Consider the following 61,395-nt stretch of genomic DNA (forward strand, 5'->3'; position numbering starts at 1 on the left):
ACATGGACTCATCTAGCTGCGTCTGCGTTGACGCGTGAACCACCACACAATGATCAAGGTCAGGTTTGCATACTTTCCTTCCAACGCGAGTAAACGTGTTGGATAACGCGGATAACACCAACCGACCACACCAACCGCATGGTGCCCCCTTTCACACACAGTGGTAATCTGAAACATCCTGGGTTGTAGAGAATTAAACCAAGTTTCTGATGTTTAAATCATCAGAAAACTCCCCATAGAGTTTTAGATTTGTTGCCTCCAAATCTCACCAACCACTTGTTTGAGACAAAGGTTAAGGGATTTAAAGTGCTTATTTTGTTTTACCTTTTTTTGATTGCACATTACTTAGACCAAGTTCATTAGAAATAGTGAAACATATACAGTAGGAACCTAATGTCTTTATCTCTACTTCCTGTACACCAGGAAGTAAAGGGTACTGTCTTCATCAAGTTAAACTGCTCTCTGCATGACTGTAACAGGGACCTTGTTTGTTTATAAGAGGATGTATTTTTGATTTTGGGTATGACTATGGGTGTGTTTTATTATTAAATATTCAACTTATATTCAAGAGGATGAATGTGTTATGCTTTAATAGTGTTTTGTAGTTCAGTGGGTGTTTGTGTGAGCTGTGCAGCTTTACCTTCTCGTTGTACAGCTCCCCTCTCAGAACTTCAGGGGCCATCCAGTAGGGGGAGCCAACGATGGCCAGAGGCTGCTTCCCCCCACCATCACTGCAGAGAAAGCAAGGTGCTCTTTCAGAGTCACTGCACTAGTCGGAATTGGCTGTGAGCTTGTGCTATATTCTTATCTGTAATATTATGAATATTCCAGCCACTGCTCTGCAACACGTCTTTGTTAAGGTGGTAGTGTTAAGTTTAGTTAACACTGTCATGCTTTGTGGTTGAATTTCTTCATATTATATTGATTCTTTTCCATCCCTGTTCCTACTGGGAACAAAATCTTAGCAACACTTTTGTACCAGGAATCACCAACTAATGAAAGAATGTAGTCATTTCTGGAGTCGGATGAAGACCTGGTTCATCACAAGGAGTCATTCATCAGCATATAATGCACAAGAGACGCACTGAGATGGGTTCAGCATAGATAAACTCTGATAATAACTGATTTAAACTGGCTCCTCAATGGATACAGATGTGTTTGAAATAAATCAGCTGTCAGTTCCAAACACTGTAAACTAAAATAATCATTCTTAGTCATCTTTTGCACAGTCTCTGGCAGCTGTGGTTGCACATAAAGCTAGGCTCACAGACTAGCTGAGAATGACATCAGAAGGACATCAGGCTGTACTGGTGACTACAATTCTTTCATGAAGGGTTTGTTGTTTGACTGCAGCAGACACAAAGACATCAAGATTCTGGATTTCCCTTCACTGACCTGTAATCAGGGATCTTCTCTGCCAGGCCGAAGTCTCCCACCACAGCAGTGAACATGCCGTTATCACAGCGAACCAGACAGTTCTGCACAGGAAAAGACAAATTAGCCTTTAATCAATTCAAATTGAGTACAAAGACACATCTCTAGTCTAGCCATGCAGACACTGTTGGTTTTATTTGTCCAAGTTGTAATGAAATAACTCATGTGCACCAACTCTGTTCTGAACTGTTCAGGCTACAGTTGGAAGCTGTAAACTTCCAGTTTCACATGCAGCATTATCCAAAACATTATCATTACCAGCACAAATAGTCACATTTCATTGAACAGAACTCTGCTCCCTCCTCGCTGCCGTGGCTACAGACACTTTCAGATGGGAAACACTTATCGGTTTGTTTTCTGTCACTCATTTGCTTCGAGCCTTCCTTTTCCTCTTTGTTTCAACAGGCGACAGGATGGAAGACATTCACAAAACAGGATACAGGAAACTGTTCCCTCTTGAACTTCAGAATTCAATGAAGCGCATTGTCTCTTGGAAAAAAGAGTTTTGTAGATAGATTCCCATCCATAATCAATGACCCATACAATGCATCGTAGTCCTGTCTGCTGTACCTTGGAGGTGAGGTCTCTGTGGAATATGCCTTTGTTGTGCAGGTACTGCAGCCCTCGGGCGATATCCAGGGACAGACCAATCCTGACGCACCATGACAGGTACAGGTCACTGTCCAACAGCTGCTCCAGGTTGCCTCCATTTATATACTACAGAGAGAAACGGCAACATGTCAGAGGGATGCCCAGTCAGCACACACGCACACAGTCATGTGTGTTAAAGGAAGACACCAGCACATGACAACACAGTTTTGAATGTTGAATATTAACATATGATGTATGTCACTGTAATGTGAGCATAATTCCTGAAGCGCTACATGGTTCATGATGAGATGCTCCTATTCTAGTCTGAACAGGCTTACTGTTGAAACCATTGAGGCGCATAGTTTTCAGTTTTAACCAGTTAACACCGGCACAGTAAACAGAGACCTTTGGTGGAGGGGGCAGCTATGTTCAGCTATACCTCAGTGGTAACCATAGTAACCACTGCAGACACAAAGAACCGCAGTGTAAACTACCTGGTAAACCATCATTGAAAACAGACTCCCTAGGAGCTGCATTTAGTTATTTCCACATTCAATTATTTTGCCATGTGGTATTTCAGTTATTGTATTTTAATTATAATGGATACGATAAAAAAAAAAATGGAAATGGGAGATGGAGACTCAAAGTGAGAAAAAGAAAAAACATGAGCATTTTCAACACAATTCAAAAAGCTTCAGAAATCTGACTATATTAAAGAAGATGGTTTTACCTCAGTCAGAGCGTGGAGTTGACCTTCATGCACACAAACCCCAAGAAACCTGAGGAGACGGGAAGAAATATGATTTTTTATTTAAATGCTGTTAGCCATATTCTAAAATGTCCACGTTCCATGAAAGTAGGAGTTCCTTGCTTAAATACTGTATATGTCTGAAGGAGGAGGAGCACACTTTTCTCTTATGGAATCATCAGCAACAGTTGACTTGAACACAGGCGTTCACACTGAGGATATCAATACTGTCACGTACAGGATTTATTCTATTGTGCCTCAACTTGTGTTCAATTTGAAATTCACAATTTGCCAAAATCTTTGTTTGAATTTTCCAATGGAGATGTTTACTGTATTCCTCTGTAGAGAAGTAGCATAACTCTTGGACTGAAGCTGCTTGCCAAGGTTCAGAATCTTCAAGTTGATTTCATTCATAGTGAAAAGATAGAAAATGAAAGCTTGTGATTTTTTTTTAAAAATGTTGCTAAGCACGTTGCCTTTATAGATGGAATAGAATTAAAGATCCTGTGGAGATTTAAAATTTGAAGCTGTGTCATAATAATTCAACTTAATGTTAACCTTAATGTTGATATGGCACACTGAAAAACAAGAAAATGTAAAAATACCAACTCATATCACAAAGGTTACTGATCTAAGCGCACCTAGCAACAGGCTTAGATAATGATATTACCTACCTGAGTATGTTCGGCTGGCAAAGCCTGTTCATGAGCTGCACTTCCCGTAGCATGTTAGCTTTGTTGCTAGCCAGAGTGTTCATCTTCAGTGCCATCACCTGCCCTGTGATCCGATGCTGCACCTGGAAAACAACCAGAGAAGGTTGATGGGAGATTGAGGTGTGGTGCTTTCTATCATCACTTTTACATTTCAAACAAAGGTCCTCTGTCTGAGTTAAATTCAATTCAATTCAATTCAGTTTATTTTGTATAGCCCAAAATCACAAATTCGCCTCAGAGGACTTTACAATCTGTACACGTGACATCCTCTGCCCCGAAACCCTCACGTCGGCACAGGAAAAACTCTCCTAAAAAACCTTTTAACAGGAAGAAAAAAGGAAGAAACCTATGGGAGAGCGACAGAGGAGGGATCCTTCTCCCAGGATGGACAGAATGCAATAGATGTCATGTGTACAGAATGAACGACATAACAGAGATACAACACATTCAATGTATATGACTTAAATGATTCATATAATCACAGCAGTAAGCAGAGTAACAAAGGAAACATTAAGAATACTTATAATAGCAGCAATAACTATAGTCAAATTTAAATAATGATATAGGGAATAGTATTAGTAATGTAACTAATGATAATAATCGAAGTAGCAGTGGGTCAGCAGGGTCACAGCAGGAGACACGACCACGGTCCATGGACCACAACGGTTCATGGAAAGCTGTGAGGCGAGAAAGCAAAAGGGCTTCAGGGTGGAAGCAAAGCTAATATGCTTAATGGTACAGGGAATAGTAATAGTAATGTGACTAATAATAATAATGGTAGTAGCAGTTGGTGTCAGCAGGGCCATAGCAGGAGGCACAACTACAGTCCAGGTACAGCCATGATTTATGGAAACCTGCGAGGCGAGAAAGCACAAAGACTCCAGGGTAGAAGCAAAGTCAATGTTACAGGTCTCAGTGCTAGAGAGCCTGTGTGCAGATGATGTGTGCCTGTGAAAACAGGAATAAATGAAGAAGCAGGCAGTTCTGTGGCGTCTTCATTGAGTAGTTTTCCGGGCTATCTTTATTACATATTTCTTTCAAGTGCATTGTCTTACACAAAATCACATAAATGTACAACAACTTAAATAAGCAACATTCACAATTCATATATTCACTAGCCCACTTAATCTATTTCATCCAGTTAATTTAGCTAACAACTGGGCATAAAATCATCTATAACCGTTCCACAACAGCAAAACTGGACCCACAGCTACTGTGGTGTAGGTGACGACACGGATCTTTAAATATGGCGGCAGCTGACATTTGAAATGACCTCATTGAGCATTTTGACCAACCAGGCTAACAAACAGGCACAAACTAAATACATCTTTTGGTCACATTTAACCAACATACTCAGTGTGACACAACTCATTGAACATACAGATTTATATCACTTAATTATTTACAAATATTATGATGTGCAGGAGCCAGAAAACCCAGGGTTAGTAATGTACTGCTATTCTATCATTTAGCTAAGTAACGTTAGCATCCGACAGTCAGTCTTAATACCGAACTCATTGCCTCTAAACAAATACATGAAACACAAATTTTAACAATTGTTCTATAAACATTTGTCTCTATTTAAATCAGGTTTATTTTGTATTTACATAAATTACTAACCTGTGAAAACAGGAATAAATGAAGAAGCAGGCAGTTCTGTGGCGTCTTTCATGTCCCAGTACATGACCATGGTAGTTTTCCATTATGGGAAGACCTGTCCCAGCAGCAGACAAACCACAGCGCTGCACTGCCACCTATTGGCCATAGGGTGAAATATACTTCTGAGTAATTAGTATAATAGATTATTCTATTTCATTGAATATTTTAACAACAGTACATTACATCATATATTAATCAAATAAACAAAAATGTGACCATACATCAATAAGCGTAATAGTACAGGGAATAACATAAATATGAATATGTAAGGCAGCTGACATTTGAAATGACCTCATTGATGCATTTTGACCAGCCAAAACTCCACAAACATGAAAATAAAACCAATTGTTCCTTTTGATATTGTATCATTAAAAAAATGATTGTGATGACAAAATCATGATAGTCCGTGGAAGTAAATAAGTGATAATACTGGATTTGTTTACAGGTTCAATAAGTCATATTAGTTACAGCACTGATATAGGGTTAGTAATATTTTATGTAAACTTTTGTTGTCAATGTTAGCGCAGCAGGCTAACAGTAACATTAGTTAAGTTGTAGGTCAGCTGTTGATTTCTTCTGATTACTTGCCAAGTCTGGAAACAACAGGCTCATTTTCACTGGTCAAAGGTTGGACCTTTTTTGTTTGAGCACAGAGCTGCAGTGTCCCTGCTACATGACCATGTGACCACTGTTCCATTACTGAGACCTTCCCAGCAGCAGACAGGATGGCACGCACACACAAGGCAGCAGGCAGGGTTCAGCAGTAATAGTAGACCTAATGAACTGGTTCTGGGGATGGGTCCAACAGCAATAAGAGCAATGTGAGGTGAATGACAAAATGACCTATATCTCTCTTTTGTAACGTCCGCTTGAAATAATTTGGGGCCTTGAACACATTTGGAATTTTCCGATTTTATGTTTTTAGTAGTCTAAGTTTCCCTTTTGGATATCTGTGTCTGGCAGTTTCCTGATAAATAAATGTCCATCTTTGAAAAAACACTGCATATAATAATTAGCTTTATTAAAGCACTAGACAAGGAATCCTGTGGACAAAGTTATTTGTGTACCAGATATATACATTGGTAATATTTTATGTAGTCTTTCTTATTATTTTTTTCACAGTCTTGTCCTTCAACATTTTAACAACAAATGAAACTTTCAATTGTCAAACAGCATAGGTCTAATTCATGGCACAATTCAAAGTGGATCAAATAACAATTTTTCTCTCACCATTGACGACCGTACATATTTTTTCCTAAATAAGGTCCACTTGTGGTCATCCGGGCTGCACAGGCTAGCACTGTCGCCTCCCAGGCTGGACGGCCTTCTGTGTGGAGTTTGCATGTTCTCCCAGTGTCAGCGTGGGTTCTCTTCAGGTTCTCCGGCTTCCTCCCAGAGTCCAAAGACATGCAGCTTAGGTTAATTGATGACTCTAAAATTGCCCCTAGTTCTGGATGTGAGCGTGAATGGTTGTCTGTCTCTATGTGTCAGCCCTGTGATAGTCTGGCGACCTGTCCAGGGTGTACCCTGCCTTTGCCCAATGACAGCTGGGATTGGCTCCAGCCCCCCATGATGAATGAATATGGTCAACCGGAGGAGGCAGGGCTTCGCCTCTTTAAGTCTGTGTAAGGGTGTGTGCGCGCATGTGCATGTGTTTCTGCTCGTCACACTGGCTCTCTGTTTAGACCTTCAAACATGTGCAATAAGCAGGTAGTTTATAAAACCACAATGACTAACCAAAGAGACACTATACTATTTCTAGTAAATATAGTGGATGTATTTTGATATTTGATCATGTGGGAAAGGAAGAAGGGGATTAAAACTACGGGAGCCCGTAAGGGAGAGAGTGGAGGAAAGTCAAAAACATGTGTTGGATCCACATTTTATCATTTATCAGAATTGGATCTTTTAAATCATATATAATTGATCATTTATGTTGTTTAAAGTAGATCATCTGTGTGTTACCAGCCAGATTAGCTCATGGCACACGGAGAAAATAGATTATAAACCAAAACTACCGATGACGATCAAGAGCAGGCCGCGGAACTTTCACATCGTTGTACATCCTGTGTGAACACCTGATATATAGTTGATGGGGTTTATTGAAAGACAGATATGGTAAATGGTAAATGGACTGTACTTGTATGGCGCTTTTCTAGTCTCCCGACCACTCAAAGTGCTTTTATACTACATGTTCATTCACCCATTCATACACTGATGGCAGGGGATACCATGAAAGGTAGTGACTTGCCCATCAGGATTCTTAACTGTGACCTTTAAACTCTTGGTTGAACAGGTAATTATTACTTTGAAAAAGGTTTGTTCTTAATATCACATGTTTATTACTAGTTCAGTTTAGAATATGAACACATACATCATTACATAACTTGTGAAAAGAATGCTTTGATGACAAACTGTGTTGTTGCTTAAAATGTTAATGATGAGCAAACATGTTATAATTTGAAAAGTTATCTTACACACTGAATACATATTTAGGCCATATTTAAAAAATCCTAAAAAAAGATGTCAATATGAGAATATGCTTGAGTCTATAGCTCTACTTCGATAAACACAATTAGCTTCTTCATCATTCACTGCGCTAATCAAAAAAGGAGAATAGTGATTATATTTCTGTGGAGGGTTTCTGTGTAGTTGAACTGCCTGAGACATCAAGAGAACCAACTCCCAATTGCACTTCCTAATTTTTTTATTCCTGAAACTAACTTTTGGCCACCCTCCAATACCAGTTCACCAGCTGCTACCAGAGGATATAATGGATTAAACCCCTCTGCTTCCTCCCTTGCCTCCTTTTCATGTTTGGACTTCAACTTTTTTCTTTCTTCCTTCAGTTCTCTCTCATGTTGTTCTTTCATCTTATTCATCTTGTTTGCCATCTCCTTTTCTCTCTCCTTTCTATCTCTCTCTCTTTCCATTTCTCTCTCTCCCTTCTCCCTCTTTCTCTCCTCACTCATCTGCTCCCTCTCCCTCTTACTTTCCTCCTCTCTCTCTCTCCTCTCCCTCTTACTTTCCTCCTCTCTCTCTCTCCTCTCCCTCTCTCTCTCAGCCTGGAGTCGTTCATACATTTTCTTCATCTCTTTATCATGTTTTTCCTGTAGTTTCCTCTCCAGTTCCTCTTTCTCTTTGCGTATTTGCTCTTCTTTCTCTTTCAGGATGCGTTGTTTCTCCTCTTCAATCGTCCTCTCTGCCTCTTGGAACATCTGGTTGGTGTAGTGGCTTCCTCCGTTCTTCTGGACAACATCTCTGATCTTCTGGAGCAGCTCAGTGACCTGAGAGCGATCCTTCAGCTTATTATTGAAGACATGGTACTGGCCATTACATCTGTCCACAAGTTCCTGCAGGTCCGGGCTGTCCGCCCAGAATTCCTCAATAGTTGTGCCTTCAAGAAGGTCACCATGAGTAAAGAGGACCATGCTGTATCTGTCTGCAGCCTGGCCAAAGATTTCTTGAATTCTTTGCACTGTCTGCTTTTCCTCTTCAGTGTATCTGCCCAGCCTGATGACCACCAGGAACACATGGGGTCCAGGAGCAGCGTAAGAGATGCACTGGCAGAGATCTTTAGTAGTTTTATCCATGCCAAACCTGGTGTCAAACAGGCCCGGGGTGTCGATCACAGCAACCCGTTGCCCATTCACCTCACTTTTGCCCTTGGAACAATCTACAGTCATAGACTTGGCACTGAACTTTGATTCAAAGCACTGTCGTCCCAGAATGTTGTTTCCACTGGCACTCTTCCCAATACCAGTCTTCCCCACTATCACTATCCTCAGCTCCTCATCATTTTTTCTGCTGCATCCTGTGCAGAAGAATGAGTGACATTGGATAAGAATCTTCATCATGTTGTACAAACGTTGTACTCAATGCAACTTGTACAGATATAGGAGAAAAGAAGCCAAAAGAGGAGTTTCTTGGAGGTTACAATTTTCAACATTTTTTGCAGACTTTTATTTGAGACAGATAAATTAACTCATCTGGCTTTCTCTCCATGATCTAATGTGGTTTCCATATACTGTTCAGTTAAACACTTACAGGAAAAGGCAGCGGGTCTTATAAACTACTCCCTCTGTCAGCTAAAGGTGGAACTGCATCCTGTTCAACTATCCAGACTGACACATGTATTTGAAGGTGTCTTAAGATTTTAAAAATACACATTTTTCTTAATACAATAAAAGGTTTAACTTAAACTCCCTCCAAAAGACAATTCACTCCCTACAGAATAACAATACAATGACAGAAACAAATGAACTTTGGAACAAAAACTGCATTCATCTGACTCAACTATGAATCTTTATTTATTTTTTATTTTTATTTTTATTTTTTTTTTTTTACAATTTACTAGTAATCAAGAAATAATCTTTTTTAGGGAAAATGAGTATTCCAGAATTTGTAATCAGGTTAAAGTCAGAAACACTAGATAATGTATTTGCAGTTCTACCCAGTAAGTCTAATAAAGTATCAGTTTATAGGAGGTACAGAGGAACAATTAAGCTCTTAAGGAGAATGTGAGGAGAAGGATGTCCCAGAGACTGAATGCAGACAGGTCTTCAGTCAGAACAGGAAGGGGCTCCCATGCGGCTCAGAATCTGTTCAAGCTTTAAGCATATAACGTGAAATGACACCATAAAATAATTGTACTTTAAAACAAGCACAAGTTTCCGACTTACCTAAGTTGCTGGCCATGTTTGGGTTGTAAAAGTGGGTGTCCATGATTAAGTTAAAGAGAGATGAGTAGATACTGCAGCTGAAGTGCAGACAGTTGAGAGTGTGTCTGCTGCAGATATTGTCATGGCCTCTACCTCTGCTTAGCCTGCAGCCACTCCCCCTTTCCCTGTGTGTGTCAGTGTTCGTTTGATTACAGGAGTGGAGACAGGTGTACAGGAGCCAGGCCACCAGCTGTCCTCAATCAGCCTGCTCTTAAAAGCCCGGTCCGGACTCCTCCACACCGCCAGATCGTAAACTCTGTTAACCAGTTAGTGTCGCTGATACTCACCAGTCTATTTAGTATATAATCGGTTACCCTGATTCTTAATTCCTGTTCTCCTGTTCCCTCAGCTTTCCCCTGCCTGAACCTGCCTTTGTCTCCAGCCCTGTTCCCGGTTCATCTCCAGCTCCTGTCCTGGCTCCCTGGCTTCGCCCCACCTGATCCCCTCGTCCTTCATGCAACGCATGCCCAGCTAAAAACAATAAACCCCTTACCCCTACTCTCTGCCTCCCCGTCTCTCTGTGCTGCATTCGGGTCCACCAGTCACGTCCTAACAGATATCTTATAGAGATAAGAAGGACTCTACATGAACTAAACCATGCCCACATAATAGCAGAACATTATCAAAGTGAAACTGAAGCTTTTTATGGTTGTTTCAGTTATAGAAGGATTTTTTTAAAAGATGGGGATTAAGTGAGAACATATGCAAAATACAATATACAGTCTTTAATCATTCTGGATTAGTATACATAGTCTTGGTTTAACAAAGAAACCAACATACACTAGTTATTCTAGATGAAATAAGCATTGTATTACTATTAGTTTAAAAATCTCACAGGCTTTGTCACATAACACTCTCACTTATTACTAGAGCTTTAGTGTAGTATACATTTTAATACTGTCTCATGATACTGTCTCCTGTTTATCTGGCCCTGCGTTACCAGAACACCGTATCTGTTGCTCACCCCTCCCTGACCATTTACAAGAAGTGGCAGCACTTCCTTTAAAATGCAGCACAAAGCTCCCTCCCCTTCAGTATTTCCACGAAAAGGCAGCAGTTTTCCTCAATCCCACGAGGTACTTCACCTTTCTGCTCTGCCTATGAAATGATATTGGAGCTGCATTAGTAAATGTGTCCAGTAGTGGAAACATTTGGCTGACATTGTTCAGGCTAATCTATAGCTTTTGTGCAGTTTGATTAACAGTAACTTAATATATTCATTAAAAAAAATGTAATACAACGCTTTCAAACGTGTACAAATGTCATAGGTGTATTTTTCTCAGATAAGACTGTTGGTATATCTTAACATAAGGCACAAATCACTTATCCAGAAAAGTATTTTAAAATACACCAGTTTTTGTTTTTTTTGGTAACATGGCCAAATAACAACAAAGCTAAATAAAAACAGGTTAGTTAATGTGGTTCTACACTGTATTCTTGGGTAACATCGTTTTGGATTACAGCACACAGATTAAATATTTAATATGATGTACATTTGGGACAAAAAGGGGGTCACAACTTTGTGTTTGGAAAAGACCGAGAAAGAAATGACTCTGTAAGAACTCTACTTACATATTTGCTTCATTATGCACGTGGCTTTAAGAAAGTGTTGCATTGTCGATATGAGGATACTAGCTATGTTTTTTCTGTAGAATCAGACTTGTATGTAAGTACTCTATATACTAACAAACATTCACATACAGAGAAGTGGCATGTAAAAATTCATCAATTGTGATGAAGTGCTTGCCTCACAATTGTATATGTTATCAAATAAAACTAAAATTAATTTAAAACATTAAAAAAGTTTTACATTTATTGGTTCACTTCCAATTTTTTGTGTTTATATATGAATACTTCATTAAGTTTCAATTATATCTTTAATACGTGATATTTTGGACTACTAATTGTTCATCAACCTATGTAATAAATGATGCAACAATTAATAAGAATTACATGATTCCTAGTGCAGGGCTGTAAGCCAAGACATTGTGAGGGCAGTTTATTTGAAAAAGACATACTATGAACAAAGACAGTACAAAGTGCCTTACAAACTTTATCAACCACATTAAACAGAAACAACATCAGAAGAAAGAAATAGAACTTGCTGTTAAAATTTAAGAAAAGAGAAAAGGAGAGACTTAAAAGACAGTGAATAGTTTGGTGCTTGAGTGTTTAAAGTTTATTCAGTTCAACATATTCACATGGAAGACATTTTGCTCTAAAATCATGCTCAGGGTGGGAAGGAATCTCCCTGAAGCTAGTCAAACTGCTATATTACGGTGGGCTAAAGCTAATGCTAGCTCACTTTGGCTAACCCAACGCACTAACGTTAGCTAGCATTATGTGTTTGTTTGCCAAGTGATATTAATAACTTTGGCCAGACTGCTGTAGTGCTGCTTCCGTCAACTTTGATTGAAACATCAAACAAGCATGTTATACAGCATGCCGGATTAGCTCATCCAGCTAGAGTGGAGTTTTAAAGTAAATCACTGTATTAACTTGAGGTCACACTGGCTGATGAATTGTCATAACTATCCAGAGTTACAATGACAGGAGGGAGGTTTGACCCTTTGTTCCTCTTCTAAATTGAAATAGATAAATGATTTACTTCACTGCAGCACAGAAGCACACAATAAGAAAGACTAACAGGAAAACCACATCAAATAATTGTACAGCCATCATCCCTCACTACAGGCTGCACTGTTTCTATTTCCTGTACCAGTTCTCTCTCACGACGTTCCTCATAACTTTTCCTCAGATTTTCAATCTGCCTGGCTCTCTCCTCTTGCTCTCTCTTCCTTTCTGCTTCTATTTCCATCATCTCCATCCATCTCACCCTCTCCATCCTCTCCCTCTCCCTCTTCCTTTCCTCCTCTCTCTCTCTCCTCTCCCTCTTCCTTTCCTCCTCTCTCTCTCTCCTCTCCCTCTCCCTCAGGCCCGGGGTGTCGATCACAGCAACCCGTTGCCCATCCACCTCGCTTTTGCCCATGGAACAATCTACAGTCATAGACTTGGCACTGAACTTTGATTCAAAGCACTGTCGTCCCAGAATGCTGTTTCCACTGGCACTCTTCCCAATACCAGTCTTCCCCACCAACACTATTCTCAGCTCCTCATCATTTTGTCCTGTATTGAGGAATAAATTCCATTAGAATAAGAATGAATGCTCTAGATAGCCATACGCTTTTGGAAAAGTACATCATCATCACAAAAGCTTTGACCTTCTTTAGCCTGTGCATATCTCTAGTATTAGGGTTCATATTTCAACATGTGACCATGATGGTGCTTTTTTCATGATTTTCATTTAAAGATTACTGATATTAAAGATGCTGTTATCAGCTTTTTAGGGCTGGTACTTTGATAAAGAGACCTTGAAAAAGCACATTGGTCTTCACACACATATATATATATATATATATATATATATATATATATATATATAAAACATATTCTTGTTGAGCCCAAAAATCAAAGTATAAAAATGAGCCTAAAATTAAGAGTAATATGTGATCATTAACAACATGAGTATATTGTAGTAGTATCATGACCTACCGTAGTAGTAATTGTTAGCCATGTTTGGAGTACAGAGTGCAGGCACTGGTTAAGTTCAGAGTCTTTCTGCTGCTTCTTCTCTGTGACAGATAGCTCTTTGCAGCAAACCACACCTACAATATAGTTATACAGTGGTGGATATCACAGTGAAACTCAAACATCAGTGAATCGAAAATAGGATGGTCCTCCAGATGCCGGCAAAAGAGTCTGCGGTTTATCATACTTGAGCAGCTATATATATATACTCCTCCTGCATAACTCCACACTTCACCTGCTGCTCACCCCTCCCTCCTCCATTTACAAGAAATGGCAGCAAACTGCAGGAAATAGTGCACAGCAGCTCGCCTTATGGATGAAAATGGAAACAAACAGAACAAACTGTTCACAGTGTTGTGTCTCAACTCAGAGCTGCTGAGTATGACCAACCTTTGCTGTTGTCATGTGATGATAGCTTTTGTGCAGTTTGATAAACAGTGACTTAATATAGTCATTAAACATATTTAATGCAAAGCTTTCAAACTTGTACAAATGTCATAGGTGTAGTTTTCTCAGATAAGACTGTTGGTATATCTTAACATAAGGCACAAATCACTTATCAATAATAGTAATTTGCCAAAGCAGCAAGTATTTAAAAATACACCTGTTTTGTTTTTTGTAACATAGACAAATAATAACAATAATAACAAAGCTAAATAAAAACAGGTAAGTTAATGTGGTTCTACACTGTATTCTTTGGTAACATATTTTTGGATAACAGCCCGATTAAATATTTAATATGAAGTACATTTGGGACAAAAAGGGGTCACAACTTTGCTTTTGGAAAAGACCGAGTAAGAAATGACCCTGTAAGAACTCTACTTACATATTTGCTTTCATTATGCACGTGGCTTTAAGAAAGTGTTGCATTGTCGATATGAGGATACTAGATATGTTTTGCTGGAGAATCAGACAGTGGCGGCTCCTGACATTTTTTTCAGGTGGTGCAATTTCCCCCCGTTATGTCCATAAGTACCATAAAAGTCCATAGGACTGAGGTATATTTGTCTAGGTAGCAAGACCATTTCCCTAACTTGTTAGTGCATATAAATTCAGGTATCAGATATCAATTAAGCAGGCTGACAGTTTACCAAAAGACCAAAGGAGAGACTCAATTGCAGAGAGGCAGACAAGGGAAGTCAAGTTCAAATGTTTTACTGAGTCAAAAAGGTGCTTGAACAAAGGCACGATGGTAGACCAGCAAGATACAAAAAGAAGGATGTCCAAAATATTTTGCCACAGTTCAAAATGCTCAGTAGGTAGCAGTAAAAAGTCACAATGGAAAAATATCAAAGAATATCCAACATCCACAAGTAAGCTTCTTCTCAAAAATAAAAAAAGGTCACAGTCTTAGCAAGGTGTAAACATTCAGAGTCCAAAAAGACAACAGAGTACAAGAGAAACATCAATTTACAAGTCAAGTGATCTGCAGGTGACAATCCCAAGACTGAGCACTGGCAAAGAAACTGAGGAGGCATTTGAAGGGAAACTAAATGAGGTACATGTGATAAGCAATTTGCTGAACAAGGTCTACTCTAAAAGAAAACATGACTCACTAACCTCACACTGAAATATTCAAGCATGGCAATGTTATACTGCAATTGAAAAAAGCAACCTTAACACTGCTTTGTTTAATACAAAATACACAACAGGTGAAAAGAGCTTGATATTGTTACTGAGAGAAAGACGGGGGGAAAGAGAGAGAGAGAGAGAGAGAGAGAGAGGTGGTCTCGTCAGCCTGGATGTTCCCGCGGGTTAGCAACAGACAGATGACGTAAGCACGTCATTTGTGCGAGCACATAAACCCTCATAGAAAATGTATTGGGAGCATGATTTTTGAAAAAAATGGACGTACCATGAATGTCAATGGGAGAGTTCTGGTGCAAATTTGGGCTTGACAGAAATCGCCCCAAATGGGCGTGGCAACACCAGGCGCGACCTTAATCTGATTGGACAATGACATATACAACCAGTTTGCATACAGCAGATTAATCACCCGCCTTAACAACTAGATAAAAAAAAAAAAAAAAAAAAAAAACTCCGTGTTTGGTAGTGCGTCGCACAAATCGCCCCTATGAAGGAACCGCCACTGGAATCAGAGGTATTCAGCTCCAATCTCATATGTAAGTACTCTATATATTCACAAACATTCACATACAGAGAAGTGGCATGTAAAATGATAATATGAGGAAGTGCTTGCCTCACAATTGTATATGTTATCAAATAAAACTAAAATGAATTTAAAACATTAAACAAAATCCAATTTAGAGTTATGTTTCAATAACTTTTCAAATAGTTTTAAATGTATTGGTTCACTTCTAACTTAGTGTGTTTATATATGAATACTTCATTAAGTTTCAATTATAACTTTGGCCAGACTGCTATAGTGCTGCTTCCGTCAACTTTGATTGAAACATCAAACAAACATGTTATACAGCATGCCAGATTAGCTCATCCAGCTAGAGTGGAGTTTTAAAGTAAATCACTGTATTAACTTGAGGTCACACTGGCTGATGAATTGTCATAACTATCCAGAGTTACAATGACAGGAGGGAGGTTTGACCCTTTGTTCCTCTTATAAATTGAAATAGATAAATTATTTACTTCACTGCAGCACAGAAGCACACAATAAGAAAGACTAACAGGAAAACCACATCAGCTAATTGTACAGCCATCATCCCTCACTGCAGGCTGCAGTGTTTGCCGTCTAAACCTTTCTATTTCCAGTAACAGTTCTCTCTCACGACATTCTTCATAACTTTTCCTTAGATTTTCAATCTGCCTCCCTCTCTCCTCTTGTTCTCTCTTCATTTCTGCTTCTCTCTCTTCCTTCTCCCTCTTTCTCTCCACACTTCACCTGCTGCTCACCCCTCCCTCCACCATTTACAAGAAATGGCAGCAAACTGCAGGAAATAGTGCACAGCAGCTCCCCCTATGGATGAAAATGGAAACAAACTGAACAAACTGTCCTATCCTAACTCCCTTTCAAAGGGGGGAAGTCTTCCCTCTCGAGATGTATGAGGGCAGGACTACATTGCAGGCATTTTGTTGGCTTAGAAAGAAATATAGGTCTTTGTGGTATCTGCTTTTGTGACAGAAAACATTTTGCTGCAGAGCTGCTGTGAATGAGTTCACAATTTATATCTTAGAAAGAGGTCTTAGTGGTATGCAGACATGAGTTATATGCGTACAGTAAAGTGCCTACATCATCTCCACACTTCTGTCAAGGTTTCAATCTCTCAAGCATGGCATGTACTCCATGTCTCCAAAGAAAATTCTGCCTTAACTGTACTTTATCATTTTACGTTGAAAATCCAAATCCAAATTCAGTCATTTTTTTACCCAGCTCATTTTTATCACAAACACCATTAAATGAATACATCTACATTTAGTTTGTTATTTATTATTAAGATTTTACAAAGTTAGTAAAGTTGTCCTGGTAACACTATTTCTTTTTTCAATCTAAATTAAAATCCTATTATAGTTGGTGGCATTTTTCCATATCAAACGGGCCCAAAAAAGATTGGGGGCGTGTGTTGTTGATGAAAAATAATTTAAAAAAGAAGATATATATATATTTTCAATTAGGAGTATTTTTTCCAAGCTATTACCTGACACCGATCAAATATATATTTTATTCACACATTAATCCATCTTGTGAGATACAGTTCAGGTGTATGTTGTGATTTCTGGTAGACAAGTGGCATGGTTGAGACTTATTGTCTCTCCTCAAGAAATTAGTTTATCATTTTTAATTTTGTTTCTCAACCACCCATGTCAGTTCTTATTCACTTTTAACTATTTAGTAAATGTTTAAAAATAAAATACAGCACAGAAGGTTGTGCACAACCCTATTTGTTTATTACCAGATTATTGCACAGGTTTCTAGATTTATAGAAGAACAGAACATAGAAAATGAAGCGAGAATCGGTTTAACATCATAGATGACGGGATGAAAATGTTATCCTGCAATTATCTGTCACTCCAGCCTTCGTTCAAAAGCACATACACACAAACAGTGTGAGAAATGATCTTTACAATAAATATGCATACCTGCTTCACATACCACTTTTAAGTTACATCAGTGTAATGAAATTGCACATGTACACACACAAGATACATGTGATGGGGAGTGGATGTCAAAGGGTCAAAGGTGTGTGTAGTTTGTTGGGCCAGAAGCACACAAACACACAAACACACACATTACAAACACCAGCAGCACATATTTAAATAAAGCACCTTTAAGTAAAGCCTGGTGTCTTACTGCAAAGTGCTGCAAACTGAAGTGCAAAAATAAAGAATTTACATGACAAAGCCAGGAAAACTTTCTTTCCTTGAATTCCCCGAAGCATCTCTCTCTCTTTCTTTTTCTCTCTCTCTCTCTCTCTCTCACACACACACACACACATACACATGTCAACTGCTAAATATTGCCCCTGTAGCTACTGTCAGTCAATTAAAAAGATGGTTATGGCCCTGCAGCCACACTGTGCTTAACTGTTCACTCCATATAGAACCAGTGCAGTGTTTCCATCAGTAGTGGGCCTTTTTTATTCTTCCTAACTTCCTCCATATAGGGAGGGACAATGAATTCCAAAATGTTCTTCCCCACCACCGTTTACAAAAAAGTACTCTACAGAATAAAGGTTATTTCTTATTTTGTAGTTTGGGCCAACATTTATATCTGTACTTACAAAACTCAATGCTGAGAACTGGAGACACAGTCACAATATAATCTGGCAGGGAACAAGCACGAGCAGTCAGACCACCACTGTGTCCAATGTAAACATCCATCCCAGTCCACAGACAGCGTGGGTCATTATTTTACTGTCCTTACAAATCAGTTTGACTAACCTCAGGGTTGCATTTTTGAATCATGTCATGTGTTGACAGATCTCAGCGATTAGCTTTGTCAGTACATGTTATTATTACTGATAGAAATGATGGCCATAACTACGTAAAAAAAGATCCAAGCTGTAATAAACTACAAGTTTACTTTAACTTGTTAAATGAGTCGCACTTTTATTTCTTCCCACGACAGCCTCCATAATTGAAGCCAGCACAGCAGAATGCAGACCGTGTTAGGTTTGATTTGGTTCAGTAGAGATGGGCCGAGCATCCCTGTGAGTCAGACTAGCTGCTCTGTTTGGACCAGCAGTGATGAGTAGTCCACCTTGACTGTTCAGTGCTCAGCCCATTTTGTTAGAACCCTGTCAGGTTCAGCTGTATTGGGCCTGCTTTAGCCACCGCTCAGAGGCGTCGTCAGCCCCTTTTTACTGGGGCACGTGCCCCAGTAAAAGTCTCCAGTGCCCCAGTAAAATTCCATTGATCAGATTCATTATTAAATTAATCTGCAGAAGCGCCGCTCTCGCTATGGAATCGGCAAGATTCATCAAGTGCATCTCCTGCTGCCTCGGGAGTCTTCAGTCGAGCCTGCCACTTACCAGCCAATCAAAAAACGAAAGGGGCTACATAAAAGCCAATCAGAAAATAGCACTACTGTATCTGGGTAAGATTTAATGCAACAACCAATGAAAAAAAACAGTTATTTCCGGATTCGTCCACGTAACTCTGAATGTTTCGTTTGAAACCGCGGGAGCTGGAAACAGCACAGAGTAAGTCATCTCCTGTTTTAACGTAACAACAAATTCACAACTTGTTTGACACAAACAATGACAACTTGATTGCTGTTAATTTTGCCCACATAATTAGCACCAGTTTTTCAATACTGAGCGTCTGTAGCCTGAAGTTTTATAGCACACAGACACACACACACACACACCATGCGTGCACGCACACACGCGGAAATGAATAATGAATGAAAAATTGTCTGTCTTCAAAACTTGAGAGTCCTGTAAAAGTATAGGCATTTGTTTTGTGAAGCTGTCCTGTAAAACTAAACATTCGCCTTCTGAAAAACGATTCAGATGGACATCAGGAAATTCTTTACGGGCAGAGGGAGAGGAGCAGTGAGGAGAGATGAGGACGAGGGAGGTATGATAATTGCCCACATTAACGTCAACATTAATATTTATGCTGGTAATAGCCAACAATTGCTAGTATGATGTGCTGTGATTTGATCAATGGTTTATTTTTGCCTATTCAGTTTTGTCTATACTGAAAAGGGTAAGCTTCCCTGTTGTTAATTAGGAAAGCCTATGAAATGCATGCAGTGAGTATACTTAGGCCTATGTGTTTGGATGTTTCTGGCTAGTGGCTGCTACACTGATTGAGGGGCAGAGTGCTGGAGGAGAAGGAGGAGGAGAAGGAATAGAAGGAGGAGGAGGAGGAGGAGGAGGAGAAGGAGAAGAAGAAGAAGGAAGAGCAGGAGGAGAGAGGGGAGAAAGAGCACAGGCTGGGGGGTCCAGGGCCAGGCAGGGGGGAAGAGGAGAGAGACAGGCAAGGATCGGATGAGGACATGTTGGGGGCTGGACGCAAAACTATTCAGAATATGGAGGAGGATATCTGTGACCTAGGGGAGATATGTGATGGTCCAAATCAGGTCAAATTGGCCCAATACCCACAGCACTGGTTCGGGTTGAAAAAACGATCGTTCAATTCCAGCTGGTTTGCAAATTTTTCTTGGTTGGAGTACTCTGTGACAAGAGATGCAGGTTTCTGTTTTTCATGCAGAATGTTTGGGAAAAATGTAAAACATGACACCTTTGTTAGCACTGGTTTGACTAATTGGAAGAAAGCTCTTGATCTCTTCAGAGAGCATGAGAAAACACCAGCCCATAAAGCAAGCATGGTGTCATGGCACAGTTTTAAATCAAGTGTCTCCCATGGGAGTGTGGTTGACCAGTTACATTCAGCAAATGAGGCTGAAATCAGAAATAGGCGAGAATACTTGCGGCGCATTGTGGCCACCACACAATTGCTAGCAAAGCAAAACATTCCATTCCGGGGCCATGATGAGGGGACATCTAGTAGCAATAAGGGGAATTTTCGGGAGTGCTTTGAATATTTAAAGCAGTTTGATCCTTTCCTCCAGTCATATTCAGCCCCATCCCACAGCACCTATTTATCACCTTCATCGCAAAATGAAATAATTGAGTGCTATGCGAAGGAGATAACGGCAAGCATTGTCAAGGAGTTAAGAAATTCTGGAATGTTTTCGATCATGGCAGATGAAGCCAGAGATGGCAACACCGAGCAGTTGGCTATATGTGTCCGCTACGTAACTGAGGGTAGAGTAAAGGAGAGTTTGCTGGCCATGAGGGAATTGAGAAAATTCGATGCAGAGAGCATAACTGCAGCCATTGAAGAACAGCTAGTTCATGATGGCATTACACATGTGAAGTGTGTTGCACAGGCCTATGATGGGGTGGCAGTAATGAGTGGTGCTGTTGGAGGTGTCCAAGCAAAATTCAGGGACAAGCACCCAGAGGCCATTTATGTGCACTGCTATGCGCATCAATTAAACTTGGTGCTCTGCCACACCTGTCATGCAGTGCCAGAAGCCAGTGATTTATTTGACACATTGCAGAGTCTATACTCATTTTTCAGCACTTCACTGGTAAATCATCACAAATTCAGGGATGTTCAAAATAGGTTGGGATTGCAACCATCTGAACTTGTGCAGCTGTCAAAGACCCGCTGGTCATGCCAGTTGCGTTCTGTAAATGCAGTTCTGGAGAACTACCCTGCTCTTCTAGAGTGCCTTTCTGGCATAAAGGCTGCCAATGCAGTGGGGCTACACGTTAAACTCAGTGCATTCTCCACTGTGTATAAGCTCATGGTGTTTAAGACTTTGCTGTCTGTGACTGAGAATCTGCACAAATATCTCCAGAGTGAAACAGTGGACCTGGCAAAGGCTGTAGAATATAATGGAGCTGTTTGTGTAACTCTTAAACAGATGCGCACAGATGAGGATGCTGCTAAACTGTATGATACAGTAAAGACCTTCTGTGCAGCAAATGAGATTCCAGAAACATGTACCAGACAGGCAAGGCAGAAGCAGAAACGCTTGGATGATTATCTAGTGGAATCTAGATGTGGTGCAGTGAGTGACCTTGGTGATTCAGAATGTTTAAAAAGAAACCTGTATCTACCATGCCTGGACAGGATGGTGAGTGAAATTGAGCAGCGATTTTCATCAGTCAACAGTCAAGTTCTTAGAGGTGTTCAGGCTTGTAATCCCCAGTCAGATTTCTTTTTCTCTCAAGAGCACCTCCATGGTCTGGCAGATCATTACAGTGTTGACCTAAAACCTGAGGAAGTTTTAGTGGCCAAAAACTTCCTTAACACCAAAAAGGAAACTATGGATATACAGGGTGTTTTTAACATACTGGATCCAACAATGTTCCCAACACTGACACAGCTAATTCAGATTGCACGCACAATTCCTGTGAACAGCTGTAGTTGTGAGCGATCTTTCAGTGTGTTGAGAAGGCTCCACACCTGGCTTAGGTCAACAATGGGGCAAGGAAGGCTTCACCAACTTTCTCTTTTATCCATTGAAAGGGAGCAACTATGTAAAGTGAGTCAAAGCCAAGTTATTGACCGCTTTGCCACCATGAAAGCGCGGCGATACAGCCTAATAGGGAAAAAATAATCATTTAAAAAGGCTCTATGCAGTAATGTATGGCCTTATTTAGTTTAATTTGATGGTTTGATGGTTCTATTACATTTCCCAGGTTGATTGGTGGCAACGAGCCACCTCACCTTAAGTCCGAAATTTTATTAGTTCTCAACCTTTTTTCTTGCCTTTTTAGTCCATGTCGTTCTGGCAAAATTATGCTGTTTCCACACAGCTTCTAAATAAATATAGATGTGCAGACTTCTCCTGATAAAGAGGAAGGTCATAAAGAGACTTTTTGTTTATTTGTTATTTGTAAATCTTTGAGATGTGTATGTGTTAAAATAAATATCATTGTACGGTACTCATGAATCTATCTTTGAATCTTTACCTTTACCAGTGCTTTAATATAGCCTACTGTACAGTATGACAGTGACAATGATTTTGAAGCTTGCACATACCCTTCTGTATCCATCTATTTCATATTGTGCACACGTAAAAAAAAAAAGTATTGGCAGTTGGGGGCCTGTGCCCCAGTAAAACTCTAGGTCTAGCAACGCCCCTGCCACCGCTTACGTTCCACCAGCACGTTCTTCACTGTCACAGTGACTCGTTGTGTTTAATCCTCCAGCCCACCAGGTGGCGCTCTAATAACCAATACTACTGTTTGCTGTGACTGCACAGAGTTAACAACACATCTCAGATGCTGGGGTTATTATTGGGTTCTCTGTGTTAGAACAGCAACTTTTAGTGTTGCTAAGCTTTTCCGCTAACGTTTAGTGCTGGTGCGTGATACAAGCTCACACCAAATCCCCCTTTAGTAGGCTTATAGAGACAGAGCACAATTAAGCCCCGCCCCCACCTGAGGGGAAAACAATTGATGGCTTTCCATCCACTTTAATTGTGCATTTTAAAGTTTGCAACTTATGTTGTTGTGGAAGGTGGATCCATCAGAAAGCTATGCCGTATCATATTTGCCTTAGCTAGCTCCAGCAACTTGCTAACACATAGCTAACATTAGCTCGCTAGCAGCTAACTTGTCCCATCATCATTTTAGTTATCAGCTACACCCCTGGTAGACAGAGGGGGAGAAAAGAATCCTCATGTATGCTGCAAGCTATCGTTTTATCTAGCTACTGGCATGTTGTTAGCCTCTCAGCCCTTGGTTGCATATTGTGTCTGCGTGGTTTTCACAATATGACACGTAGCACTCTGTCTCTATGTCTGGGCCTCCGGCAGGGACTGGCCAGGTTCACATGGCACCGAGGGCCCACCCACTACAAGTCCATTTGTTACATAGGTTGATGAACAATTAGTAGTCCAAAATATCAGATGTTAAAGATATAATTGAAACTTAATGAATTATTCATATATAAACACACTAAATTAGAAGTGAACCAATAAATGTAAAACTATTTGAAAAGTTAGTAAACCATAACTCTATATTAGAATATATTTTTTTAGTGTTTTAATTTTTTTTAGTTTTATTTGATAACATATACAATTGTGAGGCAAGCACTTCATCATATTATCATCTTACATGCCACTTCTCTGTATGTGAATGTTTGTGAATATATACTTACATGTGAGTCTGATTCTCCAGCAAAACATATCTAGTATCCTCATATCGACAATGCAACACTTTCTTAAAGCCACGTGCATAATGAAAGCAAATATGTAAGTACCGTATTTTCCGCACTATAAGGCGCACTTAAAAGCCTTTAATTTTCTCAAAAAACGACAGTGCGCCTTATAATCCGGAGCGCCTTATATATGGATTAATTCTGGTTGTGCTTACTGACCTCGAAGCGATTTTGTGTGGTACACGGCGCTCTGTCAAAATGTTTTAGTTGTAGGAGTGTGGGAAACAAAAGGGCTGAGAAAGGCTTTTTGTGGACGGAGTAAATAAACGTCGGCTTTATTTCACACTCTGCATTCGCTCTGACAACACAACAAGCGCTCCCCGATCCCACATCATTAACCTCATCAACCCGCTAACGGTCATGGGTAATGTAGTTGAATAAACCTAACAAGTAAATATAACGTCAACAAGGCTAGCTCGCTGTGAATTCTAACCAATATTGTCCTGCTAGTGAGTGGTCACTACATAGTACGACTTTGGTAAACTACAAAGCCGCACCGCAGCAGCATTACGGCTACCATAGTCAGGAGCGTCGCGGAGTAATACATACTGTGCTTCACCATAATATTACAGTGTGTGTGTGTATAAGGACCCCAACATGGCACCTGTCAAGAGACAGAGTTCTTACAGAGTCATTTCTTTCTCGGTCTTTTCCAAACACAAAGTTGTGACCCCCTTTTTGTCCCAAATGTACATCATATTAAATATTTAATCTGTGTGCTGTAATCCAAAAAGATGTTACCCAAGAATACAGTGTAGAACCACATTAACTAACCTGTTTTTATTTAGCTTTGTTGTTATTTGGCCATGTTACCAAAAAAAACAAAAACTGGTGTATTTTAAAATACTTTTCTGGATAAGTGATTTGTGCCTTATGTTAAGATATACCAACAGTCTTATCTGAGAAAAATACACCTATGACATTTGTACAAGTTTGAAAGCGTTGTATTACATTTTTTTTAATGAATATATTAAGTTACTGTTAATCAAACTGCACAAAAGCTATAGATTAGCCTGAACAATGTCAGCCAAATGTTTCCACTACTGGACACATTTACTAATGCAGCTCCAATATCATTTCATAGGCAGAGCAGAAAGGTGAAGTACCTCGTGGGATTGAGGAAAACTGCTGCCTTTTCGTGGAAATACTGAAGGGGAGGGAGCTTTGTGCTGCATTTTAAAGGAAGTGCTGCCACTTCTTGTAAATGGTCAGGGAGGGGTGAGCAACAGATACGGTGTTCTGGTAACGCAGGGCCAGATAAACAGGAGACAGTATCATGAGACAGTATTAAAATGTATACTACACTAAAGCTCTAGTAATAAGTGAGAGTGTTATGTGACAAAGCCTGTGAGATTTTTAAACTAATAGTAATACAATGCTTATTTCATCTAGAATAACTAGTGTATGTTGGTTTCTTTGTTAAACCAAGACTATGTATACTAATCCAGAATGATTAAAGACTGTATATTGTATTTTGCATATGTTCTCACTTAATCCCCATCTTTTAAAAAAATCCTTCTATAACTGAAACAACCATAAAAAGCTTCAGTTTCACTTTGATAATGTTCTGCTATTATGTGGGCGTGGTTTAGTTCATGTAGAGTCCTTCTTATCTCTATAAGATATCTGTTAGGACGTGACTGGTGAACCCGAATGCAGCACAGAGAGACGGGGAGGCAGAGAGTAGGGGTAAGGGGTTTATTGTTTTTAGCTGGGCATGCGTTGCATGAAGGACGAGGGGATCAGGTGGGGCGAAGCCAGGGAGCCAGGACAGGAGCTGGAGATGAACCGGGAACAGGGCTGGAGACAAAGGCAGGTTCAGGCAGGGGAAAGCTGAGGGAACAGGAAAACAGGAATTAAGAATCAGGGTAACCGATTATATACTAAATAGACTGGTGAGTATCAGCGACACTAACTGGTTAACAGAGTTTACGATCTTAAGAACAAACCTTTTTCAAAGTAATAATTACCTGTTCAACCAAGAGTTTAAAGGTCACAGTTAAGAATCCTGATGGGCAAGTCACTACCTTTCATGGTATCCCCTGCCATCAGTGTATGAATGGGTGTGAATGGGTGAATGAACATGTAGTATAAAAGCACTTTGAGTGGTCGGGAGACTAGAAAAGCGCCATACAAGTACAGTCCATTTACCATTTACCATATCTGTCTTTCAATAAACCCCATCAACTATATATCAGGTGTTCACACAGGATGTACAACGATGTGAAAGTTCCGCGGCCTGCTCTTGATCGTCATCGGTAGTTTTGGTTTATAATCTATTTTCTCCGTGTGCCATGAGCTAATCTGGCTGGTAACACACAGATGATCTACTTTAAACAACATAAATGATCAATTATATATGATTTAAAAGATCCAATTCTGATAAATGATAAAATGTGGATCCAACACATGTTTTTGACTTTCCTCCACTCTTTCCCTTACGGGCTCCCGTAGTTTTAATCCCCTTCTTCCTTTCCCACATGATCAAATATCAAAATACATCCACTATATTTACTAGAAATAGTATAGTGTCTCTTTGGTTAGTCATTGTGGTTTTATAAACTACCTGCTTATTGCACATGTTTGAAGGTCTAAACAGAGAGCCAGTGTGACGAGCAGAAACACATGCACATGCGCGCACACACCCTTACACAGACTTAAAGAGGCGAAGCCCTGCCTCCTCCGGTTGACCATATTCATTCATCATGGGGGGCTGGAGCCAATCCCAGCTGTCATTGGGCAAAGGCAGGGTACACCCTGGACAGGTCGCCAGACTATCACAGGGCTGACACATAGAGACAGACAACCATTCACGCTCACATCCAGAACTAGGGGCAATTTTAGAGTCATCAATTAACCTAAGCTGCATGTCTTTGGACTCTGGGAGGAAGCCGGAGAACCTGAAGAGAACCCACGCTGACACTGGGAGAACATGCAAACTCCACACAGAAGGCCGTCCAGCCTGGGAGGCGACAGTGCTAGCCTGTGCAGCCCGGATGACCACAAGTGGACCTTATTTAGGAAAAAATATGTACAGTAGTCAATGGTGAGAGAAAAATTGTTATTTGATCCACTTTGAATTGTGCCATGAATTAGACCTATGCTGTTTGACAATTGAAAGTTTCATTTGTTGTTAAAATGTTGAAGGACAAGACTGTGAAAAAAAATAATAAGAAAGACTACACCCCCAAAAGTGAAGTAAGTAACGTCTCTCGTCTCACACAATCGTTTTTTCGCTTTCCGGCTGATAAATAGAGTCGGTGAATATAAAACTGGAAAACATAACATCATATTTGTGCGTGGATATAGCTGAGCTACCTCGCTAGCTAGCAAGCCGTGTAACGGATACTACTTACTAGGATAAATATACAACAAACTGCGCCTCTCTTGAATTGCTAAATTATCTGTCAAATTGACAAATATAAGAAGTGTAATTCATGGCACAATTCTAACAGGATCAAAAAATATTTTTTAGAAAACAACTTCAAATCCAACACAGACTACCAAGTCACATCATATGAAACATGTCATCTGCCTTCTCTCATCATCTTCATTTCTAAAAACTAGAAACAAAACATTACTCACACAGTATCAGACTTAGCAGAGGAGCTGCAGCCATAGACCATCAAACTTTAAAAAAAGCATCCACAAACTCAAATGAGTGCAAAAATCAGGTTCAAGGACCATCGGTTCATTAGCCTTAATGAAGAACACTTGTGTCAATCAGCTGAATGAGTGTGCCTTAACATCAAGGGGATGGTAGTCCGGTATGTTTACATAAAATATTACCAATGTATATATCTGGTACACAAATATACTTTGTCCACAGGATTCCTTGTCTAGTGCTTTAATAAAGCTAATTATTTATTATGCAGTGTTTTTTCAAAGATGGACATTTATTTATCAGAAGAAACTGCCAGACACAGATATCCAAAAGGGAAACTTAGACTACTAAAAACAGTAAAATCGGAAAATTCCAAATGTGTTCAAGGCCCCAGCAGGTCGAGTTTCTAAGCGGACGTTACAAAAGAGAGATATAGGTCATTTTGTCATTCACCTCACATTGCTCTTATTGCTGTTGGACCCATCCCCAGAACCAGTTCATTAGGTCTACTATTACTGCTGAACCCTGCCTGCTGCCTTGGTGTGTGCGTGCCTCCTGTCTGCTGCTGGGACAGGTCTCAGTAATGGACCAGTGGTCACATGGTCATGTACTGGGACACTGTGGCTCTGTGCTGTACAGAGTAAAGGTCCAACCTTTGACCAGTGAAAATGAGCCTGTTGTTTCCAGACTTGGCAAGTAATCAGAAGAAATCAACAGCTGACCTACAACTTAACTAATGTTACTGTTAGCCTGCTGCGCTAACATTGACAACAAAAGCTACAAACACGACATACTAACCCTATATCAGTGCTGTAACTAATATGACTTATTGAACCTGTAAACAAATCCAGTATTATCACTTATTTACTTCCACGGACTATCATGATTTTGTCATCACAATCATTTTTTTAATGATACAATATCAAAAGGAACAATTGGTTTTATTTTCATGTTTGTGGAGTTTTGGCTGGTCAAAATGCATCAATGAGGTCATTTCAAATGTCAGCTGCCTTACATATTCATATTTATGTTATTCCCTGTACTATTACGCTTATTGACTTTGCTTCTACCCTGGAGTCTTTGTGCTTTCTCGCCTCACAGGTTTCCATAAATCATGGCTGTACCTGGACTGTAGTTGTGCCTCCTGCTATGGCCCTGCTGACACCAACTGCTACTACCATTATTATTATTAGTCACATTACTATTACTATTCCCTGTACCATTAAGCATATTAGCTTTGCTTCCACCCTGAAGCCCTTTTGCTTTCTCGCCTCACAGCTTTCCACGAACCGTTGTGGTCCATGGACCGTGGTCGTGTCTCCTGCTGTGACCCTGCTGACCCACTGCTACTTCGATTATTATCATTAGTTACATTACTAATACTATTCCCTATATCATTATTTAAATTTGACTATAGTTATTGCTGCTATTATAAGTATTCTTAATGTTTCCTTTGTTACTCTGCTTACTGCTGTGATTATATGAATCATTTAAGTCATATACATTGAATGTGTTGTATCTCTGTTATGTCGTTCATTCTGTACACATGACATCTATTGCATTCTGTCCATCCTGGGAGAAGGATCCCTCCTCTGTCGCTCTCCCATAGGTTTCTTCCTTTTTTCTTCCTGTTAAAAGGTTTTTTAGGAGAGTTTTTCCTGTGCCGACGTGAGGGTTTCGGGGCAGAGGATGTCACATGTGTACAAGTCCTCTGAGGCGAATTTGTGATTTTGGGCTATACAAAATAAACTGAATTGAATTGAATTGAATTTAACTCAGACAGAGGACCTTTGTTTGAAATGTAAAAGTGATGATAGAAAGCACCACACCTCAATCTCTCATCAACCTTCTCTGGTTGTTTTCCAGGTGCAGCATCGGATCACAGGGCAGGTGATGGCACTGAAGATGAACACTCTGGCTAGCAACAAAGCTAACATGCTACGGGAAGTGCAGCTCATGAACAGGCTTTGCCAGCCGAACATACTCAGGTAGGTAATATCATTATCTAAGCCTGTTGCTAGGTGCGCTTAGATCAGTAACCTTTGTGATATGAGTTGGTATTTTTACATTTTCTTGTTTTTCAGTGTGCCATATCAACATTAAGGTTAACATTAAGTTGAATTATTATGACACAGCTTCAAATTTTAAATCTCCACAGGATCTTTAATTCTATTCCATCTATAAAGGCAACGTGCTTAGCAACATTTTTAAAAAAAAATCACAAGCTTTCATTTTCTATCTTTTCACTATGAATGAAATCAACTTGAAGATTCTGAACCTTGGCAAGCAGCTTCAGTCCAAGAGTTATGCTACTTCTCTACAGAGGAATACAGTAAACATCTCCAAAGATTTTTGGCAAAATTGTGAATTTCAAATTGAACACAAGTTGAGGCACAATAGAATAAATCCTGTACGTGACAGTATTGATATCCTCAGTGTGAACGCCTGTGTTCAAGTCAACTGTTGCTGATGATTCCATAAGAGAAAAGTGTGCTCCTCCTCCTTCAGACATATACAGTATTTAAGCAAGGAACTCCTACTTTCATGGAACGTGGACATTTTAGAATATGGCTAACAGCATTTAAATAAAAAATCATATTTCTTCCCGTCTCCTCAGGTTTCTTGGGGTTTGTGTGCATGAAGGTCAACTCCACGCTCTGACTGAGGTAAAACCATCTTCTTTAATATAGTCAGATTTCTGAAGCTTTTTGAATTGTGTTGAAAATGCTCATGTTTTTTCTTTTTCTCACTTTGAGTCTCCATCTCCCATTTCCATTTTTTTTTATCGTATCCATTATAATTAAAATACAATAACTGAAATACCACATGGCAAAATAATTGAATGTGGAAATAACTAAATGCAGCTCCTAGGGAGTCTGTTTTCAATGATGGTTTACCAGGTAGTTTACACTGCGGTTCTTTGTGTCTGCAGTGGTTACTATGGTTACCACTGAGGTATAGCTGAACATAGCTGCCCCCTCCACCAGAGGTCTCTGTTTACTGTGCCGGTGTTAACTGGTTAAAACTGAAAACTATGCGCCTCAATGGTTTCAACAGTAAGCCTGTTCAGACTAGAATAGGAGCATCTCATCATGAACCATGTAGCGCTTCAGGAATTATGCTCACATTACAGTGACATACATCATATGTTAATATTCAACATTCAAAACTGTGTTGTCATGTGCTGGTGTCTTCCTTTAACACACATGACTGTGTGCGTGTGTGCTGACTGGGCATCCCTCTGACATGTTGCCGTTTCTCTCTGTAGTATATAAATGGAGGCAACCTGGAGCAGCTGTTGGACAGTGACCTGTACCTGTCATGGTGCGTCAGGATTGGTCTGTCCCTGGATATCGCCCGAGGGCTGCAGTACCTGCACAACAAAGGCATATTCCACAGAGACCTCACCTCCAAGGTACAGCAGACAGGACTACGATGCATTGTATGGGTCATTGATTATGGATGGGAATCTATCTACAAAACTCTTTTTTCCAAGAGACAATGCGCTTCATTGAATTCTGAAGTTCAAGAGGGAACAGTTTCCTGTATCCTGTTTTGTGAATGTCTTCCATCCTGTCGCCTGTTGAAACAAAGAGGAAAAGGAAGGCTCGAAGCAAATGAGTGACAGAAAACAAACCGATAAGTGTTTCCCATCTGAAAGTGTCTGTAGCCACAGCAGCGAGGAGGGAGCAGAGTTCTGTTCAATGAAATGTGACTATTTGTGCTGGTAATGATAATGTTTTGGATAATGCTGCATGTGAAACTGGAAGTTTACAGCTTCCAACTGTAGCCTGAACAGTTCAGAACAGAGTTGGTGCACATGAGTTATTTCATTACAACTTGGACAAATAAAACCAACAGTGTCTGCATGGCTAGACTAGAGATGTGTCTTTGTACTCAATTTGAATTGATTAAAGGCTAATTTGTCTTTTCCTGTGCAGAACTGTCTGGTTCGCTGTGATAACGGCATGTTCACTGCTGTGGTGGGAGACTTCGGCCTGGCAGAGAAGATCCCTGATTACAGGTCAGTGAAGGGAAATCCAGAATCTTGATGTCTTTGTGTCTGCTGCAGTCAAACAACAAACCCTTCATGAAAGAATTGTAGTCACCAGTACAGCCTGATGTCCTTCTGATGTCATTCTCAGCTAGTCTGTGAGCCTAGCTTTATGTGCAACCACAGCTGCCAGAGACTGTGCAAAAGATGACTAAGAATGATTATTTTAGTTTACAGTGTTTGGAACTGACAGCTGATTTATTTCAAACACATCTGTATCCATTGAGGAGCCAGTTTAAATCAGTTATTATCAGAGTTTATCTATGCTGAACCCATCTCAGTGCGTCTCTTGTGCATTATATGCTGATGAATGACTCCTTGTGATGAACCAGGTCTTCATCCGACTCCAGAAATGACTACATTCTTTCATTAGTTGGTGATTCCTGGTACAAAAGTGTTGCTAAGATTTTGTTCCCAGTAGGAACAGGGATGGAAAAGAATCAATATAATATGAAGAAATTCAACCACAAAGCATGACAGTGTTAACTAAACTTAACACTACCACCTTAACAAAGACGTGTTGCAGAGCAGTGGCTGGAATATTCATAATATTACAGATAAGAATATAGCACAAGCTCACAGCCAATTCCGACTAGTGCAGTGACTCTGAAAGAGCACCTTGCTTTCTCTGCAGTGATGGTGGGGGGAAGCAGCCTCTGGCCATCGTTGGCTCCCCCTACTGGATGGCCCCTGAAGTTCTGAGAGGGGAGCTGTACAACGAGAAGGTAAAGCTGCACAGCTCACACAAACACCCACTGAACTACAAAACACTATTAAAGCATAACACATTCATCCTCTTGAATATAAGTTGAATATTTAATAATAAAACACACCCATAGTCATACCCAAAATCAAAAATACATCCTCTTTTAAACAAACAAGGTCCCTGTTACAGTCATGCAGAGAGCAGTTTAACTTGATGAAGACAATACCCTTTACTTCCTGGTGTACAGGAAGTAGAGATAAAGACATTAGGTTCCTACTGTATATGTTTCACTATTTCTAATGAACTTGGTCTCAGTAATGTGCAATCAAAAAAAGGTAAAACAAAATAAGCACGTTAAATCCCTTAACCTTTGTCTCAAACAAGTGGTTGGTGAGATTTGGAGGCAACAAATCTAAAACTCTATTGGGGAGTTTTCTGATGATTTAAACATCAGAAACTTGGTTTAATTCTCTACAACCCAGGATGTTTCAGATTACCACTGTGTGTCTATGTGTGCATGGTCAGAACTAACATGCACTCCTCTCGTCTGCTCAGGTGGATGTGTTTGCGTACGGCATCATCCTGTGTGAGATCATCGCCCGGATTGAAGCCGATCCTGACTTCTTACCCAGGACAGAGGTGGCCTTATGCCTGTGATTTAGTCGGGTTGTGTAGTGATGTAAAGGAGTGATGTGTCGCTCACTCACAGACAGAAACTTGTTGCTACTTTTTTTTTTTTTTTATTAGGAAAAACAATATTGTCTATGCCAATGTTCCAAACTACTGAGAGCCATGGAAACTAATTTCAGTTCAATGTAATAAATGTATTACACTGAAACGCTGTTTGTGTGTGTGTGTGTGTGTGTGTGTGTGTGTGTGTGTGTGTGTGTGTGTGTGTGTGTGTGTGTGTGTGTGTGTGTGTGTGACTTTGGTCTGGACGTGGTTGCATTTGAGAACATGGTTGGGGATTGTCCAGCGGCCTTCTTAAGCCTTGCTGTCACCTGCTGTAATGCAAGTACTCACACACACACACACACACTGTGTCATTGGTCATAACCTATAAGGTGGCAGTGTGTTTCACTTACACTCGTCTTACACCACCTTGGACAGGTGGACCTCTCTGAGCCACTGTGTCTTTGTTGACAGCATGTTACTACCTTCTCTAAATGAACGTGTTATTGATGGTAACATACTCATTCTTTGTTTATGTGTGATCTGTGTCCTGGTGTTGTTTTCAGATGAGTGCAGAGAGGCGTCCCTCCTTTTCTGACATTGTCTTCACATTGGATGGCATGGAGAGAGAAGAGAGAGAGACGTCCATTGCAGTTGGTAAAACATTTTTTTATGTCTTCATTAAATGTAAAATGTTTTTTACAGCTCTGTGGGTGTGGATTCTCCCACAAGTCTTCATGTTTTTTTTCCTGAATACTTTGATCTGTCCCTTGTTTTTGGAGTGCAGTTGGTCTAGTGATAATGGAGATGGATCATAGATATAAGAGAGCATAGAAGGCCAACATTTTGATGGTGAACAGTTTTTCTGTGTAACTGAGCCCCTGTGTGGGTAAGGCACTGGAAGATGACTGTTTTTTAATCTCAGACCTGGTATCGAACATCTTTAATGCAAACCGTCTCAGCCTGCTTAGAGAGGTGAAAGTTCAGCTTAGCTTAAAACACAAGCTGCTGTTGTATCACTTCTTTCAGGCCGGATATCAACGGAATGTGTATGCAATAGATGGAGTATGGTCCTGCTTAAAGGGCCATCACTGGAGAAGGAACCCTGGGCCGGCTGGGAACCTTGCTGGGTTATGTAGGGCAGCTTCTGGACCCTGGCCCTATCAACCGCAAACTACATCCCAATCTGACCCCTAATATACACTAAAAACACAAAACTATCTTTTAGCCCTGTGATCACATGCAACACCAGGCAAAATCTACCAGCAGAGAATAAAACAAGCTGAGCTAAACACTTAAGTAAATAACTAGAATGAACAACACCATTTTAACCTAAGCAGGCAGCAGGTTTGTTATTCAAATTATATGTTCAATTCAATTCAATTTATTTTGTATAGCCCAAAATCACAAATTCCAAATTTGCCTCAGAGGGCTTTACAATCTGTACACATGCGACATCCTCTGTCCCGGAACCCTCACATCAGCACAGGGAGAACCTTTAACAGGGAGAGCGACAGAGGAGGGATCCTTCTCCCAGGATGGACAGAATGCAATAGATGTCATGTGTACAGAATGAACAACATAACAGAGTTACAACACATTCAATGTATATGACTACTTATAATAAAAGTAGCAATGACTATATTAGAATTGAAATAATGATATAGGGAATAGTATTAGTAATGTGACTAATAATAATAATAATAATAATAATGGAAGTAGCGTGGGTGTCAGCAGGGTCACAGCAGGAGGCACGACCACAGTCCAGCTACCACAAGGATTCATGGAAACCTGCGAGGCGAGAAAGCAAAAGGGCTTCAGGGTAGAAGCAAAGCCAATAAGCGTAATGATACAGGGAATAGTAATAGTAATGTGACTAATAATAATAAAGCAGTGGGTGTTAGCAGGGCCACAGCAGGAGGCACGACCACAGTCCAGGTACAGCCACGATTTTTGGAAACCTGCAAGGCGAGAAAGCACAAAGGCTCCAGGGTAGAAGCAAAGCCAATTAGCGTCATAGTACAGGGAATAATAATAGTAATGTGATTAATAATAATAGTGGTAGTAGCAGTGGGTGTCAGCAGGGCCACAGCAGAAGGCATGACCACAGTCCAGATATAACCCCGATTCATGGAAACCTGCGAACCTGTTGAATTAATAAGCCTGTCTCAGGGGAAGATCTGTCTTATCTTAAGGAGACTGTGCAGACATCCTCAGAGAAGAGCAAGACTGGGCTGGTTACAATCCAGTTTTATTTGTTTTTTACAATTAAAATGAAACTACCAGTTTCAAAATATGTACGATACAAAAGACATAAAAAAACACCCTGAGACCCAGATAATGTGACGTCTCTCCCTATTTATACATCTTTACTTGGAACATCATAACCTTCAGATCCATATATGGTTACATCACCAAACCATTGGATAATACTGTTGACATTACACTTAGTTGGTGGCCCTCTTTGGAAGCTTCCTGTCTGCCGTTCATTGGTGGAATATCAGTCAGGATGTCTCTCTGTCAGTTGTCGTTGCACTGTCTACACTTACAACCTGTTTCCTATGCTGAAGGATCCGACCAGAGTAGGTTCCCCTACCTCAACATTTAGTGGGTATAGAAGCACATAGGATTACATAATAATAAATGAAAGAAGATCACATTGAGGTTTTCATCAATAAATGAACACTAAATAATATGAAATTAGATATAAGGAATAAAATCATATCTTCAACCAAAACCCTCTTAGATCATAAAAGGAAATAAATCATAGTAACTTATCAAAGAGAATGAAACTTAAATGAATCAAACCAAATTAATCCTAGTGAGGATAAATCACATTACCAATATAAGTAAATGACACTTTTAGAGACCACTAAGTAGACTCTATGGCTCACGGGTTCAAGAGTCATGTAGCGTAAATGTCAGTTAGGCGAGAAAACCACAGGACAGGTCTCTGGAGTCGTTGTCCAGCTGGCCTTGGCTAAAGCTTGGGTCAGAGATGGGTTTCCCTCTCCGGTTCCCCTTTGGAGAGATAGCTCACTTGAAGGCCGACTCACATACAGACTACGGTTGAATCCTGGAAAATTAGATCCTGGTATTTCCTGGAAATTCTGCCCAAAATCTGCCTCCTTTTACCGATATAAATACATGCTGGAACCGAGAATTTACCTTTACCAAACCTCATTAACAGTGCCTCACAATTAAAACAATGAAGTCTATGATTAGAACTGCTAAGAGAATATGATGCACAAGAGGATGAAACTGCTCTGGGTCGTTTGGTTAGTAGTGTACATTTAAAGGGAATTGTTGTTCTTGAAAATAGTATCATATCATACACCACCTAACACAACACATTTCTTACTCTTGTCATTTGTATTTTCTGCATTTTTCTGCCTGTCACATTCGGTGACTTCTTCACTTACATGTCTTTCTCCCTTCCTCCCTTGCTCAGAGCCAGTGGCAGTAGAAGTTAGTTGGACATGTTACCCCCGGCAACCCTGACCCCTCCTCTCCTCGAGACCCCTGCGCGGGTCAACCCCTTCTCTCTCAGACAGGACTTGAATGGGGGGCGTTGTAAACTCTTAGACACACCAAGCAAGTCTGTCATCTCCCTGACCTTCACCCTCCCGGCGCTTCGCGACCCTTGTTCCTCCCCCCACCGTCTCAGAGGGACGCAAGCTCTGCCAGTCGCTTCCCTGTACTCCAGAGCTCAGCCAGACTGTAGCCTTGTCACGAGACACTGAGGGGAAGGAGGAGCAAAAGGAGGAGGACGTCAGAGCGGTGATTAGACCAGGGACAGTGGAGGATGTGGAGGAGGACATGAGGAAGAAGACAGGGGCCGTTTCTCAATACCAAGTACGGTCAAGTATGGACTTGCAAACTTGCAAGTTCATACTTGGATAGTTCGACTCGGGAGTACAAACTCCCGAGGATGGGAGGACGCAGTACGGTCATTTTGCAATTGGAACAGCAGCGAACTTGATGACGTCACCAACGTCACGACGTCACCAACTCAGCTCGTCGGTCCCGCCTACTCCGGTTATCTTCAGTCATATATATTGACAATAAAACAAAATATGATATAAAACACAACCTTTTTTCGTTTTCATTTAGAAAATATAAAAATATTATGTATATGTATATATATATATATATATATATATATGTATATGTTTTGTGTTACATCTGCAACCACAACCACAGAGACACCGGAGCCAGCGGCACATCTGGAGGAGCCTTGCCGAGATCAGGCTGCTGTCAGCGGGCTGCATGAGCACCACCGCCCGGTCTCCTCTCTGGTCCCTCATATCTCCGACAAACGTCGGCGCTTTTTTCAAACAGGCTCTATCTTGATAAATCGACCGCATATTTTAAGTCTTAACAACTACATTCTCGCTTAAAAAAATGTTAAAACTAAATTCCGTTACACAACAACAGCAGTATTTAGACAGTTATAACTGACAGTTGTGAGCCGTCTCCGCCGCTGTCGGCTCTTGTTTGCTGGTGAAATGCATTCTGGGATACTTGGCTGTCCAAAGTCCACACAAGTCTACTCCGATGCATCCTCGATATAATGGGCGGAGCGAGGACACTTCCGGGTATCTGGACCGTACTTGGCTTGATGCGAACTTGTGTATTGGAACAGTACTTGGGCCGCACTTGATGACGTTTCACAAGTTCGCGAGGACACAAGTACAGAGAAGTTCACATATTGAGAAACGGCCAGGGGCTTCAGAGAAGGCAGCTAAAAGGTCGCAGGTCGAGCAAATGGAGATCACTGAGAAGAGAGAGTTGTTGAAGGAGGAGCATGGGAGGGGAGAGGATACATGGCGTCCTGTGGAGCTGGAGATGGTGTCTCTGGAGCGGCTAGAGGAGGTGGAGGAAGAGGAGGGTGTTTGTCTAACTGAACCCATGGACTGTAGTAAGTCTCCAGAGCCAACAGATGGAGTCATGGACTCCACACCTAGAAGAGCCCTGCTCACCTCCACTTGTTCCTCCTCTTTACAGACCAATGGCTGGCGACTCCCCATCTCCAACAGACTGCCCTCCTTGCCTGCTCTGCCACGACTGGATAACAACAACGGCTCTGCCCTTGTAATTTGCCAGCAGGTGCAGTGGGGTGGAGGAGGCCGTGCTAATGGTTACAGTGGAGCCCAGGTCCAGTCCTCTGACCCTAGTGGCCACTCTGAGCAGGATGAGGTCATTTCCTGTCCAGGCTGCTGTCTTGTAGGTCTGAGTTTACCTTCTGTGTGCCTCCGCGGTTCAGCTGCTGTGCCTGGCCCCCGCCGAAGGGCTTCGTTACCCCGGCAGCGACCCTACCGGAACCTCAACGCTACTATAACTGGTGGCAGCGCTTCCTCGTCAACAACGGCCGCCACAGCAACCAAAGCTCTACTGTATCGCAGCACAAATTAAATGATGCAACAATTAATAAGAATTACATGATTCCTAGTGCAGGGCTGTAAACCAAGACATTGTGAGGGCAGTTTATTTGAATAAGACATACTATGAACAAAGACAATACAAAGTGCCTTACAAACTTTATTAACCACATTAAACAGAAACACATGTTTGAAACATTAAGTTCCTTCCAAAACACATACATTACTTCAGGTTAAAAATATTGAGAAAAAAGACAATAATTAAACAATTCATACAGTCATTATTATGACTTAGTATATCCCAGAGAAATGTGAAACTTGTGTGGAGAAATGTTTTTCGCAAGTTCACACTGTTGTTTAACTGGTGTTTTGTGTTTGAATTCAGTCTAAACTAAAAGGCTTATTCAGTATCACAGTGTGTCTCCTGTTTATCTGACTTCTGTATCTGGCCCTGCGTTACCAGAACATCGTATCTGTTGCTCACCTCTCCCTGACCATTTACAAGAAGTTGCAGCACTTCCTCTAAAATGCAGCACAAAGCTCCCTCCGCTTCAGTATTTCCAAGAAAAGGCAGCAGTTTTCCTAAATCCCACGTGATACTTTACCCTTCTGCTCTGCCTATGAAATGATATTGGAGCTGCATTAGTAAATGGAAGTTTATTTGAAAAAGACATACTATGAACAAAGACAATACAAAGAGCCTTACAAACTTTATTAACCACATTAAACAGAAAGTACATCAGAAGAAAGAAATAGAACTTGCTGTTAAAATTTAAGAAAAGAGAAAAGGAGAGACTTAAAAGACAGTGAATAGTTTGGTACTTGAGTGTTTGAAGTTTATTCAGTTCAACATATTCACATGGAAGACATTTTGCTCTAAAATCATGCTCAGGGTGGGAAGGAATCTCCCTGAAGCTAGTCAAACTGCTATATTACGGTGGGCTAAAGCTAATGCTAGCTCACTTTGGCTAACCCAACGCACTAACGTTAGCTAGCATTATGTGTTTGTTTGCCAAGTGATATTAATAACTTTGGCCAGACTGCTGTAGTGCTGCTTCCGTCAACTTTGATTGAAACATCAAACAAACATGTTATACAGCATGCCGGATTAGCTCATCCAGCTGGAGTTTTAAAGTAAATCACTGTATTAACTTGAGGTCACACTGGCTGATGAATTGTCATAACTATCCAGAGTTACAATGACAGGAGGGAGGTTTGACCCTTTATTCTTCTTATGAATTTTAATTTCAAATCGAAAATAAAAAAGATTTCACCACCACTGTACTGACATGTTGAGGATGGTCTGCTGTTTATCATTCTTGAGCATCATACTCCTCCTGCATAACTCCACACTTCACCTGCTGCTCACCCCTCCCTCCTCCATTTACAAGAAATGGCAGCAAACTGCAGGAAACAGTGCACAGCAGCTTGCCTTATGGATGAAAATGGAAACAAACTGAACAAACTGTTCACAGTGTTGTGTCTCAACTCAGAGCTGCTGAGTATGACCAACCTTTGCTGTGGTCATGTGATGATGAGGGTTCATGAATGGGCTCCTTGCACGAGTGGGCTATCCTAACTCCTGTCTGACCCCCTTAGAAATATAGGTCTTTGTGGTATCTGCTTTTGTGACAGAAAACATGTTGCTGCAGAGCTGCTGTGAATGAGTTCACAATTCATATCTTAGAAAGAGGTCTTAGTGGTATGCAGACATGAGTTATATGCGTACAGTAAAGTGCCTATATCATCTCCACCCTTCTGTCAAGGTTTCAAATTTAAAATTCTGCCTTAACTGTACTTTATCATTTTAAGTAAATGTTAAAGTAATGTTTAAATAAAATAAAACAGGACACTAGGTTGTACACAACCATATTTGTTTATTACCAGATTATTGCACAGGTTTCTAGCTTTATAGAAGAACAGAACATAGAAAATGAAGCGAGAATCGGTTTAACATCATAGATGACGGGATGAAAATGTTATCCTGCAATTATCTGTCACTCCAGCCTTCGTTCAAAAGCACATACACACACAGTGTGAGAAATGATCTGTACAAGAAATATGCATACCTGCTTCACATGCCACTTTTAAGTTACATCAGTGTAATCAAAATGCACATGTACACACACAAGATACATGTGATGGGGAGTGGATGTCAAAGGGTCAAAGGTGTGTGTAGTTTGTTGGGCCAGAAGCACACAAACACACACATTAAAAACACCAGCAGCACAGATTTTAATAAAGCACCTTTAAGTAAAGCCTGGTGTCTTACTGCAAAGTGCTGCAAACTGAAGTGCAAAAATAAAGAATTTACATGACAAAGCCAGGAAAACTTTCTTCCTTTGAATTCCCCGAAGCATCAGCTTCTCTCTCTCTCACACACACACACACACACACACACACACACACACACACACACACACACACACACACACACACACACACACACACACACACACACACACACATACACACACACGCAGGTCAACTGCTATAAAAATGTAGGAAGTAAATCATCTTTATTCATTTAATAAATATTGCCCCTGTAGCTACTGTCAGTCAATTAAAAAGAATGAAAAACAGTGTTTTTACTCATGGTTATGGCCTGCAGCCACACTGTGCTTAACTGTTCACTCCATATAGAACCAGTGCAGTGTTTCCATCAGTAGTGGGCCTTTTTTATTCTTCCTACACTTCCTCCATATAGGGAGGGACAATGAATTCCAAAATGTTCTTCCCCACCACCGTTTACAAAAAAGTACTCTACAGAATGAAGGTTATTTCTTATTTTGTAGTTTGGGCCAACATTTATATCTGTACTTACAAAACTCAATGCTGAGAAATGGAGACACAGTCACAATATAATCTGACAGGGAACAAGCACGAGCAGTCAGACCACCACTTTACTCTGAGGCAAAACCAAAAGTGATATGTTTCCAATGTAAACATCCATCCCAGTCCACAGACAGCGTGGGTCATTATTTTACTGTCCTTACAAATCAGTTTGACTAACCTCAGGGTTGCATTTTTGAATCATGTCATGTGTTCACAGATCTCAGCGATTAGCTTTGCCAGTACATGTTATTATTATTGATAGAAATGATGGCCATAACTACGTAAAAAAAGATCCAAGCTGTAATAAACTACAAGTTTACTTTAACTTGTTAAATGAGTCGCACTCTTTTTTTTCTTCCCACGACAGCCTCCATAATTGAAGCCAGCACAGCAGAATGCAGACCGTGTTAGGTTTGATTTGGTTCAGTAGAGATGGGCCGAGCATCCCTGTGAGTCAGACTAGCTGCTCTGTTTGGACCAGCAGTGATGAGTAGTCCACCTTGACTGTTCAGTGCTCAGCCCATTTTGTTAGAACCCTGTCAGGTTCAGCTGTATTGGGCCTGCTTTAGCCACAGCTTACGTTCCACCAGCATGTTCTTCACTGTCACAGTGACTCGTTGTGTTTAATCCTCCAGCCCACCAGGTGGCGCTCTAATAACCAATACTACTGTTTGCTGTGACTGCACAGAGTTAACAACACATCTCAGATGCTGGGGTTATTATTGGGTTCTCTGTGTTAGAACAGCAACTTTTAGTGTTGCTAAGCTTTTCTGCTAACATTTAGTGCTGGTGCGTGATACAAGCTCACACCAAATCCCCCTTTAGTAGGCTTATAGAGACAGAGCACAATTAAGCCCCGCCCCCACCTGAGGGGAAAACAATTGATGGCTTTCCATCCACTTTAATTGTGCATTTTAAAGTTTGCAACTTATGTTATTGTGGAAGGTGGATCCATCAGAAAGCTATGCCGTATCATATTTGCCTTAGCTAGCTCCAGCAACTTGCTAACACATAGCTAATATTAGCTCGCTAGCAGCTAACTTGTCCCATCATCATTTTAGTTATCAGCTACACCCCTGGTAGACACAGGGGGAGAAAAGAATCCTCATGTATGCTGCAAGCTATCGTTTTATCTAACTACTGGCATGTTGTTAGCCTCTCAGCCCTTGGTTGCATATTGTGTCTGCGATGGTTTTCCCCTCCGGTGGGCGTGGTTTTCACAATATGACACGTAGCACTCTGTCTCTATGTCTGGGCCTCCGGCAGGGACCGGCCAGGTTCACATGGCACCGAGGGCCCACCCACTACAAGTCCATTTGTGCTGCGACACAGTAGAGCTTTGGTTTCTGTGGCGGCCGTTGTTGACGAGGAAGCGCTGCCACCAGTTATGGTAGCGTTGAGGTTCCGGTAGGGTCGCTGCCGGGGTAACGAAGCCCTTCGGCGGGGGGCAGGCACAGCAGCTGAACCGCGGAGGCACACAGAAGGTAAACTCAGACCTACAAGACAGCAGCCTGGACAGGAAATGACCTCATCCTGCTCAGAGTGGCCACTAGGGTCAGAGGACTGGACCTGGGCTCCGCTGTAACCATTAGCACGGCCTCCTCCACCCCACTGCACCTGCTGGCCAATTACAAGGGCAGAGCCGTTGTTGTTATCCAGTCGTGGCAGAGCAGGCAAGGAGGGCAGTCTGTTGGAGATGGGGAGTCGCCAGCCATTGGTCTGTAAAGAGGAGGAACAAGTGGAGGTGAGCAGGGCTCTTCTAGGTGTGGAGTCCATGACTCCATCTGCTGGCTCTGGAGACTTACTACAGTCCATGGGTTCAGTTAGACAAACACCCTCCTCTTCCTCCACCTCCTCTAGCCGCTCCAGAGACACCATCTCCAGCTCCACAGGACGCCATGTATCCTCTCCCCTCCCATGCTCCTCCTTCAACAACTCTCTCTTCTCAGTGATCTCCATTTGCTCGACCTGCGACCTTTTAGCTGCCTTCTCTGAAGCCCCTGTCTTCTTCTTCATGTCCTCCTCCACATCCTCCACTGTCCCTGGTCTAATCACCGCTCTGACGTCCTCCTCCTTTTGCTCCTCCTTCCCCTCAGTGTCTCGTGACAAGGCAACAGTCCGGCTGAGCTCTGGAGTACAGGGAAGCGACTGGCATCTCCTCGGCAGAGCTTGCGTCCCTCTGAGACGGTGGGGGGATGAACAAGGGTCGCGAAGCGCCGGGAGGGTGAAGGTCAGGGAGATGACAGACTTGCTTGGTGTGTCTAAGAGTTTACAACGCCCCCCATTCAAGTCCTGTCTGAGAGAGAAGGGGTTGACCCGCGCAGGGGTCTCGAGGAGAGGAGGGGTCAGGGTTGCCGGGGGTAACATGTCCGACTGGCTCCTCGCCAAGCCTTGCCGTTGCTGGCTTAGGTCACGAGAGTGACAGGGAGAGCTGCGTCGCCGATACGGGCTAACTTCTACTGCCACTGGCTCTGAGCAAGGGAGGAAGGGAGAAAGACATGTAAGTGAAGAAGTCACAGAATGTGACAGGCAGAAAAATGCAGAAAATACAAATGACAAGAGTAAGAAATGTGTTGTGTTAGGTGGTGTATGATATGATACTATTTTTCAAGAACAACAATTCCCTTTAAATGTACACTACTAGGGCTGCACGGAGGTGTAGTGGTTAGCACTGTCGCCTCACAGCAAGAGGGGCCCGGGTTCAATTCCCAGACTGGACAACCTTCTGTGTGGAGTTTGCATGTTCTCCCCGTGTCAGCGTGGGTTCTCTCTGGGTTCTCCGGCTTCCTCCCACAGTCCAAAGACATGCAGCTTAGGTTAATCGAAGACTCTAAATTGCCCGTAGGTGTGGATGTGAGCGTGAGTGGTTGTCTGTCTCTATATGTCTGCCCTGTGATAGGCTGGCGACCTGTCCAGGGTTCACCCTGCCTTCGCCCAATGACAGCTGGGATCGGCTCCAGCATCCCCGCGACCCTTGACTGGATAAGCGGTTACGGAAGATGGATGGATGGATGTACACTACTAACCAAACTACCCAGAGCGGTTTCATCCTCTTGTGCATCATATTCTCTTAGCAGTTCTAATCATAGACTTCATTGTTTTAATTGTGAGGCACTGTTAATGAGGTTTGGTAAAGGTAAATTCTCGGTTCCAGCATGTATTTATATCGGTAAAAGGAGGCAGATTTTGGGCAGAATTTACAGGAAATACCAGGATCTAATTTTCCAGGATTCAACCATAGTCTGTATGTGAGTCGGCCTTCAAGTAAGCTATCTCTCCAAAGGGGAACCGGAGAGGGAAACCCATCTCTGACCCAAGCTTTAGCCAAGGCCAGCTGGACAACGACTCCAGAGACCTGTCCTGTGGTTTTCTCGCCTAACTGACATTTACGCTACATGACTCTTGAACCCGTGAGCCACAGAGTCTACTTAGTGGAGTTTGGGCTATACAAAATAAATTGAATTGAATTGAACATGTAATTTGAATAACAAACCTGCTGCCTGCTTAGGTTAAAATGGTGTTGTTCATTCTAGTTATTTACTTAAGTGTTTAGCTCAGATTGTTTTATTCTCTGCTGGTAGATTTTGCCTGGTGTTGCATGTGATCACAGGGCTAAAACATAGTTTAGTGTTTTTAGTGTATATTAGGGGTCAGATTGGGATGTAGTTTGCGGTTGATAGGGCCAGGGTCCGGAAGCTGCCCTACATAACCCAGCAAGGTTCCCAGCCGGCCCAGGGTTCCTTCTCCAGTGATGGCCCTTTAAGCAGGACCATACTCCATCTATTGCATACACATTACGTTGATATCCGGCCTGAAAGAAGTGATACAACAGCAGCTTGTGTTTTAAGCTAAGCTGAACTTTCACCTCTCGAAGCAGGCTGAGACGGTCTGCATTAAAGATGTTCGATACCAGGTCTGAGATTAAAAAACAGTCATCTTCCAGTGCCTTACCCACACAGGGGCTCAGTTACACAGAAAAACTGTTCACCATCAAAATGTTGGCCTTCTATGCTCTCTCATATCTATGATCCATTAGCACTAGACCAACTGCACTCCAAAAACAAGGGACAGATCAAAGTATTTAGGGAAAAAAACATGAAGACTTAATATTTTACATATTTTACATTTAATGAAGACATAAAAAAATGTTTTACCAACTGCAATGGACGTCTCTCTCTCTTCTCTCTCCATGCCATCCAATGTGAAGACAATGTCAGAGAAGGAGGGACGCCTCTCTGCACTCATCTGAAAACAACACCAGGACAAAGATCACACATAAACAAAGAATGAGTATGTTACCATCAATAACACGTTCATTTAGAGAAGGTAGTAACATGCTGTCAACAAAGACACAGTGGCTCAGAGAGGTCCACCTGTCCAAGGTGGTGTAAGACGAGTGTAAGTGAAACACACTGCCACCTTATAGGTTATGACCAATGACACAGTGTGTGTGTGTGAGTACTTACATTACAGCAGGTGACAGCAAGGCTTAAGAAGGCCGCTGGACAATCCCCAACCATGTTCTCAAATGCAACCACGTCCAGACCAAAGTCCTACACACACACACACACACACACAGTTTCAGAGCTCCACATCTTGTTGCTGTGTTGGAAACATTAAACTGAAATTAGTTTCCATGGTTCTCAGTAGTTTGGAACATTGGCATAGACAATATTGTTTTTCCTAATAAGAAAAAAAAAAAAAGTAGCAACAAGTTTCTGTCTGTGAGTGAGTGACACATCACTCCTTTACATCACTACACAACCTGACTAAATCACAGGCATAAGGCTACCTCTGTCCTGGGTAAGAAGTCAGGATCGGCTTCAATCCGGGCGATGATCTCACACAGGATGATGCCGTACGCAAACACGTCCACCTGAGCAGACGAGAGGAGTGCATGTTAGTTCTGACCATGCACACATAGACACACAGTGGTAATCTGAAACATCCTGGGTTGTAGAGAATTAAACCAAGTTTCTGATGTTTAAATCATCAGAAAACTCCCCGATAGAGTTTTAGATTTGTTGCCTCCAAATCTCACCAACCACTTGTTTGAGACAAAGGTTAAGGGATTTAAAGTGCTTATTTTGTTTTACCTTTTTTTGATTGCACATTACTTAGACCAAGTTCATTAGAAATAGTGAAACATATACAGTAGGAACCTAATGTCTTTATCTCTACTTCCTGTACACCAGGAAGTAAAGGGTACTGTCTTCATCAAGTTAAACTGCTCTCTGCATGACTGTAACAGGGACCTTGTTTGTTTATAAGAGGATGTATTTTTGATTTTGGGTATGACTATGGGTGTGTTTTATTATTAAATATTCAACTTATATTCAAGAGGATGAATGTGTTATGCTTTAATAGTGTTTTGTAGTTCAGTGGGTGTTTGTGTGAGCTGTGCAGCTTTACCTTCTCGTTGTACAGCTCCCCTCTCAGAACTTCAGGGGCCATCCAGTAGGGGGAGCCAACGATGGCCAGAGGCTGCTTCCCCCCCACCATCACTGCAGAGAAAGCAAGGTGCTCTTTCAGAGTCACTGCACTAGTCGGAATTGGCTGTGAGCTTGTGCTATATTCTTATCTGTAATATTATGAATATTCCAGCCACTGCTCTGCAACACGTCTTTGTTAAGGTGGTAGTGTTAAGTTTAGTTAACACTGTCATGCTTTGTGGTTGAATTTCTTCATATTATATTGATTCTTTTCCATCCCTGTTCCTACTGGGAACAAAATCTTAGCAACACTTTTGTACCAGGAATCACCAACTAATGAAAGAATGTAGTCATTTCTGGAGTCGGATGAAGACCTGGTTCATCACAAGGAGTCATTCATCAGCATATAATGCACAAGAGACGCACTGAGATGGGTTCAGCATAGATAAACTCTGATAATAACTGATTTAAACTGGCTCCTCAATGGATACAGATGTGTTTGAAATAAATCAGCTGTCAGTTCCAAACACTGTAAACTAAAATAATCATTCTTAGTCATCTTTTGCACAGTCTCTGGCAGCTGTGGTTGCACATAAAGCTAGGCTCACAGACTAGCTGAGAATGACATCAGAAGGACATCAGGCTGTACTGGTGACTACAATTCTTTCATGAAGGGTTTGTTGTTTGACTGCAGCAGACACAAAGACATCAAGATTCTGGATTTCCCTTCACTGACCTGTAATCAGGGATCTTCTCTGCCAGGCCGAAGTCTCCCACCACAGCAGTGAACATGCCGTTATCACAGCGAACCAGACAGTTCTGCACAGGAAAAGACAAATTAGCCTTTAATCAATTCAAATTGAGTACAAAGACACATTTCCTCACTGAGCTCTAGTCTAGCCACTGTTGGTTTCATTTTTCCAAGTTGTAATGAAATAACACAAGTTACAGATGTAACTACGGTTCTATGAGTCCTGGATGACTCCAGAGGCAGTGCTTAACACTGAATATCTCCCTTCTCGCGCACACGCAGGTCAAGTCTTTGTATCAACCAAGTCACGTGTGACCTCGGATGACCCCGAGTGACCAAAAACGCTGGCGGTCATCCAGGATACATAGAACCGTAGTTACATCTGTAACTTTCGTTCTATTTCATCCTTACTGACCGCCAGAGGCAGTGCTTAACACTGGATGACTTATATCAACAGAGTTGCGAGGAATCCAAGTACATACCTCATATAGCTGAGGCAGAGGAGCTTGGCAGAAGGACCACGCCCAGTGGGTGGGGTGTTGCGACGTTCACACTGTAGTATCTGGTGAATGTGCTTGGCGATGACCATGAGGCTGCAGCGCATATATCCTCCACGGGCACACCTTTCAGGGTCACCCATGATGTGGAGACACTCCTTGTAGAATGGCCCTTCACTCCGGATGGCAGAGCACGGATGTTCGCCCTGTATGCATGGGCAATGGTCTCCACTATCCAGTGAGACAGGCGCTGTTTGGAGAGAGCACGGCCCTTCTTAGTGCCCCCATAGCAGACAAAGAGCTGCTCCGACTGCCGGATGCAGGCAGTGGCTTCCATATAAGCTCTGAGGGCCCGCACCGGGCACAGCAGCCTTGACCTCTCCTTTCCTAGCGGGGGGTCAAGCTGTGCAAGCTGGATAGGCTGATTGACATATGAGCGTGTCAGCATCTTTGGGAGAAACGCTGTATTAGGCCACAGAGTGACACCCAAACCATCTGAGTTCCACCTCAGACATGGTTCGCTCACCGACAAGGCATGTAGCTCGCCCACATGCTTTGCCGAAGTGATGGCAAGGAGAAAGCTTGGCCGACAGCCACCTCAGCTCTGCCTCTGCCAGGGGTTCAAAGGGAGGCAAGCAAAGAGTGTCCAGCACAAGGGGTAGGTCCCATGCAGGAGCCTTTGGGGCGCTCGGGGGATGCAACCGCAGGGCCCCTTTTAGGAAGAGGGACACCAGCCTGTGGCTCCCTACTGTGTTATTGTCGATCCTAGCATGCCGCCATGAAATCGCAGCCGTGTACACCTTCAGGGTAGAGTGAGACCGGCCCCTATCTAAGAGGGACTGCAGGAACTCAAGAATGGCAGGCACGGGGCAGTGTACTGGGTCCTTGTTCTGAACCGCACACCAGTCGGAAAACAGCCTCCACCTGTTCTCGTACTGGAGACGGGTAGATGGGGCTCTGGCATTAAGAATAGTCCTTCTGACTGGTTGTATGCAGCCAGACCCACAGTTGAAGGCGGCTGGAATCGGGATGCCAGATCCGACCCTCTAGCTGAAACAGGAGGTCTCTCCTGTCGGGGAGGTTCCAGGGTGTCCTGCGACAGAGTCTGTGTAGCAGGGAGAACCAAGTCCTGGCTGGCCATAAGGGGGCCACAAGCAGAAGTCTGTGGCCCTGTTGAAGTACTCTGAGAAGTGTTGGTAAGATCAGAGGAAACGGTGGAAATGCATAAAGAAGACCCTCTGGCCATCTGTGAGCCAGAGGACTGGTCTTCTCCATCTGGGAGAACCAGAGTGGGCAGTGGGTCGACATATCTGAGGCGAAGAGATTTACCTCTGCCCTGCCGAAGAGACCCCAGATGCTGCGTACCACCTCTGGATGAAGCTGCCACTCCCCTGGTGGAGGTTTGTGACGGGAGAGGAAATCCGCGACCCGGCTCCATTCCCCTGGAAGATACATTGCCCGTAAGCTGGTCAGGCGAGTGGCCGCCCAAGTCAGAAAAGCATGGGACACCCGTAGCAACTTTGCAGATTTGGTGCCTCCCTGATGGTTTATGTGAAACACGGTTGAGGTGTTGTCTGACCTGACGAGCACGTGCTTCCCTCTCAAGTAGGGAAGGAAGTGTTTGAGCGCTAGGTGCTCAGCCCGTAGCTCTAGAACATTGATATGCTCCATGATGTCCTGAGCAGTCCACTGCCCCTGAGCAGTCCTGTTCTGCCACACTGCACCCCACCCTGAGAGGCAGGCATCTGTTGTGACAACCTCCCGGTGGAATGGAACGGAGCCCATGGGGACACCCTTTGACAGATATGCCCTCTCCCTCCACGGGGATAGAGCAAGAAGGCACTGCTACGATACCCCTATTGTCCTGTGCCTGTGCCACTTGGCATCCAAGTGAAGGCTGTTCAGCTATATCTGCAGGGGGCGCAGTGACAGCAAGCCCAAGGGAACGACAGCTGAGGCAGCTGTCAATTTGCCCAAGAGGCGAAGAAAGAGGATGTAGGGCAGCCGCCTGCCCCCTCGGAAGAGGGGAAGGCTGTGGAGGATGTCGTCCACGCGCTGGAGCGATGGGCGGGCACTCATGGTGGCTGCATCCAGGGCCACACCAATGAAGGTTATGCGCTGAGAGGGGCTCAGAGAGCTCTTCTCCATGTTCATCCTGAGGCCCAGCCGGGCCATGTGAGAGAGAAGGCGTGCTGTGTCCTGTGCCGCCTGAAGTTGGGATGGCGCACAAATTATCAATAATCATCCAGGTACGGCAGTATCTTCATGCCCTACGATTGCAGGGGGGGAAGGGCAGCCGCAACGCAACTCGTGCAGACTCGTGGGGAGAGGCAGAGTCCAAACGAAGCACCATGAACTGAAAGTGACGGCCTTGAAAGGCAAAACGGAGAAACTGTCTGTGGTGAGGCACAATGGGAATATGGAAATAGGCATCCTTCAAGTCGACAGACGTGAACCACTCTCCTCTGGAAACAGCATGAAGCACTTCTGCTGTGCTCAACATGTGGAATGGCAAGACCTTCAGGAACTTGTTGAGTCCCCTCAGGTCCAGGACTGGGCGCAGCCCCGCCGCCTCTGTTTTTTTACGAGAAAGTAGGTTGAGCAGAACCCCCCAGGCTGTGACAGGGGGTCTACCATCTTGATTGCACCTTTGGCCAGGAGCGCGGCTAGCTCCTGGCATAGGGCTTGGGCTTTTGCCGGGTCTCGGATGATGGTCTTTTTGACCCGGCTGGAGGCTGGGGGCCGGCGTCGGAATTGAAGCTTGTACCCCTGGGTTAGGGTGGAAACCACCCAGGGATCTGAAGCATGAGCTCTCCAGTAGCGGATATGCTGCTGGGAGAAATAACCGACGGCCGGCCCGGAGACATCAGTTCCTGGCCCCTCGGCCTCTGAAGGCTTTGGGGGGGCGACTGTTAGTCCCCCCTGATGGGAGGTGTGGTCACAAGGCTACGGACCAGCCTCTCAGCGGGGCGCTGGGGCCACTGGCTGCTACTGGGGTGAGCTGGGGGCTGAAAAGTGCCTCGGGGGCTGACGTGGGACCCCTAGGCCTGCGTGGTGGGGGCATGTCCCTGCGAAGGCCAGAGAACTGCTGCCTGGCTTGAACAGTCCGCTGAAGCACCTGTATAGCAGCTGAACCAAACACCTCCCTGGGTTCCACTGGGACAGTACGGAGAGTCCTCCTACTTGTCTTACTGCCAGCCAGACCTGGCGGCGAGTCTGAACAAGTGTGGACATAAGGCGCCCAAGTTCCCTTGACATGAGGGCAAATGCCTGCAATGAGGCACCGCTGAGGCTGGCAGAGGAAGCATCGAAAGTAGCCTGCTGCAGAGAGACTGAGAGGGCAAGCATGAGGTGAGAGAGGGAATTGCCAATACGACCCATGCACGCCGCTATGTTGTAAGCCCTGGAGAGCAGGTCATCTGTGGCCCGACATTGGGGGCGAGGGCACCTGGCATCAGGTCTTAGAGTCTCCTCAGGGGATACTATGAGGGAAGCAATAGCCGGCTCGATGGCTGGCATACGGCCAAGGCCAAATTTTGCTGCATCCTGCATGGCTGCCAGGGTTCGGCCATCCGATGTAGGATGGGAGAGAAAGATCGCTAAAGGTGGTGGGTGCGGGAGCACGCCTGAAGAAGGCACTAGCAGGTGGGGGTTCCGGCTGCTGTATATCCAGCTGCAGGCGTGCCAATGCCATGCGAATGACAGACCCCATGGAATTGTCCTGTACACTATCCGACAGACTATGAGCTGAAGAATGGGAGCTGCTAAGGTCAGGGCGAGGGCACTCTGCTGACCGTGAGGAAAAACGGGCAGGGAACAGTTTATACGGTGAGAGGGGAGCGAGAACACTCCTCTCACTAGCACAGTTGCTGCCAACATTGGTGTCCACCAGTTAGCCTGAGCGAGAGCGCTCTACTACTGTGGAAACAGGCCGGAGAACAGCCCCGTCAGTGAGAGGGGAGCGAGGACACTCCACTCACTATTGCTGGAACTGTTAGATTAGCGCGTCTTAAATTAGCCTGAGCGAGAGCACTCTGCTAATTGTGAAAGCAGTAATGTTACAAAGTCAATGTACACAGTATCGATAATGTCTTAGGACTAGCGTCTAACCAGGTTAGCCTGAGCGAGGACGCTCTGCTAACCGTGACAACTTGACGTGACGGTGTACGACTCTACAGTGAGGGAGCAGGAACACTCTCTTCACTAGCACGTTACAAGAGCACGTTACAAGAACATGTTACAAGAACACGTTACAATGTCAATGTAGCAGCGCCAAGCGGACGCGCTCTCGTTAACACGGCACTCAATTAGCTTGTGCAGAGCGCGCTGCTAATTGTGGAGACTAAGCACACGGTAAATCTATTGTTATACAGAACAATGTAAACGATCTCCCTGATTGATACAAGTGAAGTTGGTCGTATCACGCCGGTGATGACCGAGGATAGGAGCGTCCTTCGGTCCAGGGCTCCGTTACCTCCTAAGAGGGACGGCTTGACGCAGCCTTTGGAGGGCGAGAGATCCGCAGCTCTGACCAGTGGTCACAAGGCTACAAGCGACGAGCTTGAGAAATCTCATGGTAGTTTGCCTGCGTAAGCGAGAAGATGAAAAAGGACTGATCTCGGGGATGACACCGGAACTTATACCCCGTGGGGTCATCCGAGGTCACACGTGACTTTGTTGATATAAAGACTCGACCTGCGTGTGCGCGAGAAGGGAGATATTCAGTGTTAGGCACTGCCTCTGCCGGTCAGTAAGGATGAAATAGAACTCATGTGCACCAACTCTGTTCTGAACTGTTCAGGCTACAGTTGGAAGCTGTACACTTCCAGTTTCACATGCAGCATCATCCAAAACATTATCATTACCAGCACAAATAGTCACGTTTCATTGAACAGAACTCTGCTCCCTCCTCGCTGCCGTGGCTACAGACACTTTCAGATGGGAAACACTTATCGGTTTGTTTTCTGTCATTCATTTGCTTCGAGCCTTCCTTTTCCTCTTTGTTTCAACAGGCGACAGGATGAAAGACATTCACAAAACAGGATACAGGAAACTGTTCCCTCTTGAACTTCAGAATTCAATGAAGCGCATTGTCTCTTGGAAAAAAGAGTTTTGTAGGTAGATTCCCATCCATAATCAATGACCCATACAATGCATCGTAGTCCTGTCTGCTGTACCTTGGAGGTGAGGTCTCTGTGGAATATGCCTTTGTTGTGCAGGTACTGCAGCCCTCGGGCGATATCCAGGGACAGACCAATCCTGACGCACCATGACAGGTACAGGTCACTGTCCAACAGCTGCTCCAGGTTGCCTCCATTTATATACTACAGAGAGAAATGGCAACATGTCAGAGGGATGCCCAGTCAGCACACACGCACACAGTCATGTGTGTTAAAGGAAGACACCAGCACATGACAACACAGTTTTGAATGTTGAATATTAACATATGATGTATGTCACTGTAATGTGAGCATAATTCCTGAAGCGCTACATGGTTCATGATGAGATGCTCCTATTCTAGTCTGAACAGGCTTACTGTTGTTACCATTGAGGCGCATAGTTTTCAGTTTTAACCAGTTTACACCGGCACAGTAAACAGAGACCTCTGGTGGAGGGGGCAGCTATGTTCAGCTATACCTCTGTGGTAACCATAGTAACTACTGCAGACACAAAGAACCGCAGTGTAAACTACCTGGTAAACCATCATTGAAAACAGACTCCCTAGGAGCTGCATTTAGTTATTTCCACATTCAATTATTTTGCCATGTGGTATTTCAGTTATTGTATTTTAATTATAATGGATACGATAAAAAAAAATGGAAATGGGAGATGGAGACTCAAAGTGAGAAAAAGAAAAAACATGAGCATTTTCAACACAATTCAAAAAGCTTCAGAAATCTGACTATATTAAAAGAAGATGGTTTTACCTCAGTCAGAGCGTGGAGTTGACCTTCATGAACACAAACCCCAAGAAACCTGAGGAGACAGGAAGAAATATGATTTTTTATTTAAATGCTGTTAGCCATATTCTAGAATGTCCACGTTCCATGAAATGACGAGTTCCTTGCTTAAATACTGTATATGTCTGAAGGAGGAGGAGCACACTTTTCTCTTATGGAATCATCAGCAACAGTTGACTTGAACACAGGCGTTCACACTGAGGATATCAATACTGTCACGTACAGGATTTATTCTATTGTGCCTCAACTTGTGTTCAATTTGAAATTCACAATATGCCAAAATCTTTGGTTGAACTTTCCAATGGAGATGTTTACTGTATTCCTCTGTAGAGACGTAGCATAACTCTTGGACTGAAGCTGCTTGCCAAGGTTCAGAATCTTCAATTTGACTTAATTCATAGCAAAAAGATAGAACATTAAAGCTTATGATTGTTTTTAAAAAATGTTGCTATGCACGTTGCCTTTATAGATGGAATAGAATTACAGATCCTGTGGAGATTTAAAATTTGAAGCTGTGTCATAATAATTCAACTTAATGTTAACCTTATTGTTGATATGGCACACTGAAAAACAAGAAAATGTAAAAATACCAACTCATATCACAAAGGTTACTGATCTAAGCGCACCTAGCAACAGGCTTAGATAATGATATTACCTACCTGAGTATGTTCGGGTGGCAAAGCCTGTTCATGAGCTGCACTTCTCGTAGCATGTTAGCTTTGTTGCTAGCCAGAGTGTTCATCTTCAGTGCCATCACCTGCCCTGTGATCCGATGCTGCACCTGGAAAACAACCAGAGAAGGTTGATGGGAGATTGAGGTGTGGTGCTTTCTATCATCACTTTTACATTTCAAATAAAGGTCCTCTGTCTGAGTTAAAGATCAATATGTAAAGCAGCTGACATTTGAAATGACCTCATTGATGCATTTTGACCAACCAAAACTCCACAAACATGTGAATAGAACCAATTGATCCTTTTGATATTGGGTCATTAAATTAATGATCATGATAACAAATCATGATAGTCCGTGGAAGTAAATAAGTGATAATACTGGATTTGTTTACAGGTTCAATAAGTCATATTAGTTACAGCACTGATATAGGGTTAGTATGTCGTGTTTGTAGCTTTTGTTGTCAATGTTAGCGCAGCAGGCTAACAGTAACATTAGTTAAGTTGTAGGTCAGCTGTTGATTTCTTCTGATTACTTGCCAAGTCTGGAAACAACAGGCTCATTTTCACTGGTCAAAGGTTGGACCTTTACTCTGTACAGCACAGAGCCACAGTGTCCCAGTACATGACCATGTGACGCTGCAGGTACACTGGGCCTGGGTCATGGGTGTGACTGGACGGGTCATTGCAAAGTTCAAAGTGTCTGGACCTGCAAGTGCATGGATCTGTGTATGTTTGTGTGTGTGTGTGTGTGTGTGTGTGTGTGTGTGTGTGTGTGTGTGTGTGTGTGTGTGTGTGTGTGTGTGTGTGTGTGTGTGTGAGAGAGTATTATTAGCGTAGCACTAATAGGCTTTCTGGATTTCCCATCACTCCTCCTGATCTGCACAAATCCACTGGTCCATTACTGAGACCTGTCCCAGCAGCAGACAGGAGGCACGCACACACTAAGGCAGCAGGCAGGGTTCAGCAGTAATACTAGACCTAATGAACTGGTTCTGGGGATGGGTCCAACAGCAATAAGAGCAATGTGAGGTGAATGACAAAATAACCTATATCTCTCTTTTGTAACGTCCGCTTAGAAACTCGACCTGCTGGGGCCTTGAACACATTTGTAATTTTCCCGATTTTAGGGTGTTTTCTTTTGGATATCTGTTTCTGGCAGGTAAATGTCCATCTTTGAAAAAACACTGCATAATAATAAATAATTAGCTTTATTAAAGCACTAGACGAGGAATCCTTTGGACAAAGTATATATGTGTAACAGATATATACATGGGTATTTTTTGATGTAAACATAAACTTCAAAGTCTCATCTGTTAGTGAATAAATGTATTACACTATGTTTCTGTATATATGTGGTTATTGTGTTTAATAGTATTGTATAATCCACTCCTTAGGAGCATTGCAACCACTGGGTCTCAATGAGGATTTGGACAATGAATAAACTAGAATACATTCTGTATGCGTTATGTTTGATGATGGCTGAAGCCCTGTAATATTACACTTATTGGCTTTGCTTCTACCCTGGAGTCTTTGTGCTTTCTCGCCTCGCAGGTTTCCATAAATCGTGGCTGTACCTGGACTGTGGTCGTGCCTCCTGCTGTGACCCTGCTAACACCCGCTGCTACTACCACTATTATTATTAGTCACATTACTATTACTATTCCCTGTACCATTACGCTTATTGGCTTTGCTTCTACCCTGAAGCCTTTTTGCTTTCTCGCCTCGCAGGTTTCCATGAATCGTTGTGGTACCTGGACTGTGGTCGTGCCTCCTGCCATTACCCGGCTGACACCCACTGCTACTACCATTATTATTATTAGTCACATTACTATTCTCTGTATCAATATTATAATTCTACTATAGTCATTGCTGCTGTTATTATAAGTAGTCTTAATTTTTTCCTTCGTTACTCTGCTTACTACTCTTATTATATGAATCATTTATGTCATATACATTGAATGTGTTGTACCTCTGTTATGCTGTATCTATTGCATTCTGTCCATCCTGGGAGAAGGATCCCTCCTCTGTCGCTCTCCCATAGGTTTCTTCCTTTTTTCTCCCTGTTAAAGTTTTTTTTCAGGAGAGTTCTTCCTGTGCCGATGTGAGGGTTCTGGGACAGAGGATGTCACATGTGTATAGATTGTAAAGCCCTCTGAGGCAAATTTGTGATTTTGGGCTATACAAAATAAATTGAATTGAATTGATGTTTACATAGCATCTTTTGTAGTGTTTTCTATCTTGTTGTATATATGGTGTACTTTGTGTATTTGATATGCTGCTTCATGTTTCCTGACTGTCTCTATAGACACTATCTTTAACTTGTAGTCCATCACATCCCGGACTACCATCCCCTTGATGTTAAGCCACTCATTCAGCTGATTGACACAAGTGTTCTTCATTAAGGCTGATCAACCGATGGTCCTTGAACCTGATTTTTGCACTCATTTGAGTTTGTGGATGCTTTTTTTAAAGTTTGATGGTCTATGGCTGCAACTCCTCCGCTAAGTCTGATACTGTGTGAGTAGTGTTTTGTTTCTAGTTTTTAGAAAAGAAGATGATGAGAGAAGGCAGATTTATATGATGTGACTTGGTAGTCTGTGTTTGATTTTAAGTTGTTGTTTTCTAGAAACAAGCATGTTTACAGTTAATTTCTCATGTGTTTCTGCTTATGTGGTGGCACTGCTGGTTTATGGGCTGATTTAAGTGGCCATTTTAAAGGAACAGCTGGCCCCTGTGGTTGAAATGAACCACCACTGAGTTAGTGATCATTTTAGCGAGACGAAATGAAAGGCTACCTTTCTCCTGTTTACATGACTTCCTTTTACTTTTTCTTTTACATTTATAATATTTTTCTGAATTAACCCTCTCCCATTCAACAGTAAGGGGTGCACTTAAGGAGGCTCTCTACATACTAGATGTTTTATTAAAGGAACAGTCAGACATTTTGGGAAATACCCCTTTTCTCACCCCTCCTCGACTGGAGAATATCAACATCAGTTTCACTTTAAGTGTCACAGCGGTGCTTTGAGTTAATCTAACATGTGGGTTGGGTCTTTCTGGAGCTCTCTTATCTCAGGCCAGCTCTCTCATCTACAACGTAAAATGAATAAATAGATTAAGTAAAATGGATTATATTGTTAGTGTTCTTGAAGTATCTGACTTAGTTTGCAGTTTGTTGACACATCTACAAAGTGAAAGAAACTCCATGAAACAGAGACTTGAGCATTAAACCCCTGGATCTTACTAGAAGTATCATGCAATATAAATCATATGAGGTACTTAATAACTAAGTACGAAGTTTGATAAAATATGTTTCGCTCACCCAGCGTTTTGGATTTTTGTGGTTGTGTGTGTGTGTGTGTGTGTGTGTGTGTGTGTGTGTGTGTGTGTGTGTGTGTGTGTGTGTGTGTGTGTGTGTGTGTAAAGCTGTGGCTATCTCAGATAAGAGCAGAGGAATGTGCACTGGAATCCACTTTGTATAAACCCTCGCCCTGAGCAAATACTCCAACAACTACTTTAGGTAACTCTACTGTAGCTGCTTGTGACTGCTGTGTGTGGGTGCTGAGTGGACTCTTGATTTGTGATTATTTTTCATATGTACGTGAAGGTTACCTAGGAGAAAAAGTAGGATGTCCACACAGACACACACACATGTTGTGACAGTAATCTACTTAGTCTGAACAGCAGGACCTGTCCTCCAATGAGCATGCACCTCACATAAACAAACAGACAACACGCACACGCAACTGTCTGTGCAAAACACACACAACTCACACCAATGAACGCACGCAGACATGTATCTATCTACATGACAAATATCAGTCCAGTATGTAAAACATCTAATGACATAAACAAGCCCTCTGAGGCTAATTTGTAATTTGTGATTCTGGGCTATACAAAATAAACTGAATTGAATTGAATTGAATAAACATTAGTATGATGTTTGACCAAAGCTTCTGCTGCTCTGTTATATATATATATATATATATATATATATATATATATATATATATACACACATATATATATATATATATATATATATATATATATATATATATATATATATATATATATACATATATACACATATATATATATATATAATGCATCACCTAAGTGTTGTTTCTCAGAGTTTAACACAGCCTTGGTACTGAAGCTGTACCATTGCAGTATTGTTCTCGCACTATCTGATCAGATTAGTTTCTGAGTGAATCTTAATATTAACAGTTAATAAATGTAGCTGATGGCCTTGTTTCTATATTGAAAACAAGACGGAAACTAGCGTGTTAATATGCTAACGTGGATGGCCATTGTCTTGTTTTCTATCATATATTTCCAATGGAGAACCAGAACATCAGGTCGTGTGGATTTGAAACTATAATATATTCATAAGCTGAATCAGCCATACAAACTGTGCATGATGTAGATGTTGTTTTGCTTGGGTTATATTCTGTTTATGTTTCTATAAGGTAAAGCTGGGTGCATGCATTTCTATACATTCCATTGTTGGATATCTTCAGGGACATTACATGTATAACAGTATTTTGTCCTGTTAAAAATATTAGAATTTTGGGTTTGTTTATTACGGTGACTGAATAATTTCATGAGGGATGGGTCATGTAAATTAAATCATTCATTCAAATCACAAAGTATACCAGCAGGACTTTGCACTTGTACATGTTTGACAGTCTAATGCATTATGCATTGCCCTATGATGTTGTATTGCATTGTGACAAACCAGGATCCCCTTTTGTGTGCGTTTGATGTGCGTCATGTTCCCATTGGTAAACATGGCCGCTAAGGTTCCACAGGGTGCCCATGTTTACAGTCGGTTCTAATCTGGATCTGTTCTCAATGGCCAATACCCGATCTGCATAACACTGTTTATATCGTCACATCTTGTTGGTCAGACAAGCAGTTTGAAGACGACCTAAGTCAAGGCTGGATACCAACCATGAAAACCGGGCCCCAGGCCCCCAAGGGCTCTACAGGTCAGAGGTTCACTGCATGTCAATTGGTTTTGGTGATAATTGGTAAACGGACAGGTGAACGGAATGCTGCAGTTCAAGTGAACGCAACATATATTCTACCAAGTGAACTATAGAAAGTGGATCTTTACTGGACTGGACCGCTGCATTTTAAAAACTGCAGAGGTCCATAGGGTTGACCCAACATTGACAACGTTTGACATTTTATTCATTATCAGTTTGTTTTTTTACCCACTGAGAAGTTGAGGTTTAATCAGTAGACAGGTCACGTACCTTGAAGACCTCAGAGAAGAATCCTGAACCTATCTTCTCACAGAAGAAGTCGTCGATGCGGGCCAGACTGGACACAGCGCTCCTCAGGGCTCGGTAGGAGGACGGCCGGATCCGGTTGGGCGCGTGGATACTGTGGAGGGGCAGCTCGTCCAGGCCGCCGTGACCCTCCTCGGGGTCGCAGAAGCAGCACTCGGCGTGGTAGTCCATGGTGCTGGTGGACTACTGCGCTCCAGTAGCTCTGTTCTTTCCCACAGGGGGAGCAGAATGTCTGTTAGACCGCTGTAGTCCGGAGACACGGGGTGATGGAGGCGCCCGCCATCCTGATGTGAGAATATCCGTTATATGGATGACCTGATTATATAGCTGTTTTACATCTGATACAGAGACAATAGTATCTCTACTTCATCTCTCATTGCTTCAGCGTCGTCTCATTCAACTCATTTGGGGTGAAGGACAGTCTACCATTTATCCAAGGTTCCAAGGTTCCTCTGAGCAAGACTCCAAGTCCCCAGCAGCTCCAGAGCTCCTCTGTGGCTCCCCCTGCCCGCTGACATCCCAGGAAAGATGGGGAAAGTCTCACTAATGAAAGCCAGTTTAAACCACAGCGGGTTTTTAGAAATCCCTGCAGCCCATGAACGTCGCCTCACCGTGCCGGTACGCGAGGAGGCTGGTTCCCTCCGTCATCCCGTTGGTTTGGAGGGTGAGATGCCGGCTGCCGTGTAGAGGTCCCTGTGGAAGTACTACGGATGAATGCGGGGATATTATGGGATACAATGTATCACAGCCCCGCGGCAGCACGGCTCATAGTGAATGCGGGGATATTATGGGATACAATGTATCACAGGTCAGCCACACTGACCACAGGCCTCATTCAACCGGGTTCCTCAAAACATGCTTCATGCATTTATGTTTTAACAACTGCGCAGAGTCAGTCAGCGTATAATTATATCATTATCAATAAAACATCCCATATTTCTCCTGGTCAATAGAAACCTGCAATAGAGCTGTCCATGACACGCGGGCTGCAGAGACTCAGTCCTCGGCTCGCTGCTCTCCTCACGGCGGTCCGGGTGGAGCTGTCGGTGGACGGGACTGTGGCTCCGCAGATCCCCGGGGTCTGCTCTGCACGCTCCGGGCTGGCTGTGCCTCTCGAGCCGCTGGCTGGGTGGACTGTCACAGAGACGGAGCGGAGTCAAGCTGGCGAGAGTGACTCACAGGACTTCCTGTACGTTCACAATAAAAGCGTTCAGCGTAGAGACGGATGCTTCAAACCGGTCCATAAACGCATCACAACAATGTCTAATACAATTATTATTATTATAACAGCCTGAATATTGAAGCACTAGGCTTTGTTTTGAATCTAAGGTGAATGCAAGTTTAAAATTAGAGCAGATGACTGAGAAATGCATTTACAAAAACACATAAAATGTATATAGGCTAATAATATAATATAAGGTGGATTTTCATTATGCTATGACCCAATAGCCCCTTTTCAATCTTTAATAAATGAATGAAATTTGCAATAAAAATAAATAAATAAAAAAGATGGCATGCGGTGAAATAAATACTATTCAGCAAATTGAATGGATTTATCTTTTGTCTTTGTCTTGATTATTGTTTTCTGTCGGTTTTTTTTTTATGGATGATCTATTTCATTTAACATTTAATCCCTTTAAGACTCTTGTGTGATTCAGAGTGGAACCCTGACAGCTGATCTGGAATCGGGTTCCTCTGTCCAGAAGACCGGAGATCTACAGCAACAGAGAACCCCAGACCAGCCACTGAGCCGGAAGAGGCGCACTGTCCATGACGCATATTTTGATTAAAATAAATAAAATATTATAAAGCAAATATATGTTACAAATAACAATAATAGCGTAATGATAAAGTATACGCACTATACTTGTAATAATGAGAATTTTTAGAGAATAATAAAAAAATCAAGTAAT

The 61,395-nt window shown here is 42.3% G+C and overlaps 4 protein-coding genes across 4 annotated transcripts; 2 read left to right on the forward strand and 2 right to left on the reverse strand.

Moving 5' to 3' along the window:
- Positions 1–7,463: 7,463 nt before the first annotated feature.
- LOC129095560 (GTPase IMAP family member 4-like) lies at positions 7,464–9,985 on the reverse strand. Its single transcript, XM_054604057.1, has 2 exons — positions 9,828–9,985; positions 7,464–8,959 (listed from the first exon to the last, which is right to left on the reverse strand). The coding sequence occupies exons 1-2, from the start codon at positions 9,868–9,870 to the stop codon at positions 7,815–7,817; spliced, it is 1,188 nt and encodes a 395-aa protein (XP_054460032.1). The 5' UTR covers positions 9,871–9,985; the 3' UTR covers positions 7,464–7,814.
- Positions 9,986–26,509: 16,524 nt separating this feature from the next.
- Positions 26,510–36,685, forward strand: LOC129095561 (dual specificity testis-specific protein kinase 2-like). Its single transcript, XM_054604058.1, has 10 exons — positions 26,510–26,664; positions 29,089–29,210; positions 29,840–29,888; positions 30,491–30,637; positions 31,164–31,246; positions 31,911–32,001; positions 32,538–32,621; positions 32,907–32,993; positions 33,221–33,311; positions 36,106–36,685. Exons 1-10 carry the CDS (start codon positions 26,662–26,664, stop codon positions 36,153–36,155), a joined length of 807 nt encoding a protein of 268 aa, XP_054460033.1. The 5' UTR covers positions 26,510–26,661; the 3' UTR covers positions 36,156–36,685.
- A 736-nt stretch (positions 36,686–37,421) lies between these two features.
- On the forward strand, positions 37,422–38,069 carry LOC129095418 (uncharacterized). The gene has a single exon (XM_054603843.1). The coding sequence runs from the start codon at positions 37,422–37,424 to the stop codon at positions 38,067–38,069; it is 648 nt and encodes a 215-aa protein (XP_054459818.1).
- A 3,772-nt stretch (positions 38,070–41,841) lies between these two features.
- Positions 41,842–59,949, reverse strand: LOC129095559 (dual specificity testis-specific protein kinase 2-like). Its single transcript, XM_054604056.1, has 12 exons — positions 59,447–59,949; positions 54,170–54,291; positions 53,478–53,526; positions 52,728–52,874; positions 47,039–47,121; positions 46,395–46,407; positions 46,283–46,357; positions 45,663–45,746; positions 45,337–45,423; positions 45,025–45,115; positions 42,935–43,341; positions 41,842–42,832 (listed from the first exon to the last, which is right to left on the reverse strand). Exons 1-12 carry the CDS (start codon positions 59,651–59,653, stop codon positions 42,116–42,118), a joined length of 2,082 nt encoding a protein of 693 aa, XP_054460031.1. The 5' UTR covers positions 59,654–59,949; the 3' UTR covers positions 41,842–42,115.
- Positions 59,950–61,395: the final 1,446 nt, after the last annotated feature.

This window comes from Anoplopoma fimbria, chromosome 9, assembly GCF_027596085.1.
Source record: "Anoplopoma fimbria isolate UVic2021 breed Golden Eagle Sablefish chromosome 9, Afim_UVic_2022, whole genome shotgun sequence".
In the NCBI taxonomy this organism is placed as follows: domain Eukaryota; kingdom Metazoa; phylum Chordata; class Actinopteri; order Perciformes; family Anoplopomatidae; genus Anoplopoma; species Anoplopoma fimbria.

What these genes read in the sequence shown, in the direction of transcription:
- LOC129095418 (XM_054603843.1), top strand. Translation starts at nt 37,422, where the DNA reads ATGGAGATCACTGAGAAGAGAGAGTTGTTGAAGGAGGAGCATGGGAGG.
- LOC129095560 (XM_054604057.1), bottom strand. Translation starts at nt 9,870, where the DNA reads ATGGACACCCACTTTTACAACCCAAACATGGCCAGCAACTTAG. An exon ending in AAACATGGCCAGCAACTTAG is followed by an intron (nt 8,960 to 9,827) that starts GTAAGTCGGAAA and finishes TCTTCTGCACAG; the next exon opens with GATGCAGCAGAAAAAATGAT.
- LOC129095559 (XM_054604056.1), bottom strand. Translation starts at nt 59,653, where the DNA reads ATGGACTACCACGCCGAGTGCTGCTTCTGCGACCCCGAGGAGGGTCAC. An exon ending in TGCCACCCGAACATACTCAG is followed by an intron (nt 53,527 to 54,169) that starts GTAGGTAATATC and finishes CTGTCTCCTCAG; the next exon opens with GTTTCTTGGGGTTTGTGTTC. An exon ending in ACAGAGACCTCACCTCCAAG is followed by an intron (nt 47,122 to 52,727) that starts GTACAGCAGACA and finishes TTTCCTGTGCAG; the next exon opens with AACTGTCTGGTTCGCTGTGA.
- LOC129095561 (XM_054604058.1), top strand. An exon ending in ACAGAGACCTCACCTCCAAG is followed by an intron (nt 30,638 to 31,163) that starts GTACAGCAGACA and finishes TTTCCTGTGCAG; the next exon opens with AACTGTCTGGTTCGCTGTGA. An exon ending in GAGAAGATCCCTGATTACAG is followed by an intron (nt 31,247 to 31,910) that starts GTCAGTGAAGGG and finishes CTTTCTCTGCAG; the next exon opens with TGATGGTGGGGGGAAGCAGC.